At 33.3% G+C, this 72,089-nt stretch overlaps 3 protein-coding genes and 1 long non-coding RNA gene across 22 annotated transcripts; 2 read left to right on the plus strand and 2 right to left on the minus strand.

Moving 5' to 3' along the window:
• Window positions 1–14,497: 14,497 nt before the first annotated feature.
• On the minus strand, window positions 14,498–16,788 carry LOC139898016 (probable disease resistance protein At4g33300). Its single transcript, XM_071880723.1, has 4 exons — window positions 16,651–16,788; window positions 16,125–16,489; window positions 15,796–15,992; window positions 14,498–15,486 (listed from the first exon to the last, which is right to left on the minus strand). The coding sequence occupies exons 2-4, from the start codon at window positions 16,418–16,420 to the stop codon at window positions 14,660–14,662; spliced, it is 1,320 nt and encodes a 439-aa protein (XP_071736824.1). The 5' UTR covers window positions 16,421–16,489; window positions 16,651–16,788; the 3' UTR covers window positions 14,498–14,659.
• Window positions 16,789–16,791: 3 nt separating this feature from the next.
• On the minus strand, window positions 16,792–20,713 carry LOC139901595 (uncharacterized). The gene is made up of 9 exons (XM_071884289.1): window positions 20,708–20,713; window positions 19,901–19,999; window positions 19,582–19,740; window positions 19,263–19,387; window positions 18,219–18,340; window positions 18,028–18,110; window positions 17,755–17,898; window positions 17,406–17,618; window positions 16,792–16,975 (listed from the first exon to the last, which is right to left on the minus strand). Exons 1-9 carry the CDS (start codon window positions 20,711–20,713, stop codon window positions 16,922–16,924), a joined length of 1,005 nt encoding a protein of 334 aa, XP_071740390.1. The 3' UTR covers window positions 16,792–16,921.
• Window positions 20,714–24,866: 4,153 nt separating this feature from the next.
• LOC139901596 (secreted RxLR effector protein 161-like) lies at window positions 24,867–25,454 on the plus strand. The gene has a single exon (XM_071884290.1). It carries the CDS (start codon window positions 24,867–24,869, stop codon window positions 25,452–25,454), a length of 588 nt encoding a protein of 195 aa, XP_071740391.1.
• A 15,985-nt stretch (window positions 25,455–41,439) lies between these two features.
• Window positions 41,440–50,558, plus strand: LOC139902850 (uncharacterized). 19 transcript variants are annotated; one of them, XR_011777740.1, is made up of 13 exons: window positions 41,442–41,739; window positions 41,827–41,976; window positions 42,970–43,075; window positions 43,171–43,478; window positions 43,590–43,654; window positions 43,900–44,776; window positions 45,296–45,376; window positions 45,854–45,968; window positions 47,083–47,227; window positions 47,392–47,491; window positions 47,584–47,708; window positions 47,777–48,315; window positions 50,255–50,555. It is a non-coding gene; the product is annotated as an uncharacterized lncRNA (long non-coding RNA). The 19 variants fall into 19 exon arrangements; XR_011777736.1 differs by having other exon boundaries at window positions 43,174–43,284; window positions 43,400–43,478; window positions 43,590–44,776; XR_011777737.1 differs by having other exon boundaries at window positions 43,174–43,245; window positions 43,400–43,478; window positions 43,590–44,776.
• Window positions 50,559–72,089: the final 21,531 nt, after the last annotated feature.

Genomic DNA, 72,089 nt, shown 5'->3' on the forward strand with positions numbered 1-72,089 from the left:
TTTATAGTCAAAAGAGTTTTCCCTTACGGAACAATAGAATTGATAAATTCAAACGGGATTGAATTTAAAGTTAATGGTCACAGAGTTAAACACTATATTGATGGTCCGATGGAAATTGACGATGAAGTTAATCATAATTTCAACACCACAGCTAACTAAGTGTGGGGAGATTCAAAAGTTTTAAAGATAATTCTTATGCTGTCTAATGTTTGATATTCTGTTTTCGTGTAGTTTCCGAGAATGGAATCCGATTGGTCTTTTCTACTAGCAGACCCTAAAGAACTAGTCTTCTCCCCCCATTCTGAATTTTTTATTTTATAGGTTTTACAAGATGAAGGATTCCTTTGATTTGAACCATGGTCTATTGCTACTTGCTATGATTACTAAACGCAATAACAATAACCTCCTGAGTGAACTGGTGTCCATGACAAGAAGCAAATGTGACGAAGTGAGAAAAGAACTCCGGAACAATCATAATAAGATACATTTCGGTAAAGGAAAATCAGTTTCCGCAGTAAAAAGAAGAGCACGACACCTTGAAAGATATCATAAATGCGGAAAACGGTCACACGAATGAAAATGTTCTAACAATCATACATACTCCAATAATGAGTTCGTTACTCTATGTAGAGAAGGACCGTTCACGTGCTTAGATGAAAAGTTATTAAATGAACGAGGTTACACTTATGTAGCAATGGAAAACCAAATCAATCGAGTCTCCTATGAGTCGACTAGAGCAGGTCACTGAGAATTCCATCTAGCAGGTAAGTATGTACAGTTTTTATTTTATTTTTATTACTTTTAACCTTTTGTTTTTTAAACGCTGAACTTTCGCTATAAAGCATTAAATTGATATTCAGTGAAAAATAGGTATAATAAACCGAAATTACTGATATCAAGACAAAAATTTAATCCATCACTGCGAAATTTACCGTTTATTCATAAGGTATAAATATCTTTAATCAATCAACTTAAAATATTTCAAAAATTCGTCAGGAGTAAAACTAGGTAATATAGCCGAAATTACTTTACCCAAAAGAGGGATGTATATTTTTGTTAATATTTGATTGATTAAAGTGGGATAAAAGACCAAAAAGATTTTTATTTTATTTTATTTTTCCTTGTTTTTAAATTTAATATATTACTATATTATTTTAAATATAAATTAATATAAATTTATAAAATTAATATTTATTTAAATTATCTTTATGTTTAAATTTAAATTTTGATAATATGCATTTTAAATTAAGTTTTGTGTGAATTTTAAAGCAAAATTTACTTTATTTCATTAAGTTAAAAAAAATTGATTTCTAAAATTCGTCGTGAGTTAAACACTAGGTCTTGAACCGAAATTGCTTTACCCGAGGGCGGGGCGACAAATTTTGTTATCATTATTTTTAATTTTATCGATATAAAGTATGCAAAAAAATAAAAAAAAACCGAAATATATATATATATATATATATATATATATATATATATATATATATATATATATATATATATATATATATATATATATATATTGTGTTTGTTTGTTTGTTTGTATGAAAATTTGGGTAAAACCGCACACTTTCAAAGACTACCAGTACGTTCAGTAAAGTAACCAATTTTTTACAAAACATGTGAAAAAGAGACTATAAAATTGGTGATAAGGAACAATTCAACTCCAAAAAGCTCTAACTTGCGCTGTTACGCTTTTTAGCTCAAAGAGGTTTTAACTCCCTTTCTATACTATTTGCCCTCATGAATTCTAATTTATTGTCTGATTTCATTGTAAATGAGGGCATTGCATGATCTCAAGTGTGGGGAGGAGTTATAATTCTCTAGGGTTTACACTTAGTTTAATTGCCAAAATTTGTAAAAATTTGAAAAATTTTCAACTAAATGAATTCAAAATCATGTTTAAACATATTTATGAACGATAAAACTAGGTGATAATACCGAAATTATTGTTACCTCAAAAAGGACATAAATTGAGAAACAGCCTAAAATGCTAGAATTCATTTAAAATGGAATAGACGAGAATAAAAAGGCAAAGAAAAAAGATAAATAAAAGCTAAGTGTGGGAAGAATTACCAAGTTATTTAAAACATATATCACACATTTTTGTACAAGATTATTGAAGGTACTTTTGCTTTGGACTAAATTAATCAATTTTACCCGGTTTACTGTAATATAAATGAAAGAAAGATGGATCTACACGATGAATCAATTCCATCATTAAAGGAAGTAAAGTCTTCCGAAAAAGACACGTACTTCTTGATTTAGGTCAAGAAGTTGTCGTCCAGACCAGCTGTAGGTTGATGAAAAATCGAGAAAAGTCATCTCTAAAATCAGCAGGAAATCCACGGACCTCAGCATCAAACAGGGTCGCCAAGTGGACAGACTTATCCTAACCATGAGAGGATCTATCTCGTAAAATGGGGAGGGCGCCGTGCAAATTAGCTGGATAAGACTAATGAATCAGACCCCCAGAAAGGATAGTCTCCTTAAAGATTAAAAATCATCTTTTAAGCCTGATATTACTCAATCCTTGAGATTGACCTTAAAGATTGAGAATTCAAACTCATGAAATTCAATGATATCTAAACTCGAGCTTGAACGAGAAAATATTTTGATCAAAATTAAAATCGATTTGTTTTCTGAAAAACCTATTTTCAATGCGTTCATTACCATTGAACGTAAAATCCTGAGAATTCATCAGTATTCATTAGGTCACCTGAACCAAATCGGGTATCAACCGTAAGAACGGTGGTTGCATAGCATGGTCGAAGACAGGACCTTGTGCCAGACCGAAAAACTATAGGATGATCTTTACTATTGCTCCTACCAAGGATAGTAACTGCATCCGACACGTTTTAGACCATGATCATACGCATGTCATCAGACATCGCCTTAACAGTTGCTTGTTCATCGCCTTCCTTTACAACCGAACGGTCGTTTAACGAAAGGTAATATACGGGACACGTAGACTGGACATGTGCTTTCCTAATACATGGTTAGTATGTGGGTGACACAAAACCACAAGTTTTGAGCTAAAATTTTAAAATCTGAAACCCACAACTCACAAAAATAATTTCGCAAACACCGGTGAAGGGTTATTCCGGAAAACCTGTCTAGGGTAAAATCTAGCTTGAATTTTCAAAAGATCAAATGTTTTCATAAAGATCCAATTTCCTAAAGGATCTAAATTTTTATAGTCATGTGGGACTGTAAACCACAACGTTACTATCATTGTTCATACCGCCGTATCAAAATCACTTATGTATAAAGTGTGAAGAATAAAGAAGTGATTAGTGTGAAGATTCAAGTTCTATATTGTTTGAGGACAAGCAACGCTCAAGTGTGGGAATATTTGATAATGCTAAAAACGAACATATATTTCATAGCATTATCCTTCCAGAAAGACAAGCTTTTAGTTGCAATTGTTCTATTTTCAAGTGATAATAGTTTAAATAATAAAAGGTGAAGACAAAAGACAGAATCGACGATTTGAAGACGCAAATGACCAGAATGTTCAAACGTACAAGTTACAATCCAAGTGGTTCAATTTATTGATGAATAACGTCTAAATATTGATAAGAGTACAAGTCGCGGAACGCAAAGTACAAGATATCTAAGCATACAAAAAGACGTTCTAAAATCCAGAACCGGGACATAAATCGAGTAACAACGTACAACTCAATGGAGCTGAAAGTACAAGTCAACTATGCACAAGAATATAATATAATATAATATATATATATATATATATATATATATATATATATATATATAATTATATATATTATATTATATATTAATTTAATCGAGCAGCTCACGTTTTGAAAAGAAAATATCTCCATCCAGCTAGCCATGCGATCGCATGGCCTGGAAGAACAAATTCCATGCGATCGCATGGCCCCAAATCTCTGACCAGGTCTATAAATTGCAACATTTTCTGGCCGAATTATTTACACCTTAATTCAATCTCTTTCTCCCTCAATATATATATAATTTTAATTTTAATTTTAATTTAATAATAAGGTTATTGTAACGAATATTTTAAGGTTTTGTAAGTCGAAACTCTGTCCGTGTAACACTACGCGATTTATAATCATTGTAAGTTATGTTCAACCTTTTTAAATTAATGTCTCGTAGCTAAGTTATTATTATGCTTATTTAAATTGAAGTAATCATGATGTTGGACTAAATATTAAGACGAGGTTATTGGACTTTGGACCATAATTAGGGTTTGGACAAAAGACCGACACTTGTGGACACAAGACTATTGACTATTAATGGACTTTATATTTGTTTAACTGAATGATAGTTCGTTAATTTAATATAGAGATTTACAATTTGACGTACCTATAAATAACCACATATGCCTTATTGGACACGATGGGCGGGATATTTATATTAACTAATAATTGTCCATTTGACTGGATACGGGTATGGATTAATAATCAATGGACTTATTGAAACAGGGGTGAATTACATACAGTGATAACTGGTGTAATTGTTAACATAGTATTAAAATCTTGGACTACATACAGTCGATATCCTGGTGTAGTTATTAACAAAGTATTAAGACCTTGTTATAGTCTGGATCCCTAATTAGTTGGAATATTTGACTTCGGGTATAAGGGTAATTTGACGAGGACACTCGTACTTTATAATTATGACTGATGGACTATTATGGACAAAAACCAGATAGATATATCAAATAATTCAGGACAAAGGACAATTAACCCAGGGTAACAAATTAAAATAAAACATCAAACATCATGATTACGGAAATTTAAATAAGCATAATTCTTTTATTTCATATTTTATCGCAATTTTATTTATCGTCATTTATTTTACGCACTTTAATTATTGTCATTTATCTTTACGCTAAAACTTAAAAATTGATAAACCAGTCATTAAACGGTAAAACCCCCCCTTTTATAATAATAACAATAATCCTACTATATATATATATATATATATATATATATATATATATATATATATATATATATATATATATATATATATTTTTTTTTTTTTTTTTTTTTTTAAAAATATATAGTACGTTTTCAAACTGTAACTATTTCCCTGTGGAACGAACCGGACTTACTAAAAACTACACTACTCTACGATTAGGTACACTGCCTATAAGTGTGTAGCAAAGTTTAGGTATATCCATTCTATAAATAAATAAATAACTTGTGTAAATTGTAGCGTAATTAATAGTATTTTATATTCATTTTAATATTATTTTAATATCTATTTACGTACCCTCTAGACGCACATCAACTGCTTAGGACCTGTGTACCCTGGAAACATACGAAGAATCTGTTTAAGGGAATTGTGTAAAACACAAGCCCGGTTCCATTCTCGTTTCGGTTTGATCATTTATATTTCTGTTTCGTTTATGTGTGTCTATATATTCGTAATCGGTTTCGTTAAGTTTTCTTACAAAAAGGCCCAAAAAGCTGGAGCCAAAGCTGCCAAAGTAGCAAAAAAGAATGCTAATCGAATATTGGGACCTATTGTTAGTTCTGGATGGGATGTTTTTGAAGTTATTTATTATCAAGGTTATGTAACAGAATGGATTTTACGAGGTGCAGGGACATTGTTTGGGACGTATATTGTTGGGTTCTTAGGAGAGGAAAAGTTTGGCAGATTTGGATATTTGATTGGAAGCGCGTTGGGTAGTTGGATTGGGGGTAAAATCAGACTTGTGGCTTATGATGTCGCGAATGGTGTGCACTTTTTGATGCATTTGGGTCGTGCGCAGTAACATCTAAAGAACAAAAAGACACTTAGGTTTTTTAAAATGACAATTAATTAGGCCTTTTCAGTTTGTTTTGAAATATAGAGGTTATATTGTGTAGTTATGGAAGCTCAAAAGCATTTTGTTGAGGTAAGTGTAGTTTTGGTTTCATTGGCTGTTTACTTTTATTTTGTATTAAGTGTTTTCATTTGGCTATGTTTGGGAAGATGTCTCTGTTTATATATTGATGAAAAATCATGTGTACTTTTTAGCAATTCAGATTAACGCAGCGGATAGTTAAAATAATAATCTTTTAATATTTCATAAAACATTTACAAGATTAAATATTCATATATTTAATGAAACATGCACACGATTAATTTATCCCAATGAGATCCAGTTACACCATAATAATTGTCATGAATATAAAAACAAAAGAGGAGTAAACGTTATATCTTTCTTGAATAAATGAATTGATGTTCACGAGTAGATAAAATTGAGTGTCCAAAGTAAAACACCTCTACGGTTGATCCACACAGCACCTCAAACAACACCAATCAGATGCTAGTCCGTATATAACCCAAAAGTAATATATACACAATATTACTTGAATGCTCAAAAGAAAAACAAATACAAAAACTATTTTCTTATGTTCTTCGGAGTAATGAAGAATAAATTGGACAGAATAATAATACTCTTAATTATGTATATGCGATTTCTTTCTCACTTCTTGACCCCTCAAAACATACGGAGTATATATGCACAATCTTGCAAACCTTTTGTTTTTATTAAACTACACATTTCATTGTTTATTTAATTGATAGTAAGTGTAGCAACTCCATCAGTTTACAATTATTTGAAAATCCTTTTAAAAGCATGAACCACTACATGTTCTTTTGGTTTTCATACTTGTCATGGCATCTAGAATTTCTAAAGAAAATATAATTATAATATATGTTATTATTTTTTAATATATGTTTTATTTTAATTAATGCTAATTAAAATAAACCCATATACTAATTTGTAGTCCAAGGTCCATTGAGTATTTTATAAATTTAATCAAATCATATTTAATTAAACTATACTTTTCGAAGTATAGGTTATAATTATATATTAACAATATATAATAAATGGTGTCTAAACGCTAAAGTGTGACCCCGAAGGCTCAAATGAATTTAGCCATATAGTTATAAGTTGTATCTTGCTCATTAATCCTACAGACTCCCACTTGTGCATGAGACAACACCAAGTAACTATACAAACAATGGATAACGTCTAGCAACATGCCATTGTTCCTAAATTCACGTGAGGGTAGTTTCTCATAACTGCATATAGTAAGTGTTAAATGTCACGTGTCCCTTTGTTTCAGATACTTTAGTTAAACTTGAGATATGGATCATCGGTCATTCTCATATGTTTAACAATTTTATTTCTCGATCTTAGAATTGAATTAGATCACCAAATTAATTAAGTATCATCTTAATTACATCTGGATGCGGCCACACAAATATCTTATTCATTCATCGAGGAGCTCAAAAGTATCTAACTCCAAATATTTTGGAGGAACAAATCCTATATTGCATACACGTGTCTATCACGAGCTTTACATTATACCCAATAATAGCCTTTATTACAGCCTTATTCAGGACAGCGTTTAACCATATCAAAGTACAATATTCCACACATCAAAACTGGCGTGCATCTCAAGTCTAAGGACATAAAGACATAATCACTAAAAGATTCACTACTGACAACGATCCATGTAGTTACATCTCGGATGAGTCATTCCATTATTCGTCATCAATGAATACATATGAATTTTGGTCTCTACAAGTTAACTATTTATCATCAATAAATCTAACCAAAACTTCATATTAATCTTAATTCATGTTATTCCCATAACATGATCGATTATAGAGATTTTGAATAATCAACAATTATTCATGGATTAAACATGCTAATATAAAATACAGTGATATAAATGAAACTGATCATACCAACTATATATCAATTCATTAAGATAAAACTGCTTAATGTTCCAAAAATATCCAAATACTAAATTACAAATTAAAAAGATCAGCAGCATAACGAAGTCCAATACTACTAGCATGATCATCATGCTTGTTGTATGTCATGGGCTTCGTGAACGGGTCAGCCACATTATCATCTGTATGAACCTTAAGAATACTAATATCATTCCTCTCAATGACTTCTTGAATGTAGTCAAACTTTCGAAGAATGTGTCTGCTACCTTTACGTACACGTGATTCTTTAGCAAGTATAATAACACTTGAATTATCACAGTACATTTTCATTGGAGATTCAATGCTGGGAACTACTCCGAGTTCAGCAATAAACTTCCTAATCCATACAGCTTCTTGAGCAGCTTCTGAGGCAGCAATGTATTCTGCTTTCGTTGTAGACTGTGCAACTGTACTCTGCTTTGAGCTTCTCCAATCAACTGCCCCGCCATTCATGACAAAGACATACCCTGACTGGGATCGAGAATCATCTCGATCAGTTTGGAAACTAGCATCTGTATAACATCTAATACTCAACTCTTCTTCCAAACCACCATAAACCAAGAACATATCTTTAGTTCTCCGCAAATACTTAAGAATGCACTTAACAACAATCCAATGTTCTTCACCTGGATTATGTTGATAACGACTCGTCAAACTCAAGGCTAACGAGACATCAGGTCTAGTACATAACATGGCATACATAATGGATCCTATAGCCGAAGTATACGAAACACATTTCATTCGTCTTATCTCATCAGGTGTGATAGGACTTTGAGACTTGCTCAAGGTTATGCCCTTTTGCATGGGCAATGCTCCGCGCTTGGAGTTTTGCATGTTAAATCTTCGTAAGATTTTGTCAATGTATGTACTTTGACTCAAACCAATAAGCCTTTTGGATCTATTTCTATAGATCCTGATTCCTAGAATATACTTAGCTTCTCCAAGATCTTTCATGGCAAAACATTTTCCAAGCCACGATTTGACATCTTGCAAAGTTGGAATGTCATTTCCAATAAGTAGTATGTCATCAACATACAAGATCAAGAAGACAAATTTGCTCCCACTAGCTCTAATGTAAACACAGGGCTCATCTTGGTTTTCAGAAAAACCAAACTCTTTGATTTTTCGATCAAACTTAAGATTCCAGCTCCTGGATGCTTGCTTTAATCCATAAATGGATTTTAGAAGCTTGCATACTTTAGTAGGATACTTAGGATTCACAAACCCTTCCAGCTGAACCATATATACGTCCTCGCTTAGGCCGCCATTTAGGAAAGCGGTTTTGACATCCATTTGCCATATTTCATAATCATGAAAAGCAGCTATGGCAATAAGTATCCTAATTGATCTAATGCTCGCGACTGGTGAAAAAGTTTCCTCATAATCAATTCCTTGAGTTTGAGTATAACCTTTTGCCACCAACCGAGCCTTAAAGGTGTTTACATTACCATCCATGTCAGCCTTCTTCTTGAAGACCCATTTACACCCCCACTATCTTGCAATTGGGTGGAAGATCAATCAAGTACCATACTTGATTATCTTTCATGGACTGCATCTCTATCTTCATAGCATCTTGCCATTTGTCAGATTCTGGATCTGATATGGCTTCACCGTAGCTAGAGGGTTCATCATAATCCCCTAGATGAGATTCATCTGAATTAATCAGAAGATTTAACCTCTCAGGTTGATGAGGAGTTCTACTAGATCTACGAATTACAGGTGCAACACGTTCTGGCTCACCAACAGTGTGTTCAGCTTCAACGTGCGGTTGGCTAGTGCCTTCAGAAGGTATGTTACTTTGTGATTCTTGAATTTCTTCAAGATCTACTTTACTCTCACTGACTTCTTGTAAGAGAAGATCTCTTTCAAAGAATTCAGCAAACCGAGCAGTAAACACTTTGTTTTCAGCTTGGTAGTAAAAGTAGTAACCCATTGTTTCCTTTGAGTATCTCACAAAGTGACATTTGATACCTCTGGGTTCTAACTTGTTTGGAGTGTCACATTTCACATACGCTTCACAACCCCAGACTTTCAAATAAGACAACTTAGGACTCTTTCCATGCCTAACTCATATGGTGTCTTTTCTACCTTCTTGGTTGGAACCATATTGAGTACGCGTGCAGCAGACTCTAATTCATAACCCCAAAAAGACATTGGTAGAGTAGTTAGACTCATCATAGATCGAACCATATCAAGTAAAGTTCAATTCCTCCGTTCCGACACACCATTATGCTGTGGTGTGTAAGGTTGAGTGAACTGTGAGACAATCCCACGATTCTTCAGGTGGTCCAAAAACTATTGACTCATATATTCCCCTCCCCGATCAGAGCGAAGGGTTTTAATGGTCTTTCCAAGTTGATTCTCTACTTCATTTTGAAAGATTTTGAATGTTTCAAAAACTTCATGTTTATGTTTCAGCAAGTACACATAACCATATCTACTATAATCATCAGTAAATGTAACGAAGTATGATTCACCATTTCTAGACATAGTTCTAAAAGGGCCACATACATCAGTATGTATTAGTCCTAAAAGATCTTTAGCTCTTTCACCTAAACCGGAGAAAGGAGTCTTTGTCATCTTTCCACATAAACATGACTTGCATACATCAAAAGACTCAGAGCCAGTTGATTCCAAAAGCCCATCAGATTGGAGTTTTGAAATGCGTTGTTTGTTTATATGACCAAGACGACAATGCCACAGATAGGTATTATTCAAGTCTTGCTTGACTCGTTTGGCAGTACATGTATATACAGAATTATTTTTTGAAATCACACCATGCATATCAATTTCAAAAATACCATCACGTGGAATAGCATTAAAATAAAATACATTATTCTTAGAAACTGAAATACCAAGGTGCGTAAATGTAAGTTCAAAACCAATATCTTTCAAAAGAGAAACTGAAATTACATTGCTCGTAATACTAGGAGCATAATGACATTGTTCCAACAAAACAATAAGACCACTAGGTAGAGTAAGCTCATAGGTGCCAATAGTTTCGACAGCAGCTCGAGCCCCATTGCCTACTCTTAAGTCTAGTGTGTTGTTCTTCAGTCTCTTACTTCTTCTCATTCCCTGCATATTGTTACAGATGTGAGTACCACAACCAGTATCAAAAATTCAGGAATCACTAAAAAAAGTATATAACTGTATATGAAATATACCTGATTTGCTGGTCTGGCCAGCTTTGCCTTTTCTCAACTCAGATATGTAGGAAGGACAGTTCCTCCTCCAGTGGCCAACTTTTCCATAGTGGAAACATTCGGCGTCTTTCGCTGGGTTTTCTTTCTTGAGAGGTGGTGAAATCTTTTTCTTAGCAATTGACTTGCCTTTTCCTTTTTCCTAAGTTTTCGGCTTATTCTTTTTCACCTTACCTTCCCTAATCATAAGGACACCAGGATTGGAAACCTTAGATGGAATATTATGTTCAGCAGTTTTGAGCATCGAGTGCACTTCTGCCAGAGATTTCTCCCAACCTTGCATATTGTAATTCATCACAAATTGGTGATACGATTTTGGAAGCCAAAACCGTGTTCACAGCCAAGTTAGGCGGTAAGGTAGTTCCAAGTTTTTCCAATCGGTCAATGTAGCTTTTCATTTTCAAGACATAAGAGCTTACTGATTGACCCTCCTCCATTTTGCATGTTTGAAGAAGCTTATAAGTTTCATATAACTCTTGACTAGCCTGTTTCTGAAACATATTTTTCAGCTCAGTTATCATATCATATGCTGTACGATCTTCCATTTCCTTTTGGAGGTCAAAAGTCATACTAGCAAGCATGATTAAAGCTATCTTCTCTTGCTCATCAAACAACTTCTGATAAGCATTCTTTTGAGCAGTAGTAGCTGTCTCGGGAGGAGCTTCGGGTAAGGGTTCTTCAATTTTGTTCAACTTCCCTTCAAATTTGAGAACAATTCTTAGGTTGTGGTACCAATCGAGAAAGTTTGAACCATTGAGTTTCTCCTTCTCCAACAAAGAACGGAGGTTGGTTTAGTTTACGTTTTGATTGTTTGACATCTACAAAAGAACAAGATTCAATTTTAGTATTTTCGATATTGTACTTTAATAAATTAACTACCTAGGTTTTAATATATTTAAAAACAATTAATTTACGAGAGCCTAAGATCCACATAGAGGTTCCATAACTACATCTGTTGATCAGCTAGTAGTTATAGAGTCTATTGGTAGGTAGCGGTTACCAATTGCATCACAAGTGCAACTCTTAGATCTTTATGGGACTTAGAAATATGTGTAGTTTAACAAACCACTATTATCTACTAGCATGTTTGTCCCATCCTTTCCTCGAACTCAGGTTTCACCGTGAATACGATTAAGTCGTCCAATTTGAAAACAATGAAAATTCAGCCTAGTCCCACTCGAAACTGAAAATCCACCTCGTGGCTATAATTCAATTAGGTCTCACCGTAACCAAAAAATAACGAGGAGTGTTTGCAAGCTCATTGGATGGCATGACTTAAATTTGAAGGGTATTTTAAAAATTTTTGTGTTAACGAATAATGCATGCACACAAAATTCGCTACACTATTTGTTAAAAATCATTTTAACCAATTGTATATATGTCGATCGTGTTTATGCATCTAGTTTGTTATTTTATTTTATATATAAAAATAACAAATTCACAAACGTGTATCGTTTTAAAACAATTTTAAAAGATTTCGGTCATACATAATTTGTGTTTTAAAAATCATTTAACTTTAAACTCGTTAGAGTTTAACTTTCTAAAATCATCAATTTTAATCTTTGAAACTTTTTCCGGTTTTATTTGATGTTTTCATCAAAAACATTTAGCATATGTTCTAATCAACAATTATGTATAATGCAAAAATAAAACACAACTATATCATGCATCACACATACACATAGCCTAACCCAAAAATCATATGCTCGATCCCATGAGCCGACATGGGATCAAGAGGTCAAACTAAGGGTAATATCGTAGCTCCCACTTGATTCAAGAATCAAGTGAAAACTTGACAAACGCCATCGTTGTCAACTTGACATGTTCGCCATCTTCTAAGCCAAAAGCATGTTGTATTTTATCTTCAATCTTCATCTTGTTACATTTATTTAAATTTGAAAATACAACTAAACTAGTACTTTTACAAATTGAAATAAACTTAAATACAATACTATGAAAATAAAAAATAAATATAATACAACTTTGGCTTCAAAATGGTCTTTCTAATAATACAAATAATCAACATGACATAATATTGTCGTAATCAACAATCATACATAGGTCGGGGCATTATGGGCTATGTGTGCAATCACAATTCTAATAATTACATTATTAAAAACTACATATGACTTGTCCATGGTTACAATGCATGTGTACAACCATGAAATGAAATAAGTAATAATTATTCAAGCCATAATATATAAATTCAAAATTTATAACAGTGATGTTTTTTCAGATCTTATTTGTGCCTCATGAGATTTAATTTAAAACAGACATGTTGAAATTATATAAAAAAAAGTTTTTACTTTTTACCATTTCACCACAAAACTAGATCTGAGAAAATCACGTGACAATTAAAATGGTGTAAAAGCGGCTCTGATACCACTGATGGAAAATCGTGTGTACTTTTTAGCAATTCAGATTAACGCAGCGGATAGTTAAAATAATAATCTTTTAATATTTCATAAAACATTTACAAGATTAAATATTCATATATTTAATGAAACATGCACACGATTAATTTATCCCAATGAGATCTAGTTACACCATAATAATTGTCATGAATATAAAAACAAAAGAGGAGTAAACGTTATATCTTTCTTGAATAAATGAATTGATGTTCACGAGTAGATAAAATTGAGTGTCCAAAGTAGAACACATCTAGGTTGATCCACACAGCACCTCAAACAACACCAATCAGATGCTAGTCCGTATATAACCCAAAAGTAATATATACACAATATTACTTGAATGCTCAAAAGAAAAACAAATAAGAAAACTATTTTCTTATGTTCTTCGGAGTAATGAAGAATAAATTGGACAGAATAATAATACTCTTAATTATGTATATGCGATTTCTTTCTCACTTCTTGACCCCTCAAAACATACGGAGTATATATGCACAATCTTGCAAACCTTTTGTTTTTATTAAACTACACATTTCATTGTTTATTTAATTGATAGTAAGTATAGCAACTCCATCAGTTTACAATTATTTGAAAATCCTTTTAAAAGCATGAACCACTGCATGTTCTTTTGGTTTTCAAACTTGTCATGGCATCTAAAATTTCTAAAGAAAATATAATTATAATATATGTTATTATTTTTTAATATATGTTTTATTTTAATTAATGCTAATTAAAATAAACCCATATACTAATTTGTAGTCCAAGGTCCATTAAGCATTTTATAAATTTAATCAAATCATATTTAATTAAACTATACTTTTTGAAGTATAGATTATAATTATATATTAACAATATATAATAAATGGTGTCTAAACGCTAAAATGTGTGACCCCGAAAGCTCAAATGAATTTAGCCATATAGTTATAAGTTGTATCTTGCACATTAATCCTACATATATATCTCCTACAAACTTGCAGCTTTTCAGATCAAGTGACAAAAACAATAATTTTACTTACTGAATTAAGAGGTATAGAAACAAATCTTTAAGTGGAAAGTAACATGCCCTAGCGACTGCCTAATAGTGTTGCAAACTTGCCTTTCACTAAAAAAAAAGGTGTTGCAAACTATTCTAAAAAATGAATCTCAAAAGGTTACAAGCAATTAAAATGGATGATCAAGAATACATTATCATTAACACACCTTAGGAATTCAGTACATACATAAAACAACAATCACAAATAAGAATGATTAACACCCTAGTATCTATTTGTTGAAACTTCAATTTGAAACGATCTTCGAAAAGGTAACAAATGTATCTTTTTCAATAATTTGCTTACTCACATTGGGGTGATGATTCCACAACCCGGATATTTCATCATCGCATACCACTTCAAGTGAACATAATTCGTCAAACGTGGATGATATCTCGTCGAGCCATGCGCAAGCTGTCATATGAATTGTTTTCAAAAAACTCAACTCACCCATCCGCTTTGGCAACTTACTTAACTGTATACAGTAAGATATATCAATGATGATTAACTTCTTAAGGTTCACGATCGAATCAGGTAATGTTGTAAGATCCGAGCATGATGTAAGCCGCAAAACTTCCAAATTTATCAAGCCTCCGAATTCTTCAGAAAGTGAAATTAGGTTATGGCAGTTAATGATGCTGAGTTTTCTTAGGCGAACTAAAGTGCACAACACTTTAGGAAATGTGACTAAATCATCGCAAGATTCAATATCCAACTCCAATAGGTTGGGTAACTTTTTAGGGATTCCATCAGTAAATTCGTTGAAACTGTTGCCTATTTTGCACATGATTAATGACAATTTTTGCATGTTTACTAACTCTAGTAATTGTGTACTAATGGAAAATATTGAAACATGATCCAACCTAATTCTGGTGAGACTGGATAAATATTGAGGTGGGGGAAAGTTTTGAAGCTCGGAGAAGAAATACCCATAGTTTGTGATGATTAAAACCTTTAATTTTTCTATATATTTCATAAATCGAGGCAATACGTATTTCTCTGACATGAAGTTCAATACGAAAACTTCCACTTTAGAGGCTTGCATGTCGTTCCAGTTCATAGAGAATCTTTCACCTGTCACAAGTTTAATGTATAAACGAAACGGATAATGTTTAATGTTTTTTCAGTTTAAGCTACCCAGAGAATGAGAGTATTTTTACTCGCGAGTTAACCGGGTTATCCCGTGACTATTTTCGACCCTTTTTCATTGCCACCCCAAGTTAAGATGTTATTGAGGGTGAGAATCTGAGACATTTTTGTGAGGATATCATAACCAAGTTAAAATGTTATTAGAATAGTTGACAAGTATCATAAGTAATAACATTAAAATATGTGGAAGGACTATACCATGTTTTATCAACAGAGAAATATAATAAAACAAACCTGTTGAAATTGACAATATTTGGGCGTTTATTTCATCCGGCAATGGTGGAAGGTCTTCTCCATTTACATTTATAACTAACCTCTTTCTATGCTCTTTTGGCCCTTGGCTGCTCAGATGTATAGCCAGTTGTCTCATCACATCGTGTTGCCTAACAGTTTTCTCCTCACACCAGTTTGCTACCATCAATGAATCGTCCCTTCGATCAAATGCAGTTTATAATAAAAGACGTTGGTTTAGGTAATCGAACAATTAGATTAGAATTTGAGTCTGTAATGCTAGTGAAATTCGTTTCTTTACGTATAACTAAAAATGAGTAGAAGCCAAATACCTTATTGGCGACATATTGACAATGTTTTTGTATGAGAGCTCAAGCAGTAGTTTTATGGTCTTTAATCCCTCATCATCATGTTTGTATAAATGGACCCACATGTCCATAAGCGCTGTAGCGGCAATCTTCTGATCTTCAGGAAATAATCCCAAGTCTAAAAAACATTGCCTAATAACAGAATGTTCATCAAACACATTTAAACTCCTTTTTAGACAATGAAACAACTGATCGTTTATACTAATAACAGATTGCTTCTCTTCGGACAGTTTTTTCAACATGTCAAGCCAAAACGGCATGCTTTTCCCCTTCACCAAACCACCAACTACAGTAAGTGTCAATGGATGATTTTTGCAACAGTCCACCAACTACATAAAGCCATACATAATAATGGTTAGTAACAGCTTGATGTGTATCACAAACATGCCCAAAAAGGATACGTAGTAAATTGAATAATATTACTTTTTCAATAAGATCATCGGGTATATCACTACTACGTGTACTTCCTGGTTCGAACAAAGACGAGTACCGAAACAGTTTGATGGAATCTTCACGGTTCAAAAGTTCCAGTTGATAAATATTATTGAATGCTTTAAACTCTGTTCTAGATGTAACCAGAATCTTGTATCCACGTAACTTGAACATAAATTTCTTAACAATATCTTCCGACCATACATCATCCAGTACCAACAGTAAATTAAGTTTCTCTGCACGCAAAAAGCTCCCCCATCTGTTGACTGCATCTTCATCGTTGACAAAATGATCTTGTTTTTTTGTAAGTAAATCTTCGATGACGTTTTTCAAATTGGGGGTCTCTGAGATAGTAACAAGGCGGATGTTTTTACCAAATGTGCCTGTCCGTATTACACCATAATAATTTACTTTAGATATAACATTCAAATTTCAATCTAATTATAACTTGTCCGAATCAAAATATTCTGAATATGTTCTAACAATTGTTACGGAGTATGTATTATAATAACTAGCTAGTCGCCAAAAAGATGATTCAGGTTGAAAGTCAACTTAAAGACTAAAAAGATGATAAAGTCAACTTGAGATATATATCAACATTATGCATAAGACTTTAGTCTATGGAATTTGTTAGTTGTAACAACAACAACAATACCCAGTCCCACAATATATGGAATTCGTAAATGATCATAAAATGCTTATTCTGTTTTCTCATAAAACACAACAATTCATTTGAATTTTGTTAAGAAGTAGTAGAGAATTTGAATTCCTATATATATATATACGTATATATATATATATATATACGTATACCTTTAGCAAACGAGCCTGCAGAGTATGATCGCCTGAGAATCCTCGCCATGAAGCCTCAAACTGATAAGCTGAAGTTGGAGGGACAATCTTTTTTGCAGCTTCAGCATTTGCAATAGAAGCTGCACGAGCAGCAAGCTGTTGAACTGATTCTTTTAAAGCTTTTTTGCCACCATTCTGATTGGTCTGAGCTGATGTAAGACTCTGATTTGTAATCTTCAAATTATAAATGTGTTAGAGATTTGGTTAGTAATCAATGGACGAGTTGTTTTGTTCTTTATCAAGACCAGTTACGCAACCCACCCATATTGACACCTCTAAGTACATAAAGAAAAAATTGATATCAGATTACCTCTGGGCTCTTTGTTATAGGTACTGTGACTCCAGTCGTTTCAGAAATTTTTGGAGTAGATCGTTGACCATTATCCAGCTTCAAATCTTTTTGCACTTTTTCTGTTGGTCCTTTCAACGATGCAGATGCCTTCTTTAGAAGTTCCTAGAAGTTTGAACACATGTTACTTATGAGTAACGGGGTAAGATGGAACCAAAAAGCATATAAAAATAATAATACATAAGTAAAGGTTTGAGCCCTTAATTTAGAATTGCAAATGACCAAAAGATGTACCTTGTCATACAAAGATTTTGCATCTGCATACTGTTTCTTAATCTCTTGATTATGTGGCTCCAGCCTCAAAGCAAAATCAGCATCTGCCTCAAGCAAAATATCAATATAGTTGGACCCATGAGAAGTTATATGTGTATTATTTTTTTTGTTAGATTAAGCATATACAGTGGTACACAAGGTAGTATGCATACCGTCCTTGGAATCTTTAAGTTTACCAAGTTCTTTTCTAGCCGTTGAACGTCTTGAGTACGCCTTTATGTACCGGTCATCTAAATTTAAGGCTTCTGTACAATCGTCCTCAGCTTCCTGGAATCTAATGAACTGACAAATAAGGGTACAAATATATATATATATATATATATATAGGATTACAGATGTATGAAAAATGATTTATTCCTAAAAAAGTCCGAAGTATTTGAATAAAATGAATGATATGCAAATCTCATGTTTATACTTATTCTAGAGTTAAAGATATGTTATAAATCCAGACAACCTCTAAATGTTTTATCCAAAACTTAGTTTTTTTTTTTATGTACTTCAAATACTTATTAACACGTGTCCTGGTAGGAACTTGAATGGTTGAACCTAATATCATCCTTGGCCAAAGCCCTCTATTATAACTATACTGCATTCATAATCATAACTAATGTAGATATTCGAGAAATAATATGGTCAAATAAGTGTTTAGATGTAAACCCAACCCTAATCGGCCCATATTAAGAACTACAGTAGTTTTTAGACCCATTACCCAACCGAACCATCTACCACTTTTAGCTTAGTTTTTTTTTTTATGTACTTCAAATACTTATTAACACGTGTCCTGGTAGGAACTTGAATGGTTGAACCTAATATCATCCTTGGCCAAAGCCCTCTATTATAACTATACTGCATTCATAATCATAACTAATGTAGATATTCGAGAAATAATATGGTCAAATAAGTGTTTAGATGTAAACCCAACCCTAATCGGCCCATATTAAGAACTACAGTAGTTTTTAGACCCATTACCCAACCGAACCATCTACCACTTTTAGTCAGTATCTTAAAATTTATATGAGATGGACAAACACGTACATAAATGACTCAGAAAGTATTCCAACAATCAACTTAGTTTATAGTAGGGTAGTCACTTCTAAGTTGGGTGAATGCATTATTAAATGGCTAAAGAAAATAATACAGTGATACTATAATTCAACATAGACAGAACATAAAAATTGAAATAACAGAACACGTGCCTTTTAAGTTTAAGATAAGCCATTGCCCTGTTTGCATAAGCTACTGCAGTTGGTGATAATGCAAGACTCCTGGAATAACAGTCAACCGCTTCTTTATATTTTCTTTTCTTGAAGAACTCATTACCCTGCAATATCATAAAAAGAGATTTATTGAAACCAACTTAAAGGCATTACGAAAAAGGTCAGCCGGCTATTCTACTAGAGGTTATTTTCAGTCATTCACTTTCTCATTTTGTACATGATAAAAAAACATAAGCTAATATTACATTAAAAGAGCTAAAAAAAAAAAAAATCGTTCAACAACATCAACAATTTATACCAGCTCTTTTTCTGAATTAGCATCTACAGAACCTTCATCTGTCATGAATCCACCCGATAACTGGCTAACTGCATTTGCAGGCTCTTTCATTTCACGTGATCTTCCATTAACTCCAATAGTAGATGAATTATTTTCAATATTTTTCACCTTTACAGCTTCCTAAAGAATATAACAAAAATGGCAAGCCATAAAATAAAGTTGACAAAATAAACAACCAGGGTACTTGTAATCATCAAAACAATGCAACTGATACATAACTAATTACGGAAGAAACACAATGAGTACCCACAAATATATATCAACAGTAAACTTTATATACCATTTTTTCAACGCCAGAGTGTGATTTAAGCTTCTTGTCTGGTTTATCCTTGAGTGACAATTCCCAGTCCTGCAAGTTATTTAAGAATCCGTCGAAATCCTGCTAATACAAACAAATATTTATTCAATTTCTTAAAGGGAAAATTATCAGGGAAACACTTTCACACACAACCTTTAACACTTAGAAACAGATCCTTGTTGCTAAAACAAAAACTAAATTGCACATTATTATGTAAATTCAGTCAAGATATACAGATTCTAGTAAAATCGTCCAAACATAATCCGTACTATGACCCTTAAATCACTTTTCAAACATGGACAATCTCCAATTTGTTATCAATTAATAGTTAATACCAATTTATACACCTTATAACTTATGGTCTTGTTCTGTTAAAGAACAATAATAATAATAAATAATAAATAATAAATTACAATAATAATAAAAGATAAATACCTTGTTACTTTGAAGGGAAAGTTGACTATTGGATCAGAGGAAAGGAAGCCTCATCATATCCATGAATAAAGGGAGACATGTTACACAAAGGAGCAGCATCAAACGGATACAAAGTCAGAAACAAGCCAACATATTTACTTTTATGTAAAAGTGGTTCCAAAGTTACTTTGGATCCATACTTAAATTAGAAGTGTCTGTTAGGCATTCTTGTGTATATAAACACACTCAAACACTCTTGTAACTTACTTCATCTGTTTTGAAATAACAGATACATTTTCATATTCATATCAAAAATCGTTTTAATCAATTGAAAACATGGTATCAGAGCTTATGGTGTAGATCATAGATCAATACACTCATTTTTTCAAGCTTCAATCATTTACCAATTAAGTGGGGGTTACAATGTCTGATGAAGACAGTATCCATACCCACTCTGTTAATCAAACCCAAACCAATGACCTTGCCACACAACTGAGCCAGCTATTAAAAACCAACATGAATTCGAGCCCAAAACTTTCTGACAGCCTCAAAATCAACATCAGCTTATCAAGTCAGAATTATGCCTTATGGGCTCGAATGATCAAGGTGGCAATAGGAGGCAAATCAAAACACCTCTTAAACCATCTCACATCAAACCCACCAGATCATGATAGTGAAGAATTTGACCAATGGGAACAGGAAGATTTAATCGTGTTCTCATGGTTAATTCAAAATATAGAGCCAAATCTTGCTAGCAACTTGACCGAATTTGCTACAGCTAAGTTGCTATGGGATGCTCTTGTAACCACATATAGCAGTGGTAAAGATAAGCTACAAAACTTTGACTTACATGTCAAAGCTAATGACATCAAACAAAAAGATCAAACCCTTGAAGATCTGTGGATCACGATGCAGGGAATTTGGGGTGAAATCGATAGACGAGATCCAAACCCAATGAAATGCTCCACTGACATCGCCATCTACAACAAAATCAGAACTGAACAAAAACTTTTTCAGTTTCTAAACGCTCTTGATCGAAACTATGATACGATTAAGAGAGAGCTTTTGAGATTAGACCCATTACCTACACCAGAAGAAGCCTACGCCACAGTGAGGAAGGAGGTGGCTCACCAACACATCCTTGGGCAAACCAAAATCGATTCAAACCATCAAGGAATAGCTTCGGGGTTAGTTGCAGCAAGAAAAACCGATCGATTTGGGCAAACCGCCAATCCTTACCCTCACCGGAGCAAGCCATCATCATCCAGAATCGATAAATCGAAGTTGGTATGTACCAAATGTGGAAAATCGAAGCACACCAGGGACCAGTGCTTTGAAATCAAAGGATATCCCGATTGGTGGAACAAACCGGGTAAAGCAACAGTAGCAGCGATGGCAGAACCACCAACCACCACCACCACTGAATCGGATCAACCAACAACAGGATTTGGAGGAGTTGTCTCGACTGAAACAACGAAAGGTAAATTCCCCAAATCTTTTGCTGATTATTTTGCCCTAGAAAAGATGAACGAGTAGGTAATAGGTTGGATTGTGTGAAGAAAATAAGTAAATCGAATAAATATCCATCTGGGGAAGATAAACGAGCAAGTGAAAGTCACGGGGTACCAAAACCTTTCGGTGACCAAATATGGAATAGAAAAATGGGCCTTGATAGGCCTACTAATTACTTGGGCCATAGTCACCCTTTTATTAAATCCCATAAGAAACAAGCAGGCCATGATATATATTGTAAACCTTTGGGCCAGAATAAAACTAAATTAAAAGTTGGGCCAGACCTAAAAAGGCAGTCTATACTAAAGACTGATAAGAATAATTCTGTTCAAACCCTAAATGATAAGCCCAAAATAAAAGGAAAAACTAGAATTAAAAGACCCGAGCTTGTTATACCGTGCAATAATAGTTATTATGTCTTAAACAAAATACCAAACGATGAAGTGTCCCAACCCGAAGCCAATATAGTCTCGGAAAGTTTTAAAACGAAGTCATGGGTACTCGATTGTGGGGCGACGGATACCATGACCTTTGATAAAAATGATATTGTTTTAAAAACTAAACCTAAAAGGAGTAAAATTCAAACTGCGAGTGGTGAAATTATTCAAGTTGAAAATCGTGGTACTATTGAGATCTCACCAACGATTAAATTACCTAATTGTCTAATATTCCAGCTTTATCTCATAAGCTGTTATCGGTAAGTCATGTAACTAAAGAATTAAATTGTAAAGTCCTTATATATCCGACGTTCTGCATCTTGCAGGATATCCGGACGGGGAATGTGATTGGGCGTGGCACTGAAAAAGGAGGACTATATTATATTGACGAAGTTTCTCAACAAGGTACCGTGTTACTTGCTCACGGAACACCTACGAGAGAAGCATAGTTATGGCATCGAAGGTTGGGACACCCGTCTGCCGGCTATCTACGTTCTTTATTTCCTAGTTTATTTCCTTCTAATGTTAATTTATGTTGTGAAACTTGTATCTTGGCGAAAAGCCATCGTAGTACTTTTAAACCCTCTAATACTCGGAAGAATGTACCTTTTGCTTTAATTCACTCTGATGTTTGGGGACCGGCTCCGATTAATGGGGGGAAAATTTTTAGATATTTTGTTACTTTTATTGATGATTGTACTCGAATGACATGGATCTACTTTTTAACACACAAATCCGACGTTTTTGAAAAATTTTGTCTTTTCTATAAAATGGTTCAAACCCAATTTTATAAAAATATCCAAATTTTAAGATCGGATAATGGAGGAGAATTTGTAAACACGTCTATGAAACTTTTTTGTGAAGAAAAAGGAATTATTCACCAAACCACATGTGCTCATACCCCGGAACAAAATGGTGTAGCCGAACGAAAAAATCAGATACTTCTAGAAATGACTAGAGCTTTAATTATCGAATCCAAGGTTCCGAAAAGTTTTTGGCCCGAAGCGCTTGCTACCGCAACCTATCTCATAAACCGATTACCCACTAAGATTCTTGGTTCAAAAACCCCTCGGGATGTCTTATCTCAATTTGTGACTCTCCCGTCCTCACTTAACCTTGAACCTCGAGTCTTTGGGTGCTCGGTCTTTGTTCACATACCAAAACATGAGCGTACTAAACTTGATCCATGTGCCGAGAAGTGTATTATGGTTGGTTATGGTGTCAACCAAAAAGGGTATCGATGTTATAATCCCAAAAACCGAAAGATTACTACCACAATGAACTGTGATTTTATTGAAACTGAATATTTTTACAATAACACCCAACTCACGAGTGAGGGGGAGAAAGAAGATAATGACACTCTAAGTTGGATGACATGGGTACCACCTCAAACACAAGAACCCAAATCAAACTCAACAAACCCAACACCAAACCCCGAGCCGATACCAAATCCCGAACCCACACAAACTTCAACACCAAACCCGATACCAAATCCCGAGCCCACACAAACTTCGACACCAAACCCCGATCCAACACAAAACCAGTAACTTACAGAAAATATCCCATTAAACCATGAAACTGTTGAAACTTCCTCGAGTAATGAACATCAAACTCAAGAGGAACAAACTAATTCCGATGAAACCACTCAGCGATATGTCCTACCTCAAAGAGTCAATAGAGGTGTTCCACCGAAACGCTACTCACCAGAAAAAGAAACGCAAAGATCTAGATATCCTATGGCTAATATAGCACAAGGAAATCTATCAAAGGAAGCTCATAAATTTAATTCCGCAATTTACTCTGAAAGTATCCCAACTTCCGTTGAACAAGCCTTAAAATCAGAAAAGTGGAGAAAGGCAATGAAAGTTGAAATGAAAGCGTTGAATGATAATGATACATGGGAAATATGTGTTATGCCTCAAGGAAAGAAACCAGTGGGATGTCGATGGGTATTTACGATAAAACATAAACCAGATGGTACTATTGAAAGATATAAGGCTCGACTGGTTGCGAAAGGGTACACTCAGACATACGGGATCGATTACTCAGAAACTTTCTCACCAGTTGCAAAGATTGATACCATTAGAGTTCTCTTCTCTATCGCTGCAAATAAGGACGGGCCACTTCACCAATTCGATGTGAAGAATGCTTTTCTCCATGGCGAATTAAAGGAAGAAGTCTATATGGAAGCACCACCGGGATTCACCGACAACTTTAAAAACAGGGAAGTTTGTCGACTTAAAAAGGCATTATATGGGTTAAAACAATCCCCGCGGGCTTGGTTTGGGAGATTCACATTAGCTATGAAAAGCTATGGTTTTAAACAAAGTAATTCTGACCATACCCTGTTTCTTAAACGAAATAACAATCTTATCACGTGTTTAATTATTTACGTTGATGACATGATAATTACTGGAAATGATAAAGAAGAAATTTCAAAACTAAAAACAAACTTATTTAATGATTTTGAAATGAAAGATTTGGGCAGACTTAAATACTTTTTAGGGATCGAAGTTCTACGGTCCCAACGGGGAATATTTATCTGTCAAAAGAAATATATTCTTGATTTTCTTGCAGAAACAGGGATGATCGATTGTAAACCAGCCGATACTCCTATGATTCCAAACCAAAAGCTATATATGGAAGACGAAGCTGATCTTGCTGATAAAGGACGATATCAAAGACTTGTGGGAAAACTAATCTATCTCGCTCATACTCGACCCGATATAGCACATGCAGTTGGGGTTGTGAGTCAATTCATGCATAAACCACAAGTTCACCATATGGAAGCCTTAATCAGAATCATCAAATACCTAAAGAAAACAGCTGATTATGGGGTTGTGTTTGAAAAGAATGGACATCTAAAAACTCAAATTTATACAGAGGAAGGTTGGGCCGGAGAAAAAGGAGACAGAAGATCTACATCAGGATTCTTTACACTTGTAGGTGGTAATCTTGTTGCATGGAGAAGTAAGAAACAAAAGGTTGTCGCACTCTCGAGCGCCGAATCAGAATTCAGAGGAATAGCAAAAGGAGTAGCTGAAGCCTTATGGATTAAAAAGTTATTAACAGAGATTGGGTTCCCTCCAAAAGAAACAATTCAGATCATGTGTGACAATGAAGCAGCAATTGCCATATCAGAGAATCCAGTTCAACATGATCGAACATGTTGAGGTGGACAGACACTTTATCAGAGAGAAATTAGATGCAGAAATAATCTCTCTCCCATATGTCAGATCGGAAGACCAATTGGCTGACATTCTGATATTGCTCAAAATGAACATATTTTTAGGCGCAATATCAATCCAAAATAATAAGATTTTATTTGTATTTGTATCATTTTTTACGTTGTAATTGTATAAATAAATAAAAGTGAAGACGGAGTACGAAAATGAAGATTAAAGAAGAAAATAGTCAAAATGCTCATTGTACAAGTTATACTCTGAAAAAAGTGCAAGTTCGTGAAGCATGAGTAAAAAATTGTCGGCAACCAAGTTAGTGATTTCCATACAAACTTGCACAATGGATTAAACTATATATTTAAAGTTAGGCCAGATTCAGATTACAACTTCAAATGGGACGGTGGCTTTGGTGTGTTTAATATTATTTCCCTTGGTCCTATACAGCAAAAAGAGGATGAATACACTCAAGTTTACCTACTACTTCAAAATATAATATGGAGCAATAATATGGAGCACTAATGTAAGGGGAGCAGGTGTAGGATTTTTAAAAGATCCACTTCAACTAAAATTGGATATATATGAGGGAGTGTGTGCGTACAGAGAAAGGGGAAGAGAGAGAGTTCCAAAAACCAAGTTCCAATATTCAAGTTAAATATATACACTTGAAACATATATTTGAGAGTGCGTACAGAGTGAGAGTTTAAAAAGAGTTCCACAATTAGTCAATATACACTCACATATTTTACGCAGCAGAAATTTGGGAGAGATACTACACAAATATTTAGTCTTTTATTTTCATGTACCAGTATTATTTTCAGTTCCACACGCAATATTTAGGATAGTTTTTGTATCAAAGGGTGTATTGTTCGTGATTAAGGGTATTATTGTACGCGTGAAAGGGTGTTGTTATTGTAATTTTTCTACCGTTTGAAGTTAATGAAAGTGAAGAATTTTTAGTAAGTATATTCCGTTAAAATTATCGTTATCAATTTTTATCGTTATTATTATGTTTGTATATTTTTATTTTTATGTTTTCCTTAGTATAATGAGTAGCTAATTTCCCTAGTGTTTGCTTAGATGTAGAGCCCCTAGTGAAATGGATTGTTATCATTTGCAAAATAAAAATGTAACTTAAGTGTTTTTAATATTGAGCCTAATTAAATGAACCATTATTATGTAATTGGATATTTAACCCCTGTCACTTAATTTATGAGATAAAAATAACGAAAGTTATTTTTATTTATATAAATTAAGCTTCAACATTAAAAGTGATTTAGACGAGTTTTATGAATAATTTACTAACACTAAATTAGAAATAAAGTTCGGTGGTTTGGGTAATATCACTAGTCACATAAAAGTGAAATTGTAAAAAGGGAAACCGTTATGATTTGGGTTTTGGCGAAGGTCAAAACTGGGTTGGGTCTCAATTTAAACACTTAGGGACTAGTAACTAACTAAATAAAATCCGGTGAAAATTAGATTTAATTCAGTTAGTCAAAACTTTATATTTTTTCGAAAGGAAAATATAAGTTTATTACTAAACATTTTTATACGAGCTTAAACTTAAAACAATCCATGGATCTAGGGGTGACACATTTAAGTAAACACTCCTATTTTTATATATTGTAAAATCATTATTATCATTATTATTTACGTATTATTATTATTCACTAAAAAAAAATTATCACTCCGTATAATTAAACATATCACTCCGTATCATTAACATATCATGTAAATTAGGGTTTCATATAATTTAGGTTAAAATTTAGGGTTTCATATATTTTAGGTTAAAAATTAGGGTTTCATATAATTTAGGTCAAAATTAGGGTTTTGAATAGAATATTATTATAATTAGGTTATTAATTTATATTAGGTTATAATTAGGTTATAATTAGGTTAGAATGTTTTAATCTTATAATTAGTATTAATATAATTTAAAATTAGTAATTAGCTAATTATTATAATTCCTATTAGTTTATATTAATTTTAATTAAAACATGTCATTTAGTTAATTTAAATAAATTTATATTATAATTGCTCAAAACAAAATTCTAATCATATAGTTTTATTAAAAGTTATTGTTTTAATTAATTATCATTTAGTAATAAAATTGTTGAATCATAATTAGTATAATTTCATGTAGTTCCTTTTTAAGTTAAATCTTGTAATCTTGTAATTTTATTTATGAAGTAAATTAGTTAAGTTATTTTCCATTATTGTTATATTATAAATTCCTAATCCAAAACCCCCTTTAAATTAGTTTAACATCAAAGACTATTAAAAACCATTAAACACTCCATCTCCCTGTGGAACGAATCAGATTTACCTATAAAACTAAACTACGCAGATAGGACCAGTTGCCTATATATGTGTGAAATCAACCCGAATTCAATAAAATACCACATATACAATAAATCAATTCGTGTAACAAAATAACTCAAATCCGTTCAAAATAAAGGTTACGTTTCACCGCATCAACTTTTTGGCGCCGCTGTCGGGGAGTTGGCAGTTAAATAAATAGATAATTTTTCTGATTCGTAGTAGTAGTTGGATTTGTACGTGGACCGGGTTGTTGGATCACCAATTTTATTGGTCTTTGAAGGATCCTGCCCCTCTGCTGCATCTTTTGGCTATTCGAAACGTGGGCAAAATCAGAAGGAAAATCTGTTTGTTTAAGGGTTTTTATCATTGTTTTTATGTTATTCGATCCTCTCGAGGAAATTCATTTCCAAGAAAGTTCAAAGTTTTTGAATAAATCCTTTAGTTCTTTGTACAATTTCCCAAATTGTATGATCCGTTCAATCCTAAACTCGTTAAACTTAATCTGGAATCACAAAGAATTAATAAAGGACAAAAACAACAAAAAGAAGTAGGAAGTACTAGTAATTTTAAAACACCGAAAAAAAAAAAAAAAAAAAAAAAAAAAAAAAAAACACTAAAAAGAAACAAGTAGGTAACCTTAGGTAAACCTTTAGTGTTGTGATTTCATAAAATAAATTAATGTATGAACTTACGTTCCTCCAACGCTGAATTAACACCTTCACATCCTGAACCCGAAAGAAAACTTCACGAACGCTTAAGAGCTCAAGACGTAGAAACTCTTGCTAAGAATTTAGAATCACTTTCCTTAGAATCCGATTCTAAACCAATAATTCAACCAATCATAGAGCCAATTATTAAAGAAGAAGAAGAAATGGCTGACACAAATTTAACGATGGAAGCATTAATGAAGGCCACAAGAAAAGGTCAAGGCCACGCAATCATCCAACCCGAGATGACTGATGGCTTTGAAATAAAAGGTCAATTTTTACACATGGTAACTAACACATGCCAATTCGGTGGAGCTCCAAACGAGGATGCTAACGAGCATCTTCGTAAGTTTGTAAGCATTTGCAAACTATTCAAAATTAAGGATGTCACCGATGATGTCGCATGTTTAAAAATCTTTCCATGGTCATTAAAGGATGAAGCTAGAGATTGGCTAGACTCATTACCTGAAGGCTATATTGAAGACTGGAATGATATGATGGACAAATTTTTGTCAGAATTCTTTCCTGCTTCAAAAGCAGCAAAATTACAAAGTGATATAAATCATTTTAAACAAAAACCTAATGAAACTCTTTATGAAGCTTGGACTAGATTCAACAAAATGCTTCGAATATGTCCTCAACACGGGTTGAGTACATTTCAAAAAGTTTGTATATTTTATAAAGGAGTCAATGTAGCAACTAGAAAAGATATAGATGTTGCAGCCGGAGGATCGGTTATGAAGAAAACACCTGAAGACGCTCATACAATCATTGCTGATTTAGCGTCCCATTCTCATAATTGGCATCAAGAGATAGAATTCTCTAGATCATCAACCGTTGCTAATATCGAAAGCAATGATGAAATTGCTTCTTTAAAAGTTCAAATGGCAAATCAAGCCAGACAAATTGAGAAAGTAACCAAGGAAATGCATGCTATCAGAGTAGGATGTGAACTATGCCAAGGTCCCCATCTTACTAAAGATTGTAATCAAGCAACGATGGAAGAGCAAGCAAATTTCTTAGGTTACTTGCGAAAAGGTGAAATGAATTTTAGCGATTTTCCAGCAATAGAAGCAAATAACCGAAGATATCCTCCTATCAACAGCTATCAAATAGGAGGACCTTCAGGTTCAAATAATAATAACTATCAAGGAGGAAATCCAGGTTACCAAAATAACCGAAATTACCCAATTCAAAATCAAAATCAAATTCAAAGAAATCCACCACCAGGTTATAATAACCTAAACAACCGTAATCAACCTCAACGAATTTATCAAAATAATTTCCAACACAATCAACCACAACCACAACAATTAGCACTTACACAACCACAACCCGAGAAGAAATCCGGTTTAGAAGATCTCTTGAGAGATTTTATGGTTAGGAACGAGCAAACCGCGGAACTTCAAAATCAGCAAATTCGAAATCAACAAGCTACGATTCAGAATTTAGAAAGAGATGTTGGAAGGATTTCACAGTTACTAGCAGAGAGACCGCCTGGTACTCTCCCCTCAAATACTCAAGTGAATCCCAACAACAGTCAAACAAGGAATGAGCAAGTAAATTCCATAACTACGAAAAGTGGGTTAACCATTAACCCCGATATTCCAAAACCTCCTGCTCGTGTTTCTATTCCTAACGAAAAAGAGTCTTCCGTGGAAGAGGATAAAGTGCCAACCACAAGTGCACCTAAAACTCAACCGCCATTAAAAGAATACAAACATCCAATTCCATACCCACAACGTTTGAAGAAAGATAAATTACAAGCACAGTACAACAAGTTTTCCGAAATGATTAAGCAAATTTGTATCAATGTACCACTTGTAGATGTTCTTGCGGGTATGCCAAATTATGGAAGGTTTATCAAGGATCTCATAGCCGATAAAGGTAAATATGAAGAAGTTTCAACCACATTCCTCAATGAGGAATGCTCAGCAATTTTGCAAAAGCAAAAGATGCCACCGAAACTTGGAGATCCTGGTAGTTTCATTATTCCGTGTCTGATGGGAGATTCAGTAATGTACGATGCATTAGCTGACTTAGGGGCAAGTATTAATCTTATGCCACACTCCCTATACTTAAAACTAAACCTAGGTGATCTAAAACCAACTAGGATGTGTATACGCCTAGCCGATAGAACTTTTAACTATCCTATTGGTATTGCCGAAAACCTACCAGTTAAAGTTAATCATTTAATTTTTCCTGCCGATTTCGTTGTCCTTGAAATGGAAGAAGATAGCAAGGTTCCCTTAATTCTAGGGCGCCCTTTTCTAAATACCGCTGACGCGATTGTGCGTGTTAAAGATAAAAAACTTAGTCTAGGTGTAGGGGAAGATAGAGTTACCTTAAACATTGATAAAGCTATGAAACAACCTATCTCCTCCGATGACGAAGTTTATAAGGTAGACATTGTGGATTGTTGTGTTGAAAAAGAATTGCAAGAATTACTAAATGTAGACACCTCGGATTTAACCTCGACGGGTGAAAGTGAAGAATTTGATGTCGAGGTTGAACTTGAAGAATTGTTGAAGGTAGTCATCGATGAAGATGACATTGAGGAAGAAATTCTCAAGGAAGATGAACCCTTTGAAGAAATTACCGATGGTAATAGGTTCCGAATAAAATCTTCCTTGGAAGAACCACCAACCTTAGAACTTAAAGAATTACCGGAACATTTGGAGTATGCTTATCTCCAAGGTACGTCACAATTACCCGTTATAATTTCATCAAAACTCTCCGATGACGAAAAGGGTAGGTTAATGTCCGTTCTAAAAACTCACAAAAGGGCAATTGCTTGGAAAACAACCGATATTCCTGGGATTAACCCAGCTTATTGTACTCATAAGATTCTAATGGAAGAAGATTTTAAACCCGTGGTACAAAGGCAACGAAGGTTAAACCCTAACATGAAAGAAGTTGTCAAGAAGGAGGTTATCAAGTTACTTGATGCCGGGTTAATATACCCTATATCCGATAGTCCGTGGATTAGTCCTGTTCAAGTAGTACCCAAGAAAGGGGGTACAACTGTCGTCCTTAATGATAAAGATGAACTCGTTCCTACGAGGACAGTCACTGGTTGGAGAGTCTGTATAGACTACCGTCGTTTAAATGACGCCACAAGGAAAGATCATTTCCCACTTCCTTATATTGACCAAATGCTAGAACGTTTAGCGGGAAAAGAGTACTATTGTTTCCTTGATGGATTCTCCGGTTATTTTCAAATTCCCATTGATCCAAAAGACCAAGACAAGACAACTTTTACTTGTCCATTTGGTACCTTCGCATACCGACGAATGCCGTTCGGATTATGCAATGCGCCAGGCACCTTCCAAAGGTGTATGATGGCAATATTTCATGACATGATAGAAGGAAGTATGGAAGTCTTCATGGACGATTTCTCTGTTTTTGGAGACTCCTTCGATTCATGCCTTTCAAACCTCGAGCGAATGTTAATTCGTTGCGAGGAATCAAATCTTGTTTTAAATTGGGAAAAATGCCACTTCATGGTGAAGGAAGGCATTGTTTTAGGACACAAGATTTCTCGAGATGGAATGGAAGTAGACAAAGCTAAGATTGATGTAATCTCAAAGCTTCCTCCTCCAACTAACGTTAAAGGAATTCGTAGTTTCTTAGGTCATGCGGGATTCTATCGACGATTCATAAAGGACTTTTCCAAAATCGCTCGACCCATGACTAAACTTCTTGAGAAAGATAGTACATTCGATTTCAATGACGAATGCTTACAAGCTTTCTCCATTCTAAAAGATAAACTTACGAATGCACCTATCATAGTATCTCCCGATTGGTCCAAACCATTCGAACTAATGTGTGATGCTAGTGATTTCGCACTAGGAGCCGTTTTAGGACAACGCCAAGATAAGAAATTTCAACCAATATATTATGCAAGTAAAACACTAACAGGAGCACAAATTAACTATACAACTACCGAAAAAGAACTCCTTGCAATTGTATTTTCTTTCGATAAATTTAGATCGTATCTTGTGTTATCCAAAACGATTGTTTTTACCGATCATTCAGCCCTAAAGTACTTGTTCAAGAAACAAGATGCAAAGCCTAGATTAATACGTTGGATTCTTCTCTTACAAGAATTTGATATAGAAATCAAGGATAAAAAGGGTGCTGAAAATCTCGCTGCTGATCACTTGTCTCGTCTTGAGAATCCCGACCTAGAAAAACTAGACGAGTCAGTTATTCATGACACTTTTCCCGATGAGTTTCTAATGAGAATAGAAACCGAATTTGAAGTTCCATGGTTTGCTGATTTTGCAAACTATCTTGCTGCAGGAGTATTAATTAAAAACCAAACGTACCAGCAAAAGAAGAAATTCTTTGCTGACTTAAAGTTTTACTTCTGGGAAAACCCTAATCTTTTTCGAATAGGAGCCGATCAAGTTATCCGCCGATGCGTATATGGTAAAGAAGCTCAACAAATATTGGAGCACTGTCATCAAGGCCCAGCTGGTGGTCATTTCGGACCTAGCTATACAGCTAAAAAGGTCTTTGACTCAGGCTTTTATTGGCCAACTATTTTCAAAGATGCACACCACATGGTTAAAACATGTGATTCTTGTCAAAGATCTGGAAATATCTCCAAGAGAGACGAAATGCCACAACAAAGCATCCTAGTATGCGAAGTATTTGACATTTGGGGTATTGACTTCATGGGTCCATTCCCCGCTTCTAACAAATGTAAATACATTCTCGTAGCAGTCGATTACGTTTCTAAATGGGCTGAAGCAAAAGCCCTACCCACTAACGATGCTCGAGTTGTTGTCAGCTTTCTTAAAAACCTTTTCTCACGTTTTGGGATTCCAAAGGCATTAATCAGTGATCGTGGAACTCATTTTACAAATCAATTACTCGAGAAAGTGCTTAAAAAGTACGGAGTTAATCATCGTTTCTCAACTTCTTACCACCCTCAAACGAGTGGCCAAGTTGAAAACACGAATCGAGGTCTTAAACGAATTTTAGAAAGAACGGTAAAAAACAATCCAAAAATCTGGCATCGAAAGCTAGATGATGCGCTGTGGGCATTTAGAACCGCATTTAAAACGCCCATTGGTACTACACCTTTCCGATTAATTTATGGAAAGGCGTGTCATCTACCTGTCGAAGTCGAACACAAGGCATATTGGGCTTTAAGAGAATGTAACACCGACCTTGTGCAAGCCGGAGAAAACCGATTCTTACAACTGAATGAATTAGATGAATTAAGACTACAAGCTTATGAAAACTCTAAAACATATAAAGAAAAAACTAAAGTATGGCACGATGCACGATTAAAAAAGAAAGAATTTGAACAAGGGGATAAAGTATTGGTATTCCAATCACGTTTCAAGTTTTCACCTGGTAAACTTAGATCCCGATGGACTGGGCCATATATAATAAAACAGGTTTTTCCATCTGGATATGCAGAGTTATATAGCAAGGACGGTGGAACTTTCAAGGTGAACGGACACAGACTCAAGTTATACTTTGACGGAATCAACACTACGGAAAGAGACGAAGTCACATTCTACCCTAAGGACAAATAAATTCAGGGTAACTCTAAGGTTTTAAACTCCATTCTCGATTTGTATTATTTTTTATCTTTAAGAGTGGGGTTAGATTGGTCTTTCTCTAGCAGACCCTAAAGAACTAGTCTTCTCCCTCCATTCTACCTTTTTAATTTCTTTTGGTTTGTATTTATTTTTTTATTTTCAAGATGCGGAGTCAATATATCTACAACCATTTCATTTTAATGTGCGATAAGATTTTACCAAGGGATGTGGTGTTAGATATTAAGAAAAGATGCGATGCGACGAGAAAAGAAGAGAGACAAGATTATAATGAGAAAAATTGTGGAAAAGGCAAATCAAAATGCGCTAAGAGACGTCGAGCACGTCAATTGGGTAAATGTGAAAAATGTGGAAAACCGGCTCACTCCGGAGATTGCCCAAAGAACCAAACGGACTCTAATTTCGAGTACGTAACTTTATGCCGAGAAGGGCCTTTCAATTGTTTAGAAGAAAACCTCTTAAACCCACGAGGTTACGCCTACGAGGCAATGGGAAGCGAAATTTCACGACTCGACTACGAGGCGAGTCAACGTGGGTTCACTATCTAATTCTTTTTCTCGTCGATTGTATGTATGTGCATATTTTATTTTTATTTTTTATTTTGTGTGTATTTTGGTTTATATTTGTTTGCAGTGAGTTTTATAAAAAGATCTACTATTTAAAATTGATTAAACTTGAATTTAACCTGTTTTCATTGAAAACGATAATGTTAAAGTGTTAAAACTGAATTATTGTTGTTCAAATTGCACGAAATTAATTGTTAAATTTTTAAGATATCATTTAAATAGTAAATCACGAAAACAAAATAAAAATAAAAAAAAAAATTCTTTCTACTAAATTGAGGTGAAACGCCTTGAGTTTAACTTGTTTCTTTGAAAATGAAAATGTTAGGTTTCACAACTGAATTTTCATTCTTCAAAATTGTACAGAGTATTTGTTAAATTCTAAAAGTCTATAGTAGATTGCAAAAATATACTCTTTTATCAATAACCGTAAAAATATATAACTTGTAAATCTTTGTCGTGGATAATGATAGGTTTGACAACCGAAATTAATCTCTACCTAGACGATAGGAAACAAAGTTTTAAGTTTGAAAATTAGTTGATTTAAGGGTATATAACAAAAATAGAGTGAATTTTTATTTATTTTAATTTTTATTTTTCATGTACTTGTTTTTATTTTATTTATTTTCGATAAAACTATAAAAACTTTAAACTTTTAATTTATTGAATTTTATAAATTGACTTTAAAAATTTATAAACGGATTAAGATCAGGTGTAAAAACCGAATTTCCGTTACAAATATAAATTTTTAAAAGATATTTTAAGATTCAATTGATTTTAAGTTATAAAAAAAAATATAGAGTGTATTTTAATTTGTTTAAACTTTTATTTTTCATGTACTTGTTCTAAAATTAAAAATGTTAATATCTTTAACACAAAAATAGAGTGTTTTTATTTTATTTTTGAATTTGTCTTCAGAAAAAACATTAAAAACTTTAACTATTAATGAATTGAATTTTATAAATTTATTTTTAAGATTTATAAACGGATAAAGAACAGGTGTAAAAACCGAATTTCCGTTACAAATATAAATCTATAAAAGATATTTTAAATTTAATTGATTATAAGTTATAAAAAATATATATATATATATATATAAAAAGAAAAAAAATTAGTTTGTAATAACAGAATTTTTTTGGTGTGTATTGAAACTTATAATGTTTTTATTTTTTATATATTAGCAAGAAAATATAGTGTGGGGTAAAAAAATGTGTTGTACGATTGAATTAAAACCCCATATTTTGTGTGTTTTTAACATGGTTTTGACAGGTACAGACGAAAATGCAATTAGACGAAACGAAACATCAAATTACATTGTGATACAAACATTGGATATGATCATAGGTAAAACAATTTAAAAATCCAAATCGGTTAACAAAGGAAGTTCCAAATACTCTACACTTTTTGTCCTCTCAAATTTATACATTATTATCTGATTTTATGTAATGAGGGCATTACATAATCTTAAGTGTGGGGTGGGAATATATAAATTCTCGAGAACTAATAAGTTATTGGTTTTTATGAAAATTTGAAAATTTTTAAACAAATGTATCTAATCAATTTTTAAGGTAACTACGAGCAATTAAAGATCAGGTGTAAAAACCGAAATTGTTGTCTCCATACATTAAAAATACATAAGTTTATTTGTTTAAAACTTATAAAAGAAAATCATTTATAACAAGAATTTATAAATCCTTATATTGAGAACCATTTATCACATGTTTCTTTGAAGTTTATTGCAGATATCATTGCTACAGAATGTATAAACCTGAATATTCCATTATCACGAGTAATAGAGGATGAATCAAATCCATCCCGTAAGGAAGTAAAGTCTTCCGAATTGACACACTTGCTAACTTATGTTAGAAGATGTAGTCCAGAACAGCTGTAGGTTGACGAAAAATCTTGAAAAGTCATCCCTAAAATCGGCTGGAAATCCACCTAACCTCAGCATCAAACAGGGTTTTTGGTGGTCAGACTTATCCTAACCATGAGATGGATCTGTCTCGTACAATGGGGGGGCACAATGCAAATTAGCTTTTAAGACTAATGAATCTAATCCCCAGATGGATGATCTCTGTAAAGATTAACCGCATCTATGTTTGACCGCGGTCAACATACATATGCCATAACAAATTGAGGTGTGCAAACTCATGGTTCACCGATGATATTTGGACACGATATAATTTTGTTCTAAAACTTATGCTATTTTATGAATTATATTTGTGTAAAACTATTTTTGGACATTTGGCTTCAAGTTCCATGATACTACAATCATGGGGGCGAATAGCTTGCTAATCGCCGACTGAGACTTCGGTTTTCAGTTACCCTCAACCGGAATTTGAGGTTAAAACCGGAAAACGTGTCTAGTGTAAAAACTAGCATGACATTTTATAAAATCATAAAACGTTTTCACAAGGTCCAATTTCCCTAAGGATCCAAATTTTTAAACCCTAATCACGAGTTTCAACTTTGTTTCTGTTGTCAGAATTTCATTTCGTGTGGTGTGCGTGTGATTCAATAAAAAATTGTGTAGTGTTTCCAACTTATTCCATATAGCGTGTGTTTCATTTCGTGTAGCGTGTGTTGTGTGATTTAATGTTCGATAAGGAAAAATATGTAATGTTCCGATTCTGTTTAAAAGATGTAATTGCTTGAGGACAAGCAATGGTTAAGTGTAGGGTATTTTGATATTGCTCAAAATGAACATATTTTTAGGCGCAATATCAATCCAAAATAATAAGATTTTATTTGTATTTGTATCATTTTTTACGTTGTAATTGTATAAATAAATAAAAGTGAAGACGGAGTACGAAAATGAAGATTAAAGAAGAAAATAGTCAAAATGCTCATTGTACAAGTTATACTCTGAAAAAAGTGCAAGTTCGTGAAGCATGAGTAAAAAATTGTCGGCAACCAAGTTAGTGATTTCCATACAAACTTGCACAATGGATTAAACTATATATTTAAAGTTAGGCCAGATTCAGATTACAACTTCAAATGGGACGGTGGCTTTGGTGTGTTTAATATTATTTCCCTTGGTCCTATACAGCAAAAAGAGGATGAATACACTCAAGTTTACCTACTACTTCAAAATATAATATGGAGCAATAATATGGAGCACTAATGTAAGGGGAGCAGGTGTAGGATTTTTAAAAGATCCACTTCAACTAAAATTGGATATATATGAGGGAGTGTGTGCGTACAGAGAAAGGGGAAGAGAGAGAGTTCCAAAAACCAAGTTCCAATATTCAAGTTAAATATATACACTTGAAACATATATTTGAGAGTGCGTACAGAGTGAGAGTTTAAAAAGAGTTCCACAATTAGTCAATATACACTCACATATTTTACGCAGCAGAAATTTGGGAGAGATACTACACAAATATTTAGTCTTTTATTTTCATGTACCGGTATTATTTTCAGTTCCACACGCAATATTTAGGATAGTTTTTGTATCAAAGGGTGTATTGTTCGTGATTAAGGGTATTATTGTACGCGTGAAAGGGTGTTGTTATTGTAATTTTTCTACCGTTTGAAGTTAATGAAAGTGAAGAATTTTTAGTAAGTATATTCCGTTAAAATTATCGTTATCAATTTTTATCGTTATTATTATGTTTGTATATTTTTATTTTTATGTTTTCCTTAGTATAATGAGTAGCTAATTTCCCTAGTGTTTGCTTAGATGTAGAGCCCCTAGTGAAATGGATTGTTATCATTTGCAAAATAAAAATGTAACTTAAGTGTTTTTAATATTGAGCCTAATTAAATGAACCATTATTATGTAATTGGATATTTAACCCCTGTCACTTAATTTATGAGATAAAAATAACGAAAGTTATTTTTATTTATATAAATTAAGCTTCAACATTAAAAGTGATTTAGACGAGTTTTATGAATAATTTACTAACACTAAATTAGAAATAAAGTTCGGTGGTTTGGGTAATATCACTAGTCACATAAAAGTGAAATTGTAAAAAGGGAAACCGTTATGATTTGGGTTTTGGCGAAGGTCAAAACTGGGTTGGGTCTCAATTTAAACACTTAGGGACTAGTAACTAACTAAATAAAATCCGGTGAAAATTAGATTTAATTCAGTTAGTCAAAACTTTATATTTTTTCGAAAGGAAAATATAAGTTTATTACTAAACATTTTTATACGAGCTTAAACTTAAAACAATCCATGGATCTAGGGGTGACACATTTAAGTAAACACTCCTATTTTTATATATTGTAAAATCATTATTATCATTATTATTTACGTATTATTATTATTCACTAAAAAAAAATTATCACTCCGTATAATTAAACATATCACTCCGTATCATTAACATATCATGTAAATTAGGGTTTCATATAATTTAGGTTAAAATTTAGGGTTTCATATATTTTAGGTTAAAAATTAGGGTTTCATATAATTTAGGTCAAAATTAGGGTTTTGAATAGAATATTATTATAATTAGGTTATTAATTTATATTAGGTTATAATTAGGTTATAATTAGGTTAGAATGTTTTAATCTTATAATTAGTATTAATATAATTTAAAATTAGTAATTAGCTAATTATTATAATTCCTATTAGTTTATATTAATTTTAATTAAAACATGTCATTTAGTTAATTTAAATAAATTTATATTATAATTGCTCAAAACAAAATTCTAATCATATAGTTTTATTAAAAGTTATTGTTTTAATTAATTATCATTTAGTAATAAAATTGTTGAATCATAATTAGTATAATTTCATGTAGTTCCTTTTTAAGTTAAATCTTGTAATCTTGTAATTTTATTTATGAAGTAAATTAGTTAAGTTATTTTCCATTATTGTTATATTATAAATTCCTAATCCAAAACCCCCTTTAAATTAGTTTAACATCAAAGACTATTAAAAACCATTAAACACTCCATCTCCCTGTGGAACGAATCAGATTTACCTATAAAACTAAACTACGCAGATAGGACCAGTTGCCTATATATGTGTGAAATCAACCCGAATTCAATAAAATACCACATATACAATAAATCAATTCGTGTAACAAAATAACTCAAATCCGTTCAAAATAAAGGTTACGTTTCACCGCATCACATTCTAACAAAGTCAGTGAATGGAAGACTTTTTAGCAAAGTTCTTGTCAAATTGAATATCGGCAATCCCACTATTCAACTTGAGGGGGAGTGTTAAAGAACAATAATAATAATAAATAACAAATAATAAATTACAATAATAATAAAAGATAAATACCTTGTTACTTTGAAGGGAAAGTTGACTATTGGATCAGAGGAAAGGAAGCCTCATCATATCCATGAATAAAGGGAGACATGTTACACAAAGGAGCAGCATCAAACGGATACAAAGTCAGAAACAAGCCAACATATTTACTTTATGTAAAAGTGGTTCCAAAGTTACTTTGGATCCATACTTAGTCTGTTAGGCATTCTTGTGTATATAAACACACTCAAACACTCTTGTAACTTACTTCATCTGTTTTGAAATAACAGATACATTTTCATATTCATATCAAAAATCGTTTTAATCAATTGAAAACATGTTCTGCCTTTTCCCTCACGCATAAACTTATGCGAAAATCGATTTAGCATGAAATAAACAAATCAGCGTAAACTTATCAAACAATTGATAATTCTGCAACAAATTGACAGTTTCACAAAACAATCGAAGACTTTCACACTAAATATACATGTATTTGAGCTATTTTTAATATCTATTTCAGTTTTTAATATGTTATAAGTATGAAAATATATGCTACTGAAGTACTGATTCCATGTCAGTAATTTGGTAACAGGTGGATAATTGATGTAGTTGATATCAATTTACTGAGTGAACGTAGAAATAAAAGGAAGGAATACCATGCGGTGGTGCTTGGCCGGAACCCTAACGATGATGATGTCTTGCTGAGTAGAGAACGCTTTCTTCAGACTTCGTGTTGTTTCTAGCGTCATTCCAAATGGGTTTAAGAATAGCAAGTAAATTAATCCGTCAATTTGGCCCCTCTACTTTCTATGCATGACAATTTAGTCCCTTTAAATGTCTAGCAGCTACAAATGGCAATGGATCGGGTATGAATCGGGTGAAGCCATATCCATATTCATATCCATTTACTTTTTGTTTATCCATATCCATATACTTATCCATTTAATTTCAGTTTATCCATCCATATCCATATCCAATGGATTAAATGGGTTAATGGATATCCACTGGATATTCAAGAACGTGTTATTTTTTGTTAAAGATATGTTAAATTTACTATTAAACATAGACTACGATAAATTAAATGTATAATTTGTATGTTTATTTTATTAGATATACGTGTTTTGTTGTAATATATCATAGTTAAGTCATTATATAGTTACAAGCAAAATGTATGGGCAATGGTTAATGCATTTGTAATAGTAAATGTGTTTACATATCTATATTTATGTATTTATATATGTTTTTCAGGTGATAATGGATATATCCATGGATGAAAAGTTTCATCCGTATCCATATCCATATCCATTTAAGTTCATCCATATCCGTATTCATATCCATTTAGATTATTCATATCCGTCATGAATTGGGTGGATCAGATGGATATCCGCCGAATCGGATGACTATTGACATCCTACTCTGCTGACTAAACAGGTCAAGGTTTTCTAGAATTAATCGTGAAAAAATTCATTAATATATCACCTACATCACGTAACATCACACATCTTAGGTGTTAGAACCTAATGTTCCCCTACCTATCAAACACGTGTACTTCCCACATAATTTCATTCATTTTATTTTTTCCCCATAAAATTCTAGAACACAACGCGTGTCCCAGATCTATACCGAAAATTTCATTCACCCCTCTCTCTCTCTCTTCTTCTCTTTTCGCTTTTCGCATAACTAGACAAATAAATCAAGTCGCCATTTGAAGAAGACGACTATTAAAACCTATCGTTACGATTCCTGTACAATCACAGGAAATAATGAACACGGTGAAAATACGGATAACAATCCATCCCTTTTCAATTAGGGTTTCATTCGGTTCACAAATCACTTCCCAAAAAAATCTCCAACGATTCATTCTAGGCTGAAATGAATATGGCAGAAAGGCTTGAGGTATTGGATCGATTTAATAAATGTATATCAGGTACTTGATCGATTCAATAAATTATATTGCTGGTATTGATCAATTAAATATTGCAGAAACCATTTTCAGTTAGGGTTTCATTCGCTACAAAAATTACTTGATGGTATTGGATCAATTGAATAAAGGTATGTCAATTAGAAGCATACTATGCATGGTTCACGATGAAGACGCTCGATTCAAACTGATCTGGGATCGACTGAATAAAGGTATGTCAATTAGAAACATACTATGGTTCACGATGAAGACGATGATGCTGTTATTGGTATTTTTTTAGTATTATTTTCATCGATTTGGATACAAAATAAAATGTCAATATGAATGTATAATTAATTTAAAACACAGGCTATGATTTGTAAAAATCAGGCAACAATTTGAAATGAGCAATTGTTAGTGTGCTGTGAATTTAGCCGATGTTTAAACGTGTTTTTTTGGATTGAATTTTTTGAAGGCTGCTACATTTTTTAAGATATATAGCATAGTCATTTTCAATCATCTGTTACATTTTGGTTAGATTTTTCATTAACTTTGATTTTTATTTGTGACATGATTCAAGCTTTGATTTTCATATTCCCTTTGAAGATGGTATTAGTAATTTATATATATTTGATTCATCAATTCATTCTTTCAAATAGTATGACCTTTTTAGTACCATTAGTTACTATATTGTGTATTAATTGGTTAATAGTCTTTTTGATAGTACAATTCATTCTTTCTAATAGTAGTAACATCATACAAATTGGTTAATAGTCTTTTTGACTTCCTTTTATGTTTGCATTATTACTATATTGTGTATTGTTTGTTATCAGTTTTTTTACTGCATAAGATGCTAAATGTCATGTTTCTTTTGCTATTTGGGTACATAATGTTACTAGCAAATAATTATGTTGCGCACTATTAGTTTAATGACAAGTAAATGTCGAAAGAGTTGTTTCGCTGGAGACGGTTTGTCCTTAAATACATCGGGCACGTCATTAGCTCAGCAGTTTAGTAGTCCTGCTGTTTTTCCTACTGCTGATGTAACCGATGGTGTCCGAATACCTTTATGATAAACTCACCATTCTTGATTCACACTGCCATTAGTAGCTATCCGCTGGGTTGTGTTATGGATATTCTTAATAACAATGTTGGGTGCATTTTATTTGTAGTGCTTTATATTTTTATGTGTTTTAATGCATCTTATTTTGTTATGCTCTTTGCAGCCTTCAATAATTCACGAGACAGATGCCATACCAGTTGTAGCAGCCGTTGCTGCGCCATGCGTTCACGATATGTCTGTTAATGATGTCGGTGAACTACCATCACAAGGTACATTTTTTTAGGTTATTGTTCTCATTTGCTTTAGCTTCCCGTTACAGAATGTTTGTTTGCTGTTTATGATAAAATGTGTTTATAAACAATAGCAGTTATTTCCAATGCACGAAATGCATCGAGTTCACCAACTATACATATTCTTGTGTAATTGAGGTATTGTTGAGGTATGCATCGAGTTTGCCATTTCCAATACTATTGTTGAGGTATTATTTTGAACTATGACCATGGTGATTCTTGTGTAATTGAGTTTCAATTACTTCTAAATTGTTTTAATTTTTCATCTAATTCTTTTGATTACATGCTCACCTACACGTGCAGTTTCTTTCTCCGATTGAATTGTGGTCAGTGATGATTTTTTTATCAGTGATTTTTGGGGGAGTGTGTTTCATTATTGATTGTAATCTAACTATTCTTTACTTTTAGTTGATTATCATTTAGTTTTTATAATATGGGTAGTTTATTTATGTGTTCTTGGTGGGTGATTTGGGTTTCGGTATTGTGTGTGCAGATTTGCTACTTCCTTCTTTTGCTCGATTGTGAAGCTTTGTCTTTGTAATCGGTGTTTGTTATCAGGTATGCTATCTATATTTCGTTTCCGGTTTTTGTGGTTTTAATTAATTGTATCTTCAACTCATGTTTATATTTGAAGTGATATTGTTGTCTTAGGTTGTTTTGTTGCATTTAGGTTATTGTCTTTGTAAAGGTACTGTGAGATATTTTGTATATATTTATTATATTTGTAGAGTTTTTGTCTTGGTATGCATTATATGTTGTGGTTTATTGATATTCTTTTTACTTTATACCACCCCTACCCTCAGTTTTGAGCCTGGAATTTCATATCGATATAAGTTCATTTCTAATGAGGAGGTTGCTGAAAAAGTACATAAATTAACAATGTCGGTGTTAGATTCTATTAATGTATTTGTGGATAAAGATCGTCTGCATAAAACAATTTCAATATTCATTGGTCTTCCATGCTCGGGTTTGGTAAGTGATTTGTTTGAACTCTCTATTATTTCTTAGTCCTGTTATACCTGACAAACGGGTCGGGTTGGGAACAGGTCGGAATGGGTCATGGGTCAAACAAGTCAGAATTATAAATGGGTCCAAACAGGTTGAGTATAAAGGGCCGGGTCAGGACTCCTGCATCTGTTTACTTGCACATAGTTAATGTAAATTTAACTTTTTCTCAAAAATATTAAGTATCTTTTTCCTAAGACAAAATGGTTGCGTTGGATAAAATGTCAAAAGGGGTACTTTGTTTAGTTTCTCTCAAAAATATAATGTGTAATTATGATTAAAAAACTATATTACTACAATAATAAAGAAAATTAATTTTTAACTGAATAAATATAGAAGGCTTGATTTATTTTATTACATACATACAAAGATAGAATCTTTGTTTTGTTGCTAATTTTCAAATGAAGTGTTAATACTAATTATAACTTGCAGGATTGCGATATGCAGAAATCAAAAGAGGTGAGCGTGTCTCGGTCCCCAATGCAGGAACTTATTAGCACAATGGAAACCATAAGTTGAAAATCTACCTTCTCAATTAGAAGGTCAAGAAGTCAAAGAAAGTCTCGATGTAAGAAGTTAAAGTAGATCCGTCAAAAACCAAAGAACAAAACGCAAACAAAAAGAATTAGCAACAAAACATTTTACGTTTTCAAAGAAAGACTCGATTGAATAAACGTACGAGTTTGTGGTTTTATCATACGGTTAATTGATATAACATTTTGCGTTTTCAGTTTATTTGATTAAGAGTCGCCGTGCAACGCACGGGCTCTTAAAGGCTAGTTAATTAATATATACATACTAATTCACGTCAAAAAACCTACATTCCTACTGGCTAAAAACATCACTTCTTTACCGTTACACTGTTACCATCTACGCCGCTGTTAAACTGTTTACATCTACCCCATAACCTGTAGTTTAACCTAATCCTCATATTTCCATCTTCCACCTTCTTCCCCTTCTTCGCACTCACCCACTCACAACGCCTGGAATTTATCATAATACACCTTATCACCATCATGTTCCCTACAATTTAGGTAATCGCTATTGCTCCCTCAAATTAGGGCTCATAACGCAATTCAATCAAAAGATGCAATTTGTTCAAACGGACATAGTTTCAGAATTTTAATTCTTCATTGGTAGCTATGTCTTTCGGTTTAAAACCCCCAAATGACAACAATCTGATCGGTTATTTAGGTAATACAGAAGACCGATGTGAAGGACACAAGAGATCATCAGCCTTTTGCATATATTGATGAACTTGCTCAAGCCTCTAAGGTAGGGTTTCTGATTTTAAATGCTGTAATTTTCAAATTATATTATAATTATAATCTATTTGTGTAAGTTGGGGTTTGATTTTGATCAACTTTGTAGTGGCTATGTTCTGTACTATAGCTGTATAATTGTATTATTGTTATTATAAAAGCTAATCTACACAAGTAAACACCTAAATTACGAGCTTATTGTTCAGTTGCTAACATTGGTTATATTTTTCAATCTATTTGTTAGTTTCTGCAATTTCTCAGCTAATTTTATCTTTCATAGTGGATTTTGAGGGTGTGTTGGTTTTTTATATTTTTGCCTACATTATAGTTTTTTATGTGTTAATTTGGCGTTTCATGTGGTTGTTCAAGTGTATTGTTTATTGCATATTGTTAGTTTTCTACAAATTCGAGCTCAGTTGGTTGTTTCTGTTGTTGCTTGACTATATTTGACTGTAATATGTTGGGTTTCTCATTGTTCATGCACTTAAAGGTAATTGCCACAAAAAGGGTTTGCAACATGGTAATGATAAGGTTGTTGTTCAAAAATAGCAGCAGTACCAGCAGGTGGACCAGTTTGATTTCGCATCTAAAGATTCATACTCAAGGTAATTCTTGTTTTTGTTGTATATATGATGCATATAAGTTTTTTGTGATAACATCTGTATCGCGTCTTATATTACTTTCTATGCTTTTTGTGTTGTAATTATGCTACAACTTATTGAATCGTGTAGCTGGGACATAGATTCTATATCAACATTGGTTAGTCAAAACTGTAACTTTTGAGTCATATGTTTAACTATATGATATATTATGGACTTACGAGACTTTCGGAAGTAAATTGATGGTATAACTATAATCAAAATGATGAATAGTCAGTTTGATGACTATTTGGACACTTGACCCGTTTAGGCTAAAAAGTGTCAAAATGGGTGATGGTCAGCGTGGATATGTCCACTATATCGAGTCATGTAAGTTTGCAAGTTTGAGTGCTTTAAAAAATCAATTCTTGGCATATTTTGATTGAAATGGGATTTTATAACCAATTTGGGTCATATGCTCCTATTTTGACCCGTATGTGTTATTTTAAGAAACAAAAGCCACCAACATTTTAGGAATATCATTATAGACTTATAGTATTAATCGGGTCAGCCCATAGGTTAGTTTAAATTTTGGGTTATCAATAGGAACTTTTTACTATTCTGTTAAGTGTCAAAAATGACTCCCGGACCTACTTTGCGAGCTTATAAGTTGAAAAGAGTATGGTTTCGGTAAAAACTAATAAGTGGGTTAGAAAGTAGACCCAAAAAGCTTCAAAATGATATACGATATGTTTAGGTTTGTCGAGTATAAAAGGTTTTAATTTGATGTCAAAATGGGACTGACATGCTGAACCTGCTTTAAGAGCTGTATGTAACAGCAGCAGTCAAACTTTTTGGCTTTTTTCGTAAAGCCATAATTTTCAAACCGTAGCTCCGTTTTTATCAAATAAGTTGTCTATAGAAAGGTAGGAGAGTATACTTTTCAGTGGTCATGGAGTAAAAGATTATATCGGATTGTGTGGGACCTAAAATCAGTTGAAAAGTGGTTGTTTTATAAAAAAACGTTTTCTTCCCTAGATCTTCACATTCTAAATAAGACCCGGTCAGTCCTTTATGTCACTACCGTCGCAATTTTAGCCTCCGAATATGCTAATTTTTATTCTCGCAAATATTAATGTAGATGAAATTGGGTTCCGTTGCCACGACATAATTATGTAGTGGAGAGTAGCTTTCTTAAAATCCCCCCAAAAAAATAAAAAAAAATGTGGCACCAAAAGATGAGCAAGCTAATATCATCAAGCTTCGAGCTAGAGTTTCTGCCACAGGTACGTTTTCTCATTTTCTTCCCTGCAATATTCAGGTAATTTCATGCTATAGTGAGACATGAAGTGAGACATCATACTCCGGTCCTCACATGTAACGAAACTCACTGCTCATTATATACTTAGATACATACCTGTATCTAACATTATTGAACAAAACAAAACAGATTATACAGGATTTGTACATGAAGTTGGCGATATCAGACCTACCGGAAACGCAAACACTACACAAAGAAAATGTCACACAATCAACATCAAGAATCTAAGGTAACAAAACCATAAACCACTCTTCCAATAAATTCACATCCAAATATTATACATTCGAGACTAACAACATATAATACAACAAATGTAAACAGTCACAGTATCGTCCAACTGACGCTATGGAATGAATTAGCTACTATAATTGACAAGGCTTATTATTAATCATTGCCAAAACCATTTATTATGGCAGTCAGCTCCTGCTGGGTGAAAAATCCAGAAGGTAATGAACTTTACTATGCACCTATTTATCCCGTCCTTAATCGTCTCTTAAGGTCAACATTTATGCAGGCAAAGTCCAGCTAACAAGTTCTCCCGCAATCCACTGTTACTTGATCCCTGATGTACCCAAGTACCATGAATCAATCTGCACGTAGCAAGTACCGATCAGTAACTCTACACATCTTCATTTCAAAAACAAGTGCAGGGAAAATATGCATTGAACTCATCTCTTCAATTAAATTGGACCAGGTTCACAATTCTCGAAAGAGAAAAGTACATAAACAGGAAAACAATTGCATTTCTGCTCTCAGAAAGACCCTCAGTTTACACAGTAAGAAAAAAACATCAATTCATATTAAACACAAGCACAAGTACGTGGGAACCAATTCGTCATCTGCTATTGATGGTATAAGTGGTGACGTATGTTCGACTTCTTCAAAAAGAACGAAAAAATATGTTAACAAGTCATTGTGCGGATATTGTGGCTCGAGTTTTTCATATGAAGGTTCAACAATTTATAGCGGCCTTAAAAGAAGAACTTTTCGAACCTTATAAAGCATGTATTTACTTTACAACAACAACAACGTGCCCAATCCCACATGCGTGAGGTATGGGGGAGGTGAAGCGTAGACAACCCTTCCTCTATCCTAGAAAAGAGAGAAATCATTTCTCCACCCCGAGTGAAACACTCACAAGAGTAGAGAAATTCCTCCCTCTCTCTATTCGAGGGATTTGCTTCCAAAAGGACCTCCGGCCCAAAAAGTAGTAAGAAAATAAATAGAGATAATTTAAAAAAAAATTAAATAAATAAATAAATAATAATAATAATTCAAATAAATAGAGATAAATAAAAAAAAAAAATAATAATAATAATAAAATCGAGACGCCATGGAAATGGTAGGAGCGAGTTTCCATGGGTTTTAAAATCAAGCCTGAAGTTCAATATAGACACTAAGCGGCGGTCAAGTCGTCAATAAATCGACGTTTGGTGTTGCCACCAATAATGGGCCGTAAATATATGTATGTATATATATAAATATAAAAAAAAATACACATAATACAAAAAAAAATAAATATAAATAAATAAATAAATAATAAAAATAAATATAAATATAAAAATAATATATATATATATATATATATATATATATATATATATATATATATATATATATATATATATATATATATATATATATATATATATATATATATATATATATATATATATATAAGGGAACGTACCATAGGCAGCTGTGCAGGGCTCCAGACATAACGAGGAATGCTACACTAGAAAACAATAGACAAAGATGTCCACATACCAACAACCAGAAACACTCATAAACATACATATCTAAATACATAAACCTCCATACATACAAACCCCCACACATACATACATACAGACATCCGTATCTAAACAATACATATACACAAGAAACATACATGCGTACATATAAACATACCCACAAAGACAAACATACAAACACACTAACAAACCTACATCCATAAACATACAAAACATATAAACAAACATAAACATACATACATATACATACGTACATACATACATATCAATTTGTGACTTTCTTTTAGCTTATATTTTACAATCATCTGATATTCCCATTTGTGTATGTTATCAACATTAGCACACTTACACCAAAACACAAATAGACAGACCCATTTGTTGTAGACTTGGCATCTGTTTCTCTTCTCGACCTCAAGTTTTTACTTTAAACAAAAATTATTTTTATATTTATCATATGTAGTACATCTTTTCATTCTGCTATTTCTATTGCTTAGTAGTTACTAGTGTTCGAGCCCTCGCTTCGCGGCGGGGGTTCGTTTTTCAATGTATTTTATTGCGTTTAGTTTGTAAAATCATTTCGTGGTTAACGATGATGTCGTTGAAGCGCAGCTCGAGTCGAACTAAAAGATATAACCCGTGAAAGATTTAAATGTTATTTTAAATTAACAATATATGTGCATCTCCGCGTTTCGCTATGGAATTGTCGACTTTTAAAAATTTAACGGAGAATTGACGTGTATGAAAAGTACCCCAAATATTTAGCGTTTTTTAAAAAGCGTCCGTTTTGCGTATAGCTAGTGACATTGTGTTCCTAAAATTATTTCGAGTTTAACGATGGTGGCGTAAAAATTTAACTCGTTGCGATCGCAAGGGTATGACCCGTTGAATATTTGGGTAGAGTTTGTTTAAGATTTTTTATGAGAATGAGTATTTGACACTTTATCCCCCAAACAGGGGTGGGTTTGATTTTTTGTATAAAGTGTGGGGGTTTTGTTGTTCAATTTGGAAGAAAAAAAAAACGCGAAAAGTCGAAAGTACCCCTGGGTACAATTCATTTACCCTATGTCTTTTAGGTATAGGTATAATATAATATAATATAATTATGGTGTTACATCAGTATCTTTTGTTTTTATTAGATACTAATGAGTTATTGTTCCAACATAGTATTCAATACTGTGATTGTTCTTTCGATTGAAATTTCTGTATACTAACTGTTTTTCTTTTCTTTTGAATTGTAGTGTCATATCAATTGCATTTCAGAAAAGAGGTCTCCCGTCAATCATTATTATGGGTTCAACTAGCTGCAAGGTCATATGAAACCGAGGACGTCAATAATAACCCTCTTCCCTAAAGACGAAGAAAACGCAACAAAAAAATGGACCAAGCAACAACCAAGAACAATGTTTACAATAGTGCTACTGTTATAATTCAGTAGGCTTATAACTACCTTTAGTGGTTCTTGACTGTAGAAGGTATATAGAGATAGAGATACTGTAAAACGGAGAAAACAAAGGTTGAACAAAAGGTATGAGTAATTGATTTTTTTATTTATAGAAAAATGTACAATGAGAGTTTGGTGGCATTTGGAATCTAGAGAGAGAGTGTGTGTTTTTGTTAACCAAAAAATACATATAATAAACTCTAACTCAACACACCTATTTATACTCAAAAAAATATACTATGCAATACCTATAATAATAATAAAATTATCATCCAATTATTACTTTTATAACACTCCCCCTTGGATGATAATTTTATTAGTGAATAACTAGTACTGCCTCGTTAAAAACTTTGCTAAAGAAAACCCTTTGGGATAAAACTTTAGCTAAGGGAAAAAGAGTGCAGCATAGAGTTGACTCCCCCTCAAGTAGGCAACGCCTGAGTTGTTACATCTTCTGAACATGCCTCATGCCAATATTATGAACGTGTGTTCTGAAAATAGCAGTTGGAAGTGCTTTGGTGAAAAGGTCAGCAGAGTTTTTGCTGGACTGAACATATCTCATTTCAATCTGGTTGTCCTTAATGAGATTTTGAGTGTATGAGAAGAATCTAGGGGGTATGTGTTTTGTTCGGTCACTTTTGATATACCCTTCTTTCATCTGTGTTATGCAAGCTACATTATCTTCATAGATAGTTGTTGAACTCTTATTGCGTTCTAGTCCACAAGAATCAGTAATGAGTTGTGTCATTGATCTCAACCAAAAACATTCCCGACTGGCTTCATGTAATGCAATTACTTCGGCATGATTTGATGATGTTGCAACAAGTGTTTGTTTTTGAGAACGCCATGATATTGCGGTACCTCCATTTAGGAATACATATCCATTTTGAGATTTAGCTTTATGTGGATCAGATAAATAACTTGCATCTGCATAACCAACCAAATCTTGTTTTGATTCGTTAGAATAAAATAATCCTAAATTAGTAGTTCCTCGAAGGTATCGAAATATGTGTTTGATCCCATTCCAGTGTCTTTTGGTAGGAGCTGAGCTGAACCTTGTCAACAAATTAACTGCAAAAGAAATGTCAGGTCTTGTACAATTTGTAAGATACATAAGAGCTCCAATTGCACTAAGATATGGTACTTCTGGTCCCAGGATATCTTCATGATCTTCACAGGGACGAAATGGATCAGTGTCAACATTAAGTGATCTAACAACCATAGGAGTACTTAATGGTTTTGCCTTGTCCATATTAAAACGTTTTAAAATCTTTTCAGTATATGTTGTTTGATGTATAAGTAAACCATTAGGCATATGTTCAATTTGTAAACCAAGGCAATACTTGGTTTTTCCGAGATCTTTTGATGATGTAACGTGAGGGTACGAAATAGTATTATTTTTACTAGGAAATACTACAAAATATGACACAAGTTTTATTAATTTACGGATGGGATATACCTAAACCTTGCTACAACACTATAGGCAGTGTACCTAATCGTAAAGTAGTGTAGTTTTTAGTAAGTCCGGTTCGTTCCACAGGGAGCTGGTGAAACTTACTATATTTTTAACTATATTTATACAAAATATATATAATTATATAAGTAGTAATATTATTATAAAAGGGGGGTTTTACCGTTTAATGACCGGTTTGTCGATTCTATATTTTAAGCGTAAAGATAAATGACGATAATTAAAGTGCGTAAAATAATGACAATAAATAAAATGACAGTAAATAAAATTGCGAGTAATAAAATGACAGTAAATAAAGATACGATGAGAAATATAATAAAAGAATTATGCTTATTTAAACTTCCGTAATCATGATGTTTGACGTGTTGATTTTAATTTATTACCATGGGTTAATTGTCCTTTGTCCTGGTTTATTTGATACGTCTATCTGGTTTTTGTCCATAATAGTTCATCGGTCATAAATATAAAGTGCGAGTATCCTCGTCAAATTACCCTTATACCCGAAGTCAAATATTCCAACTGATTAAGGATTTAAACTGTGACGCAGTTATCACTTCTGTCAACAATTACACCAGTTATCACTGTATGTAATCCACCCCTGTTTTAATTAGTTTATGAATATTAATTCATCCACTTGATCAGAATGAATAATCAATTACCCAACCCAATTGATTAATTAAATGATTATAACAGATTCCATATGAACGTCACTAAATAGGACAACCATAATCATTATTAATTATTAGGTTAATTAATTTGAAGATAGGTTCGACAGACTCCAATGAGTTGTCACTCAATTAGACAATACCCCCCATCTATTAATAGTCAATAATCCAATTTCCACAAGTGTCGGTCTTTTGCCCAAACCTTAATTATGGTCCAAAGTTCAATAACCCAATTTTAGTAATTAGCCCAACATCATGAGTACTTCATTTTAAATAAGCATAATAACGACTTAGCTACGAGACATTAATGTAAAAAGGTTGAACATAACTTACAATGATTAAAAATAGCGTAGCGTTACACGGACAGAATTTCGACTTACACACTCAAACGATCTCTATCATAAATCTTATTATTATCATAATTTAAAATTAAAATTAAGATTATTGTTATATCTGATTACATTAACATTATGATAGAGAATTATAAATATAGATATTGATATTTGATAGATAGAAAAATAAGAAAAAGATAGAAGAAGAAAAAAAAAATCGGAAAAAGTCTCTCTCTAATTCATCGAACATATCGTTCGTTTTATAGGGAAATTAGAATTCAAATTTTCATTTACGACCCCTGAACTATGCTCAATTAACAACTTTTTATTATTTAATATTATTCTTATTATGAATTATTTAAATATTATATTTTATTCTTGTGCATAGTTGACTTGTAATTTTTACACCGTTGCGTCGAGCGTTGAGAGTTGGTTCATGTCCCAGTTCCGGATTTTCGAACGTCCTTTCGTACAATTTTATATCTTGTACTTTGCGTTTTGTAACTTGTACTCTTGTCATTTTTAGACGTTCTTCATCAATAAATTGAACCTTTTGAATTGTATCTTGTACATTTGAGCTTTTTGGACGTTTTGGTCTTTCAAATCTTCGTTTTTGTCTTTAAATCTTCATTTTCGAGCGATTTGCGTCTTTCGTCTTCGCACTTATTTATTTAACTATTACAACTAAAAATAAGGAAATTACATTTAAAAACTTTACATATTGGAACGATATTGCTACTAAATATATGTTCATTTGGAACACTATCAAATATCCCCACACTTGAGCGTTGCTTGTCCTCAAGCAATACAGAACTTGAAATAAAAACATACATGAATCACTTTTTTATTCATCACATTTTGTACATCAGTGATTTTGATATAGCGGTATAAACAATGACAGTAATGATGGTTAAAGGTAGGTGTGTCATCCACAGTTGCCTCGGGTTTAGGTCAACGACACTTGCAATCAAATAGCCGATTTACTTTCGGTTTCCAAAGCAAAGTGCACATTTGAAAGGTGGTTTACAGTCCCACATAACTATTAAAATGTAGATCCTTAAGGAAATTGGATCTTTATGAAAACATTTGATCTTTTTGAAAATTTAATCTAGCTTTTACCCTAGATAAGTTTTCCGGAATAACCCTTCACCGGTGTTTGCAAAATATTTTTGTGGGTTGTGTGGGTTTCAGATTTGAAAATTTTAGCTCAACACTTGTGGTTTTGTGTTACCCACTTGCTAACCTTGTATTAGGAAAGCAACACGTCCAGTTTACTTGTCCCGTATATTACCTTTCGGCAAACTACCGTCCGGTTGTAAAGGAAAGCGATGAACAAGAAACTGTTAAGGCAATGTCCCGTGACATGCAGATGATTATGGTCTTATTAACGTGTCGGATGCTAGAACTATCCTTGGTAGGAGCGATAGTAAAGATCATCCTATAATTTTTCGGTCTGGCACAAGGTCCTGTCTCCGACCATGCTATGCAACCACCGTTCTTACGGTTGACACCCGATTTGGTTCAGGTGACCTAATGAATTCTGATGAATTCTCAGGATTTTACGTTCAATGGTAATGAACGCATTGAAAATGGGTTTTCAGAAAACAAATCGGTTTGTATTTTTGATCAAAATATTTTCTCGTTCAAGCTCGAGTTTAGATATCATTGAATTCCATGAGTTTGAATTCTCAATCTTTAAGGTCAATCTCTAGGATTGAGTAATATCAGTCTTAAAAGCTGATTTTTAATCTTTAAGGAGATTATCCTTTCTGGGGATCTGATTCATTAGTTTTATCAAGCTAATTTGCACGGTGCCCTCCCCATTTTACAAGACAGACCCTCTCATGGTTAGGATAAGTCTGACCACTTGGCGACCCTGTTTGATGCTGAGGTCCGTGGATTTCCTGCTGATTTTAGTGATGACTTTTCTAGGTTTTTCGTCAACCTACAGCTGGTCTGGACGACAACTTCATGACCTAAATCAAGAAGCGCGTGTCTTTTTCGGAAGACTTTACTTCCTTTTAATGATGGAATTGATTCATCGTGTAGATCCATCTTTCTTTCAAATGTATTACAGTAAACCGGGTAAAACTGATTAGTATCGTCCAAAGCAAAAGTACCTGCAATAATCTTGTACAAAAATATGTGATATTTGTTTTAAATTGAATGACTTGGTACATTCTTCCCACACTTAGTTTCTTTCTTTGCCTTTTTATTTTCTTTTATTTCATTTTAAATGAATTCAAGCGTTTTAGGGTGTTTCTCAATTTATGTCCTTTCCGAGGTAACGATAATTTCGGTATTATCACCTAGTTTTCACCGTTCATAAATATGTATAAACATGATTTTGACTTCATTTAGTTGAAAATTTTTCAAATTTTTACAAAATTTGGCAAATAAACCAAGTGTAAACCCGAGAGAATTTATAACCCTTCCCCACACTTGAGATCATGCAATGCCCTCATTTGCATGAAATCAGACTATAATTTAAATTCATGAGGGTGATTAGCGTAGAAAAGTGATTAAAAATACCGAGTTTGCAAGCATATTATTTTACATCACATTTGATATTTTGCTTCTTGTCGTCAAAATCAGTAGCTATTGCTGAACTTAATGTTAGTCTTTGAAAGTGCGTTGTTCTACCCTGTTTTGTACATAATATAAAATACAAACATATATATACATATTTTTGAAGTTGGGTATATTACCCCACGTTCAAAAATTTATAAAGTCTAATATCTTTTTGGCATACTTTAGATCAATAAAATTAAAAATAATGATAACAAAATTTGCCGTCCCACCCTCGGGTAAAGCAATTTCGGCTTAATGACCTAGTCTTCAACTCACGACGAATTTTAGAAATCATTTTTTTCAACTTAATGAATTAAAGTAAATTTTGTTTTTAAATATCACACAAAACTTAAAAGCATATTAATTTCATATAAAACCTAAAAAAAACAAAAATTCAGAATGGGGGGAGAAAACTAGTTCTTTAGTGTCTGCTAGCGGAAAAGACCAATCGGATTCCATTCTCAGAACTACACGAGAACAGAACAACTAACTCTAGATAACATTTTCTTAGAACATTTGAATCTCCCCACACTTAGGTAGCTGTGGTGTCGAAATTGTGATTAACTTCATCGTCAATTTCTTTTGGTCCATAATCAACTTGCCTATCTGTGACTTTTTCTTTAAGCCAGTGCCCGGCTTCTTCCGTAATATCCCAAAATTCAACTAGTTTCGCCTTTTCTTTAGGCGACAGATTGGATACTAACCGGTTACATAACTTAAAGTTCCCCTTACTTCTAGCATCGATAGCCCGTTTAAAAAGTTTCTTCATTGAACTGTTAATAACGGGGTCATTTAATTTCGTATCAACAACGGGGTTCTTTATTATCAAGTCATCATTAGGTTTTACTTCATTTTCCCCACACTTAGGCGTTTTATTATTGCTAAGCACTACCGTTGGAGTTGGTAAAACAACATGGTTATTACCAATCGTTTTTACTGGTTCAACGGTTTTGGTTGGTGGAGATTTAGACTTTTGAATCATAAAGGTGATCGATTTGTCACCACTTTTAAGTGTCATTCTTCCATTTCCTACATCAAATAACGCCTTGGTGGACGCTAAGAATGGCCGACCTAAAATTAGAGGAATGTTTGGGTCCTCTTCTATGTCAATGACAATAAATTCGACTAGAAAGGTTAAATTGCCTACTTGAATGGGTAGGTTGTCAGCAATTCCAACTGGGTGCTTAATGGTTTGATCAAAGAGTCGAACACTCATATCCGTTGGACTTAACTTACCTACACCTAATCTTTTATATAATGAAAGAGGCATAACACTCACACTTGCACCTAAATCTGCTAGTGCATCATACATGACACAATCACTAAGTAGACAAGGAACAATAAATTCACCCGGATCACCTACTCTAGGTGGAGGTTTTGGTGGAACTGTCTTCACCGGGTTTATATTTACGGCTTTTGTTTCTTGCACTTTCTTATTCTTTTTCTTCTTCTTCTTTCCAGAGGTATCACAATCTTTATTACCTATCACTTGCTCATACTCAACTCCTTTTCTTGGAAACGGGATGGGTGGTTTGTATGGTGCCACCACTGGCTTTACATACTCGGGTGGTGGTGGTGTAACTTCTTCATTGTTACTCTCATCTAAAACCTTCCCATCTTCTGATGCTGGTTTTTCAGAATTCGTTGACACCATATTAACATTCTCATTCCGAGGATTTACTTCAGTATTACTCGGTAGCTTTCCTTGTTCCCTCTCACTCATCATGCTAGCAAGAGTACCTACGTGTTTTTCTAGATTCAAAATGGAAGCTTGTTGAGTTCTTAATGACTGATCAAACCTCTCGTTCGTTTGGGTTTGAGATGTAATGAATTGTGTTTGAGATTCAATCAGCTTTGCCATCATTTCTTCTAGATTTGGCTTTTTCTCTTCGGGTTGTTGTGGTGGTTTATACAAGCTAGGTCTTTGTTGATTGAAAGTGTTGTTTTGAGTTGGTTGGTTATTCGGACCTTGTTGGTTATACCAGTTATTTTCTGGTCCTTTTGGATTGTAAAGAATGTTTTGATTTCGATTTAAGTTTAGCCTTGGCGGTTGATAATTATTTTGATAATTATTTCCCGGCCTTTGGTTCATATAGGAAACATTCTCTCGTTGTTCCATCGTTGGTTCAATGTGACAATCTTTCAATAAGTGTGGTCCACCGCATTGCTCACAACTGATTCGTATTGCGTGAATATCTTTATTCATCTTTTCCATTCGTCTTTCGAAAGCATCTATTTTTGCGGAAACGGAATCAAAGTCATGGCTAGAATCGGCTCTAGCCACTTTAGATGATCGAAAGATATCTTTTTCTTGATGCCACTCATGTGAGTGGGAGGCTGTGCTATCAATGATCTTGTAAGCTTCAGTTGCGGTTTTCTTCATAATGGATCCACCAGCGGTTATGTCGATGTCTTTTCGTGTGGCGATGTCTACGCCTTTATAGAAGATTTGTACTATTTGAAAAGTATCTAATCCGTGTTGAGGACATCCTCTCAACATCCTTCCGAATCTTGTCCACGCCTCATATAATGTTTCATTTGGATTTTGCGCGAACGTAACAATTTCTCCTTGAAGTCTCACGGCTTTGGATGCCGGAAAGAATCGTTTAAGAAATTTTTCAACTAAAACATCCCATGTGTCAATCGCCCCTTCAGGTAACGATTCTAACCAATCTTTGGCTTCTCCCTTTAAAGTCCAGGGAAACAACATGAGATAGATCTGCTCATCTTCCACTTCTCGGATTTTGAATAGTGTACAAATTCTTTTAAACGTACGAAGGTGTTCGTTAGGATCTTCATTCGGTGCACCACTGAATTGGCATTGGTTAGTTACCATGTGTAGAATTTGTCCTTTGATTTCATAATCTGACGCATTAACTTCTGGTTTAATAATGGCATGACCTTGGCCCGTGCGTTTAGCCCTCATTCGATCTTCCATACTTAGAGGTTCTAGATTTTCCATGATTGGAAGTGTTGTATCTGAATCACTAGAGGTTTCTGATTTAATGGTTTCTTCCTCAACAATCTCTGTTTGAATGATTGGTGGTTCCGGAGGAATAATTAATGGATCAGGGTCTCGGAATTGTCCCTGAGTATTCTCCGGATTCTCAATTGTGATATTGGTTTCAAAAACTGGATTATCGGAAATTTGAGTTGAAGTACTCGGTCGACTTGATGACGAGTCTAAAGAAAAATCAACGGCAGCTATATTTGTTTAAACGATGTCTTGATCGAGTTACAGGTGGTGAACGTCTTGCTCGGTGCATTCACTGAATATCCTATTAGTTTTAAAAAGGAAAGAAAAATTATAATAAGTTATCCAACCAATAGACTTTTCTGATTTTGCCCACGTTTCGAATAGCCAAAAGATGCAGCAGAGGGGCAGGATTCGTTTGGTCTCAATATAATTGAAGACTGTTTGGCTCCAATAACCCGGTCCACGTACAAATCCAACTATTACTACGAACCAGAAAATTTTGATGTCTATCAATTTAACCACTTAAAATAAATTTTCGTAATTTTAAGAAATTTAGAGAAGAAGTAGAAAAAAAATTTTAAGTCCTAAAAACTAGAATGGCGAGAAATAAGAAAGAAATAGATTGCGCGTCGAAAAATGTCGAAAAATAAAAGGTCGAAAAATAGGCGTCGAAAAATAAAAATAAGAAAGTAGTGCGAAATACGGCGTCGTAAAATTCTAAAGCACCTAAAACTTAGTCTAAGGAATAAGCACTTAAGGGATTTTACGGCAAAGCCTAAAAATTCTAGAAGTAAAAATAACTATGGCAAAACTAAACTTAATACTAAAAGTTGCGACTATAGTCTAAAAATCTAAAGGTAATAAAACTAAAAAAAAACATTTTTTTTTTTTTTTTATAGACAAAATTTTAAAAATATATATATTTTTTTTAATAAATTTTTTTTTTTTTTTTTTTTTTTTTTTTTACGTTTTTGTTTTTTTTTTTTTTTTTTTTTTTTACGTTTTTTAATTTTTTTTTTTTTTTTTTTTTCAAATTTTTTTTTTTTTTTTTTTTTTAAACGATTTTTTTTTTCTTTTAAAAAAAAAACGATTTTTTTTTTTTTTTTAAAACGAAATTTTTTTTTTTTTTTTTTTTTTAAAAAAAAACGATTTTTTTTTTTTTTTAAAAACGATTTTTTTTTTTACAAATTAATAATTTTTTTATAATTATAATTTTTTTTTAAAACTTTTTTTTTTTTAATTCATTTACTATTCATGAATAGTAAATGAAAATAAATTAATTAATTTACTATTCACATGAAAGCGACATGATAGCAATTATTAATTATAAGTTACATAATATACCCCTGAAGTATTTAATAAATACGACTTTTTTTTTTAAAAAATTTACGTAAAGATTCTTAAATATTTTTATATTATTATATTCTATTTCAATATTATTATATTATTATATTCTATTTCAATATTATTATATTATTATATTTTATTTCAATATTATTATAATTAAAAATATAGCGTTTTAGCGCTCCCCGGCAGCGGCGCCAAAAACTTGATGATGTAACGTGAGGGTACGAAATAGTATTATTTTTACTAGGAAATACTACAAAATATGACACAAGTTTTATTAATTTACGGATGGGATATACCTAAACCTTGCTACAACACTATAGGCAGTGTACCTAATCGTAAAGTAGTGTAGTTTTTAGTAAGTCCGGTTCGTTCCACAGGGAGCTGGTGAAACTTACTATATTTTTAACTATATTTATACAAAATATATATAATTATATAAGTAGTAATATTATTATAAAAGGGGGGGTTTTACCGTTTAATGACCGGTTTGTCGATTCTATATTTTAAGCGTAAAGATAAATGACGATAATTAAAGTGCGTAAAATAATGACAATAAATAAAATGACAGTAAATAAAATTGCGAGTAATAAAATGACAGTAAATAAAGATACGATGAGAAATATAATAAAAGAATTATGCTTATTTAAACTTCCGTAATCATGATGTTTGACGTGTTGATTTTAATTTATTACCATGGGTTAATTGTCCTTTGTCCTGGTTTATTTGATACGTCTATCTGGTTTTTGTCCATAATAGTTCATCGGTCATAAATATAAAGTGCGAGTATCCTCGTCAAATTACCCTTATACCCGAAGTCAAATATTCCAACTGATTAAGGATTTAAACTGTGACGCAGTTATCACTTCTGTCAACAATTACACCAGTTATCACTGTATGTAATCCACCCCTGTTTTAATTAGTTTATGAATATTAATTCATCCACTTGATCAGAATGAATAATCAATTACCCAACCCAATTGATTAATTAAATGATTATAACAGATTCCATATGAACGTCACTAAATAGGACAACCATAATCATTATTAATTATTAGGTTAATTAATTTGAAGATAGGTTCGACAGACTCCAATGAGTTGTCACTCAATTAGACAATACCCCCCATCTATTAATAGTCAATAATCCAATTTCCACAAGTGTCGGTCTTTTGCCCAAACCTTAATTATGGTCCAAAGTTCAATAACCCAATTTTAGTAATTAGCCCAACATCATGAGTACTTCATTTTAAATAAGCATAATAACGACTTAGCTACGAGACATTAATGTAAAAAGGTTGAACATAACTTACAATGATTAAAAATAGCGTAGCGTTACACGGACAGAATTTCGACTTACACACTCAAACGATCTCTATCATAAATCTTATTATTATCATAATTTAAAATTAAAATTAAGATTATTGTTATATCTGATTACATTAACATTATGATAGAGAATTATAAATATAGATATTGATATTTGATAGATAGAAAAATAAGAAAAAGATAGAAGAAGAAAAAAAAAATCGGAAAAAGTCTCTCTCTAATTCATCGAACATATCGTTCGTTTTATAGGGAAATTAGAATTCAAATTTTCATTTACGACCCCTGAACTATGCTCAATTAACAACTTTTTATTATTTAATATTATTCTTATTATGAATTATTTAAATATTATATTTTATTCTTGTGCATAGTTGACTTGTAATTTTTACACCGTTGCGTCGAGCGTTGAGAGTTGGTTCATGTCCCAGTTCCGGATTTTCGAAGATCCTTTCGTACAATTTTATATCTTGTACTTTGCGTTTTGTAACTTGTACTCTTGTCATTTTTAGACGTTCTTCATCAATAAATTGAACCTTTTGAATTGTATCTTGTACATTTGAGCTTTTTGGACGTTTTGGTCTTTCAAATCTTCGTTTTTGTCTTTAAATCTTCATTTTCGAGCGATTTGCGTCTTTCGTCTTCGCACTTATTTATTTAACTATTACAACTAAAAATAAGGAAATTACATTTAAAAACTTTACATATTGGAACGATATTGCTACTAAATATATGTTCATTTGGAACACTATCATCTTTCATTTCAAATTCTTTCTTTAGAAGTTGAATGGCTTCATGGATCTCTTTATTTGTACCTATGATATTAAGATCATCAACATAAACAGCTATGATCACATATCCGGATGTTGTTTTCTTAATGAAAACACATGGGCAAATAAGATTATTGGTATACCCTTTGCTTATCAAGTAATCACTTAATCGTTTATACCACATGCGACCCGATTGTTTCAACCCATATAAAGACCTTTGTAACTTGATTGAGTACATTTCTTTGGGTTTTGCATTGGTTGCTTCTGATACCTTAAATCCTTCAGGTATCTTCATATATATATCACTATCAAGTGATCCATAAAGATAAGCAGTCACAACATCCATGAGATGCATTTCTAAATTTTCAGAAACTGCCAGGCTGATTAAGTATCTAAAAGTAATTGCATCCATAACAGGAGAATAAGTTTCCTCATAATCAATTCCCGGTCTTTGAGAAAAACCTTGAGCTACAAGTCTAGCTTTATACCTTGTAACTTCATTTTTCTCATTTCTTTTTCGCACAAAAACCCATCTATATCCCACAGGTTTCACATCTTTAGGTGTGAGAATGATAGATCCGAAAACTTTTCTTTTATTGAGTGATTCAAATTCAGCTCGTATTGCTCCTTTCCAATGATCCCAATCATGTCTATTTTGACATTCCATGACAGATTTTGGTTCTGGATCATCATCATCATTCATGATGTCATATGCAACATTATATGAAAATATCTCATCAAGATTTTTCATTTCATTTCGGTTCCATAATATTTTTGAATGTGCGTAATTGATTGAAAATTCCGTATTGACATCATCAATCTCCTCTGCAGAAGGAGTATTGATTTGTAGTTCTTCTTGAACACTTTCTTTTACCTCATTATCAGCTGATTTTCTTTTCCGAGGATTTTTATCTTTGGAACCAATTGGTCTCCCACGTTTCTGGCGTGGCAAAGACTCAAGAATAACATTAATGCCAGTTTTTGGAATTTCAATTCGAGCTGGAGCATTTGCTGCTGGTATATATGATTTAGTCACTCTTTTTGTATCTGTAAATGCATCAGGCAATTTATTTGCAAGTTCTTGCATATGCATTATTTTTTGAACTTCGATCTCGCATTCTTTTGTGCGAGGATCAAGATACATTAATTGAGGTTCACACCATGAAACATCATTTTCTTTATTTTTTATTTCTCCCCCTAATCTAGGGAATAATGTTTCATTAAAGTGACAATCAGCAAAACGTGCTGTAAAAACATCACCCGTCATGGGTTCAATATATCTTATTATTGAAGATGTTTCATATCCAACATATATTCCCATCCTTCTTTGAGGACCCATTTTAGTGCGTTGTGGTGGTGCGATAGGGACATAAACCGCACAACCAAATGTTCTAAGGTGGGAAATATTTAGCTGATGACCAAAAGCAAGTTGCAAAGGAGAATATGTATGACTTGCGCTTGGTCTAATGCGAATCAATGATGCAGCATGCAAAATTGCATGGCCCCATACAGATACTGGGAGTTTTGTTCGCATTATCAATGGTCTAGCTATTAGCTGCAATCGTTTAATTAATGATTCAGCTAAACCATTTTGTGTATGCACATGGGCAACGGGATGTTCAACAATAATCCCAATAGACATGCAAAAGTTATTAAATGCTTGAGACGTAAACTCACCGGCATTATCTAGTCTCACCCTTTTAATAGTATAATCAGGGAAATGTGCTCTCAATTTAATAATTTGAGCAAGAAATTTTGCAAATGCCATATTTCGACTTGATAATAGACAAACATGAGACCATCTACTAGATGCGTCTATTAGAACCATAAAATATCTAAATGGTCCACATGGTGGATGAATTGGTCCACATATATCACCTTGAATTCTTTCAAGAAACATTGGTGATTCTTTTTCAACCTTAAGAGGTGATGGTCTTATTATCAACTTTCCAAGTGAGCATGATGTACATGGGATAAGTGCATCATGAGGGATCCTTTGATCCGCCAATGGATGTCCATGTGTATTTTGTATTATTCTTTTCATCATTGTTGATCCTGGGTGACCTAATCTCTCATGCCACAAACTGATCATTACAGGATCACATAATTTTTCTTTAACTACCACATTTACTTCAGGTACATTTATATGTGTATAATGTAAACCAGAATGAAGTCTTGGTAGTTTTTCAATTACACGATTCTTATCAGTGATACTTAAATATTTTTCATTTTCTGTTGTCACTGACTGATAATCATATCCATTTTGGTATATGTCAGAGAAACTTAACAAATTTCTCTTTGACATGGGAGAAAATAAGGCATTATTTATCAGAAAATTAGTACCATTTGGTAACATGAATTTTGCCTTTCCCATTCCTTTTATTAAGTCCACAGGACCTGATATAGTATGTATAGTTTCTTCCGTTGCTTTCAAGTCTGTGAAATATTTTTTAGATTTGAGTATGGTGTGAGTGGCACCACTGTCTGCAATACAAATATCTCCACCATTTGACTGATTTTTTACTCCAGCAGTATACATCATGAACTTCAAAAAAAATATGAGAAACAAATAATGAGTATATAATTCATCAATATATTACATTCAAAACATGTTACAAACGATAGCACATAATAAGGAAATATGTAGTAAACTAGATATGGTGTAGATTGAAAATCTACAACCATTTATTTAACGAGAACATATAATAGAATATCTATATATATATATATATAGATATTAGAAATTTATTCATTAAAGTAGTCACAAGTTGCCTCAGTGATTTTTGTATCAAGGTCATCCACAAGATTTGCTTCTTTTCCTTTTCCCTTTAGGGATTCTTGATACCGATTAACAGAATGCTGATTTGTTCGGCATTTTTTAGACCAGTGGCCAATTTTACCACATCGGTAACAAGAATCTTCAACATTCTTTGAAGAGCCTTCTTCAACATTGTGATTTGTGGGGTTGTATGGTGTTTGGATTTTATAATTTTGTGGATTATTATTTCTTTGTCCACGACCACGACCACCACGACCACCACGACCACGACCACCACCACGACCATTACCATAAGGGTGATTTCGAACATAGTTATGATTTTTATTATTGTTATGGTAATTTCCATGATGATGGTTTTGGCCAATATGGCTACGACCTCTTCCACACCCTCGTCCATGTGCATTTCTTCTTTTATTATTATTATTATTATTGTTAATAGCATTAGCTTCAGGAAATGCTAGCGCACCGGTAGGACGAGATTCTTGATTTTTCATCAGTAATTCTTTATTAACTTCTGCAACTAAGAGATAAGTTTGAAGTTTGGAAAAAGTTTTATAATTCTGCAATCTTAAATTTTCTTGCACAGTTATATTTGCAGAATGCATTGTGGAGAAAGTTTTCTCCATCATATCAGCATCACTTATTTCTTGACCACAGAATTGAAGCTTTGAACGGATCTTGAACATGGCCGAGCTGTATTCACTTACCTTTTTGAAATCTTGGAACCTTAGATTTCTCCATTCTTCCCTCGCAGCTGAAAGTAATATTTCCTTTTGATTATCGAATCTACTCTTGATACTTTCCCATAAAACATGTGGATCTTTGATAGTGAGAAACATATGTTTTAAGGTGGTATCAATATGTTTGCGAATAAAAGCAATTGATTTTAATTTATCTTGATCGGAACAAGTATTATTTTCTTTTAAAGTTTCTAAAATACCCAATGATCCAAGATTTATTTCTACGTCCATAACCCATGATGTGTAGTTTGTTCCCGATACGTCTAAGGCATCAAACTCAAGCTTTGATAAGTTTGACATTTTCTATTTTCAGAAAGATGAACAACATAAATCATAATCATAATCATAATCATAATCATAATATTTTTTTTTCGTAGATAAATAACAACATGCAATTAGAATTAGTTTAGATTCATAAGTAGTAAACAAAGGAATAATGGTATGATTACAAATAATAAAATCATAAGGGAATATAGGTTCATATTATATTATATTATTAATGATATTATTATAATATATATTAAGTTATAATATATATTATTATAATATATTTTTCTTATTTTAACCTTTAAGATTTACTTTTAATAAAAATACAAACTATTTTTCTTATTTTAACTTTTAAGATTTACTTTTAATAAAAATACAAACTACTTTTTTTATTTTAACTTTTAAGATTTACTTTTAATAAAAATACAAACTATTTTTTCTATTTTAACTTTTAAGATTTACTTTTAATAAAAATACAAACTACTTTTTTTTATTTTAACTTTTAAGATTTACTTTTTAATAAAAATACAAACTACTTTTTCTATTTTAACTTTTAAGATTTACCTTTTAATAAAAATACAAACTACTTTTTTCTATTTTAACTTTTAAGATTTACTTTTAATAAAAATACAAACTATTTTTTTTATTTTAACTTTTAAGATTTACTTTTTAATAAAAATACAAACTACTTTTTCTATTTTAACTTTTAAGATTATAAATTTAAGAATAAACATTAGTATGCATGAAATAAATAATGATTAATTGCATAAGTAATCATAAATGTTAGATAACATATAAAGACCCCATCGTATTCGTATTGATCGGAATTAATCTCGACCCATGGTACCGTGTTGTCAAATGACGTGTTGCGTACATAAAGTACCGTGTTGTCAAATGACGTGTTGCGTACAATCATGAGGTCTTATTAACATAAATATAAATGTTAGTGAAGTTAATAAGAGTTAGATTACAGAAAATATAATTCAGGTGGTATAACCGACCATATATAACTTAAATAACATAAATATAAATGTTAGTGAACATAACTGTAAATGTTAGTATACATAAATAAATGTTAGATAACATAAATGTAAATGTTAGTATACATAAATAAATGTTAGATAACATAAATGTAAATTAGGCGACAGTGTCGACCATATATCATTTAGGTGGTATGACCGACCATATATTAGTTAGGTGGCAGAGCCAACCATATTTAGTATAAATGTTGAGATAATCGTGCTGATAACGTGTTATAATTCAGTAGGCTTATAACTACCTTTAGTGGTTCTTGACTGTAGAAGGTATATAGAGATAGAGATACTGTAAAACTGGGAAAACAAAGGTTGAACAAAAGGTATGAGTAATTGATTTTTTTATTTATAGAAAAATGTACAATGAGAGTTTGGTGGCATTTGGAATCTAGAGAGAGAGTGTGTTTTTGTTAACCAAAAAATACATACAATAAACTCTAACTCAACACACCTATTTATACTCAAAAAAATATACTATGCAATATCTATAATAATAATAAAATTATCATCCAATTATTACTTTTATAACAGCTACAAAGTAATCGTATCTAAATGTCGTAGTCATTTTGCCAATGTAAATAAATAGTGCTACGGAGTATTCATCTGTAATGACAAAATGTAAATACTATGGAATAATATTAGGAAACGTAAACTTACGTAAAAACGATCACAAAACAAAACGAACTCGACATGCAACCTAAATAACGCCGCCGCAACGCGCGGTCGGACCGTTGCTAGTTTATTTATCAATTTTCATAGTCACATGAACATGCGTGAATAGTGATTTTGAACTTAAAACTTTTAAACGTCAAACTATATTATCTTTTTGGATGATTTAACTTTGACAGTGTCGACTATTCATGTTAATGTTATTTTTAGTTTCATTGTAATTATCATAAATTTTTCATGTTCAAAGTCTTCATGCTTATTGCTTCACCAATGTTATCTAAACAATCAAATATAATTTTAGCCATAAAAATTCAATTTGATTGCAATTGGCAAGAAGAAAAATTTTTCTAGGAAGATATGTAGTTCAACTTTTTATGACCAGACCAATGAAACGATGGGAATAATTTTCATCCGAGAAAACAAAACTATCAATCTTAATTATATTGAATATAAGTGTACTAATAACTTTCCCTGTCAATTTAGATACTCCAAACTTATATGAATAAAAGTAGAACACGTTTTGTTACAGTTAATTTGATTTCTTGGTTCCAATTATCTAAAATGCATAATTAGTTTTTAATACGCAAATTTAAACACCCCTTAGTCACATGTGATTTGTTTTAACATGAAAAGTTTAAAAACACAAAGAATTACCGTACAAACAACTTCGACTATAATTAAGGTATAACCAAATATTATTTCACCGCAACCATCACCACAGAAAGTCATTGTCGAGTACATTGTTGATTTCGCCATCGAGGTCACCCCTAACCGAAGATGATTAGGAGAATATCATAGTTAATATCAGGCAACCACCACTGGAATTTTCAATTTTGTGGAGTACATTGTTAATTTCGCCATCGAGGTCACCCCTAACCGAAGACGTATAGGAGAATATCATAGTTAATATTAGGCAACCACCACCGGAATTTTCAATACTGTGATTGTTCTTTCGATTGAAATTTCTGTATACTAACTGTTTTTCTTTTCTTTTGAATTGTAGTGTCATATCAATTGCATTTCAGAAAAGAGGTCTCCCGTCAATCATTATTATGGGTTCAACTAGCTGCAAGGTCATATGAAACCGAGGACGTCAATAATAACCCTCTTCCCTAAAGACGAAGAAAACGCAACAAAAAAATGGACCAAGCAACAACCAAGAACAATGTTTACAATAGTGCTACAAAGTAATAGTATCTAAATGTCGTAGTCATTTTGCCAATGTAAATAAATAGTGCTACGGAGTATTCATCTGTAATGACAAAATGTAAATACTATGGAATAATATTAGGAAACGTAAAGCTACGTAAAAACGATCACAAAACAAAACGAACTCGACATGCAACCTAAATAACGCCGCCACAACGCGCGGCCGGACCGTTGCTAGTTTATTTATCAATTTTCATAGTCACATGAACATGTGTGAATAGTGATTTTGTACTTAAAACTTTTAAACGTCAAACTATATTATCTTTTTGGATGATTTAACTTTGACAGTGTCGACTATTCATGTTAATGTTATTTTTAGTTTCATTGTAATTATCATAAATTTTTCATGTTCAAAGTCTTCAAGCTTACTGCTTCACCAATGTTATCTAAACAATCAAATATAATTTTAGCCATAAAAATTCAATTTGATTGCAATTGGCAAGAAGAAAAATTTTTCTAGGAAGATATGTAGTTCAACTTTTTATGACCAGACCAATGAAACGATGGGAATAATTTTCATCCGAGAAAACAAAACTATCAATCTTAATTATATTGAATATAAGTGTAGTAATAACTTTCCCTGTCAATTTAGATACTCCAAACTTATATGAATAAAAGTAGAACACGTTTTGTTACAGTTAATTTGATTTCTTGGTTCCAATTATCTAAAATGCAGGTGAGACTCCGTTCAGTTTGGTATATGGGTCAGAAGCTGTTGTACTCGCAGAGATTGGGGTACCAACGTTCCGCGTACATAATTTTGATGAGCAAAACAACTCAGAAGCTTTGCGGGAAAATCTTAATTTGTTGGAAGAACGCAGACTCTCTGCGGCGATTCACGAAGCTAATAATAAGCAGAAAATCGCAAAGTACTATAATCAGTGTGTGCGTTCGCGCTCTTATAAGTGCGGGGACCTAGTTTGGCGTCAGAATGGCGCGAGTCATGCGGAAGATACTGGGAAATTGGGCCCCCGTTGGGAAGGTCCATACAAGGTAGTAGGAGCAAGCAACACCGGGGCATACCATCTCGCGACACTAGATGGAAAACCTGTGAAGCGCACTTGGCACGCGACGTTGTTAAAAAAATGTTACATGTATCTAGTTGGACATGATCACTCCAAAATATTTTAGCACATTATTTTTTCTCTATGTAATTTCCGTCCGTTTGGACGTGTCGCGGTTGTAATCATGATTAATGCCAATTAAAATATTTACTCGCGCATACTCTTTCTATGTATTTCTTTTTGTATGCGGTTCCTGCCTACTTAAGGGGTGTCCTCTAGCCCCCTCGCGGCAGAAGCCTATTTGGTTACAAGGCTAGACATAAACAGCAGGTAAAGGGAATTGGTTTTCCCCTAACCAAGCACCACGCAGACTAGATGGCTGCCAAGTCGACAAAAAATACGAGCATTGGTTTGCTTGTGCGTAATTACTCTCGCATTGGTTTGCTTGAGGAACTCTTAAGTATAAAAACATTGGTTTGTTTTTAGTTGCATTGCTTACCATACAGCTAAAGTGCACCTCTAGCACATGACAAAGCAAGAACGCAGTAGCTTTTGAGTCTAAACTACTAAGGGTAAATTTGCTGAAGTATTGGTTTATTTTACGCAGTACCCGCGTATGCGCATGAGTTTTGGTTAACTTACGCGCATAGGCATGCGGTATAAATTTTGTTTTGATTCGCGATATACAAACAATATAACAAAGGCGCATGCAAACAGATACAAATATAATTTACATATTACAAATTAATAATGTACCATCACCCTAAATGCCTGCCCAACAAGGGACTTAGGGCTCCACAAAAAATAATAATAATTACAAATTGCCTGCCTAAGCATAGGACTTACGGCGCAAGCGATGAGCTAATTGTTCAAATTACAATTTTTATTTGAGGTAGTTGTCGAGTGACATATTCGGGTCCGCAGCAAAGTCATTCAGTAAGGGGATTGGGATGGACTGGATGGTGTGTTCAGCTTCAAGGAGCACCGCAGCTGTACCCTCCTTCAAATACTGTTGTACAACTTCGGGGTACGGTGGCAGAAGGTCGCAGCCTTTAATCACCTCCAACATCACCTTGTTGCGGTCATGCTCCTTCATCACATCAACATAAGCATTGAACTTTTCGGATACGGGCTCCGAGTCCATCACCTTTTGCGCAATGGTAGGAAGGGAAGTGCGAAGCTTCAACAAGTCTGCCTCTGCCAGCTCGCGGCCAGTCACCGCGTCATCCTTCTCTCTGCGCACCTTGTCAAGCTCTGCCCGCAGACGCTCGGTCTCCCCCTTTGCCTGATCAACCGCCCCCACCAGCTCGCGATTTTTCTTCCTTTCATCAATAAGTGCGGTTTTTGTCTCAGCCGCAGTCGCCTCCGCAGCTTTACGCTCCTCTTCCGCGTCTTCCCTATCTTTCCTTACTTTATCAACACATGCCTGCAGCAGACCAAGCTCCGTCTCCTTTCGCAATGCCACTTGGTATAAATTATTGGAGCGATTGGCGTAATCTGCAAACATGCCAAAGAATACAAGGCCATTTTGAATAATGGTGTCATGCACTTGGCGAAAGGGCAGTGCGGAGAGTTGGTTCCGGAATTCCACTGGAAATATTTGCTGCAGGAAGGCGGACTGTTCTGCGGCATTTTCGGCGAAGGACTGGGTGAGCTGCGCCAGGTTTGCCAAGCGGAAGCTACCGCGTGGTGGCGTTGGTGTGGAATCGGAGTCCAGATGTATCGCCTTATCTTTTGACGTGGCGGTGGCTTCGAGGTCCGGATTTCCTCGCGGCGGCGTTTGCTGAGTCTCCTCCATATGCTCTGCGAGTTCGTGATTCATTAGCGCGCAGTAAATAATTGTGCGACATTTACACAAAAAAGACGCTTACCAGTAATTGGGGGAGGCAGATCTGCAGACGCCTGCTCCACGGGGACAAAGTTGTCGTTCCGCATGTCCTCCCTTTGTTTTAGAGTCAGTTTTTTCTTCTTTAGTTTCGTTTGAGGAGTGTCGGTTGCCTTGCGCTTGTTGGCTGAGGTAACGGGTGCGGACACCTCATTCTCGCCGGTCTTCTCTTGCTCCAGCTGTTCATCAACATTTTGCGTGCGGAATGAGATACCCGCAATCTCCTCAGCAGTAAGCACTTTCTTCATCTTCATCTCTGCAAACATACGCGCACAGTTAGAACATATAAGTATGCAGCGGCGGTTATATATTCACATGCATTTATACTATTCCTACCCTTGCCATTCGGCGCGATTATGGCTGGACGCATGTTCTCCCATGTCCAGTGTGCGGAAATCTTTCCTAACTGCAGCATAATGTTCCCATACGATCGGTGCACAAGCTGTACGTTAGCGCACTCCGCTAACAGTTTCGTTTCCTCGTCATCCGGGATGGGGGTCTTGTTAACATCCTTTGCCACGCTTTCGCACCAAATTAACGTTTGCGGAAAGTTGGATCCAAAAACTGATTGGTCGATGAAAAAGAAAGT

The sequence above is a fragment of the Rutidosis leptorrhynchoides genome, chromosome 3, assembly GCF_046630445.1.
Source record: "Rutidosis leptorrhynchoides isolate AG116_Rl617_1_P2 chromosome 3, CSIRO_AGI_Rlap_v1, whole genome shotgun sequence".
Classification (NCBI taxonomy): domain Eukaryota; kingdom Viridiplantae; phylum Streptophyta; class Magnoliopsida; order Asterales; family Asteraceae; genus Rutidosis; species Rutidosis leptorrhynchoides.

Bases quoted from the DNA above. Each gene is read 5' to 3' on its own strand.
- LOC139901596 (XM_071884290.1), top strand. From the start codon at position 24,867: ATGATCGATTGTAAACCAGCCGATACTCCTATGATTCCAAACCAAAAG.
- LOC139901595 (XM_071884289.1), bottom strand. The intron at 19,388-19,581 runs GTATAAATTGTT...ATGATATTGCAG, and splicing joins CTAATTCAGAAAAAGAGCTG to GGTAATGAGTTCTTCAAGAA. The intron at 16,976-17,405 runs GTATACGTATAT...TAATACGGACAG, and splicing joins TGCAGGCTCGTTTGCTAAAG to GCACATTTGGTAAAAACATC.
- LOC139898016 (XM_071880723.1), bottom strand. From the start codon at position 16,420: ATGCCGTTTTGGCTTGACATGTTGAAAAAACTGTCCGAAGAGAAGCAA. The intron at 15,993-16,124 runs GTATTTGGCTTC...ATTTGATCGAAG, and splicing joins GTCAATATGTCGCCAATAAG to GGACGATTCATTGATGGTAG. The intron at 15,487-15,795 runs GTTTGTTTTATT...AACTTGTGACAG, and splicing joins AATATTGTCAATTTCAACAG to GTGAAAGATTCTCTATGAAC.